This window comes from Zootoca vivipara, chromosome 6, assembly GCF_963506605.1.
Source record: "Zootoca vivipara chromosome 6, rZooViv1.1, whole genome shotgun sequence".
Lineage (NCBI taxonomy): Eukaryota > Metazoa > Chordata > Lepidosauria > Squamata > Lacertidae > Zootoca > Zootoca vivipara.
In genome coordinates, this window is record NC_083281.1 from 20,258,087 (window position 1) to 20,328,632 (window position 70,546).

A 70,546-nucleotide genomic window follows, 5' to 3' on the forward strand; every position below is an offset into this window, starting at 1 on the left:
CTACCGAAGTTTCCCTATGACACACTCAACATGGCTCTTTGAATCACAGCTGCTTCCTTGCCCTCAGTTATCCAATAAGCAACTAAATAAAAAAATTCCTTCATGCAGCACCTTAAAGACCAACTAAATTTTTATTTTGGTATGAGCTTTCATACCAAAATAAAAACTTAGTTGGTCTTTAAGGTGCTGCTGAAAGGAATTTTTTAATTTTGTTTCGACTACGTCAGACCAACACGGCTAACTACCTGTAACCAATAAACAACTGTTTAAGATAATCTTAAACAAAATCACAGTGGCACAGCCAAAAACTTCAGCTACAAAATCGGAAACCGACCTTGTTCATAAAACTGATTACAGTATAGACAGAAATTGCGACCATGCGCAACTCTTCACATTTTCCTATCTCTATGTCCAAGATGGCGGGTTTTATTTTTTATTTTTTTGCCTCGCTCAAGATGGCGGCGCCACCGCCCTTCTTCCCCTTTCCCCTTGGGCTGGCGGGACTTTCCCCCAACTAGCCAATCAGAGCCCCACCCTGGGCGTGGCTTCCCAGTTGCTGCGGCAACCGCGGCCCAGAAACCGTGAGGGCAGGACGGTAGTGAGGCGCCGGCGAGGGCGGGATGAGGGAGTTTTGAGGAATTCGCGAGGCTGGCAGGTAATGGAACGCGTGGCGTGCGGTATGCGTGCGCCGGGGGAAGGGGGACACGGAGGAGTCGCGTGTCTTTTGCACGTGTGAACGGGTGACGTTTTAGCCACCTCTCTTTCCCCCTCTCGATTCAAGCAGAACACGTGAAAACTGAGGACGGGTGGCGGGTGTACAACCTTGGAGCGCAATTGTCGGTGCTAAAAATCGACCTTCCAACTTTGCAAGAGTTGTGGTGGTGACTTGGGAGACAAAGAATTTTATATATAAATCTCGCTGCCTGCTTACCAATGCTAGGCTCTTCGTGTCACCAGTGTTCGTTGGAAGATCACCGTTAAATCATTTAATTACCATACTTTCCTTACAGTACATTTCATTTCCCCCAGCAAACCCAGTTTACAACCCCCACCTTGTTTTGCTATCTTCAGATGCAGAGTTCTCTGAGACACCCCTCCCCCCCAGCTTAGGTGTATTGAAAACGGAGTTGCAACAAGGAAAGTTACACCTGGAAATCTTGTGGAAATGCTCAGTTTGTTTTTGCATGGTAGTAATTGGTCATACAGGAGTAACTTGAGTCTCATTTCTGTTTTTATTAATACAGTAGATACATCTAATAACACAAACATATAGCCTTAGGGAAGCAATACTTCAAACAATCTTCGTACAAAATCTAGATTTCAATAGTTCAAGTAAGAAGTAAATACTTGAGAGGTTGGGGGTGACAGGAGCGAGATATTTTACTTTAGCAACAGCAGTCTGAATCAGTCGCAGGGGGGTTGCCGTGACCTGGAGAAAAAGTGAGATTGGAAAACCCCAGCACAGATTTTCATCTGTGTAGTACAGGAGAAGGGATACCAGAGTCCTGACTGGGAATATGCGAGGAGAAGGAAAAGTCTGAAATGCAACAGCAAATGCAGAATTCAGAATCTGGAGAACTTTGCTTTTGTTTTTCGAGCCAAGTTTCCAGGCCTCAATACCACCAAGGTAACCCTAAAACACATGTGAAATCTCAGAAGTGGTCTGGAATATGATAGCCTTTGACTGGCTGTCTCTGTTCTCTTTAAGGTCCTTTCCCACTGCAGGCCCATGGCTGAAGTGCATGTGATTGGTCAGATCGTGGGAGCCAGTGGATTTCCTAGCAGCAGCCTTTTTTGCAAATGGGGGATTCACACAGGTTGGTGGTGCATTATGGTCCAGAGATCACAGGAAAGGGGAGGGCTGAGGAGGCTTGGTAACTGCCACCCACCCTGGGAGGGGAAGTGGGATATTGTGGGTTCAGATGGTGGGGGTGTTGGAAGTGCAACAGCAGAGATAATTCAGTGTGTGATTTATGGGTTAATTCTGTTCCTGTTAAAGTCAGCCAGCGGGGGACGGGGCAGGTGTTGCTTAGCGACTGATCAGAGGAGCAGGATCGGCTGCGTAGTTCCGAGGGAGTTTTCCTCTGTATGTTTCATTTAGTGTTTTCCTGCTGTGTAGAAGGCCTGAGCTAAGAAAGACAAAAAAGCTTCTCGGTTGAATTTCTCCTCAGATTTATACGCCATTCTTGTTCAGTTTGCTTCGTCAAGTGTTATCATGCTTCTTTTCTCTCTTAACGCCATCTGCGTTATTTAAGTGACACTACTAAAGAGGATGTCAGCTCCCCTGCCGCATTCCCCCCCCCCCCATCTTTAGACTTGATAAATGAGGCAAAGCTTTGTCTATTTATAACCAAGACATCCGGGTTTTCTCCTCCCAGGTGGTGCCTGGAAGTTGCTGTCAGGATTCCGGGAAGGGCAGACCCAAGTCGACCACCCCCAGCTGGATGATGTGGCTTACTGGTCCCACCCCATTGACGCCCACTTTGCCACCAAAGGCTTGCAGGGTAAGAGATATCAGTTGCCTTTCCCTTCCTCCTCCACAGTTCTTGGCTATTGCCCCGTTAAAAACACGAGATCCTTTTAAATAACATTTTTGTGTGTGTTGCAAGACACAGCTGCAGCTGGACAGGGAAACGCCTAACACGCTGCAGGCAAATCACCCAGTGACCGCTTGCTAATGTTTTGAGCTGGCTGCGGTTACTGATCCACAGAGGGCCATTTTCTTTGGTAGCATCCTGGTTATGCAGTGGAAGCTAGCTAGGCCACCAGGGCATATGCCCCCCCCCCAATCCAGGCCTCACATACCTGCAATCTAATAAAGCAGAATGATTGCTGGGTGCTGCAGCATAGATATAATTGCATCAATAACATATTGCAGAATAGATGCACAAAAATAAACAAATCAGTCTGTAGAGGTCCCAGGTTTCTGCGTGACCTTGGTGGCTTGAGCAGGCAAAGCAGAACACTTGCCTTGTTGACTATAATAGCAGCACCGAAGTGACCTCCCCGGGGCGCAAGCCTGGGCAGTGTGTCTGGAGGTCCTGGGCTGCCCAAAGGATAAGACCCCCTTTCTCAGCCTCACTGATGGGGTCCAAAGGAAAGCAGAGCAAGACGTTTGGCACCAGCTGGGCTGCAGGAGTTGCTGGAAGGAGGCCTACAAGGCGCCATCCAACCGCCTTAGGGACTCCGCTCTGGATCTGTGTAGGGTTTGCCCCTCAGCCTTTTCTTCTCCCAGAGATATTCTGCAAGGCAGCAGGGTTTTCCTTCTCCTAGGTGGGCTCCCTTCCCAGGTCGACAAACCCCATCGGCCCCTGCAGCGTGAGCAATGTCATTCTAAACTGACACCTTTTGGATAATAAGGGTGAAATCTTCAAAAATTGAACATTCGCTTTTGGGAGATAGAAAAGCGAGTATGAGCAATGAGCGCTCTTCCTGAGTGGCAATTTAACCAATTTAAAAGGCAACCCACTGAACAACTATGCTCTTAAATAACTAAGCCACCTCTTACAACTGGTGCTACAGTTCTGCAGTGTGGCTGCCAGCCAACCTTCGCCAGGAATTTAGCTGGCTACGTTGCCCCAAATCCCGGCTCTGTCAGTGTGAATGACGCTTCATAACACATACTTTGCTGGCCAAGAATCTGCCCCACTTACGGAGACTCGTGAACCCACCCATTCGCCCCCAACCAGCCTGATCTCCTGTCTTCCCCATTGAGACTTTGGCCCAAGTCCGAGCAGAAATTGTCATTGAGGCAGTGTCTATTAGGGCAAATGGGGCCCTGCTACGCCAAGCTCAATCTGCCCTCATCCAGCCTTCCCCTGCCTGTCTCCTGAGATAAATCCAGTCAAGGGATCTCAGAAAACAACAAATGGGGATTTAGGAACAGGCTTGTGCGGAGAGATCCCTAACTGCCGGTCTGCTTCTGCCTTCTTAGTTTTGCTGTTGTACAACTCAGCAGGGAGGAGGAGGATAGAGGCAAATAGTTGGCTCTGCCTTTCGTTGCCTCTGACGCCACCTGCTGTTCACCTCCCTGCCTTCCACCCTACCAGTGGGCCCCAGCCAGTTGCATCGTAGAGCCGTTGCCTTCGGAAAGCCCTCTCTCTTCAGGGGATTCTGGCTTGAAAGGTGGGGCTGGGGATTTATGGTGGAGAAATCTCTGGATCCCCACTTGACTGATTCCTGCAAGAACTCAGTGGCTCAGGATGGAGGACAGAGAGGGCTGTGGGTTGCAGCTAGCCTAGTGCACAAAGGCGTCATTTGCATCTGTTGCTCCTCCCACTGTTGCCTCTGGCTCCACCCGCCATTGGCCCCTTGGAAGATGCTGAGAAGGGAGTGCGGACCCTTGGCTTGAAATGGTTCCTTGTCCCCAGCAGTTGCTCAGAGGTTGAGGAAAGGTACTCTGCATAGACTTAGAGGCCCCATTCTCTCCAGCCAGCCTGCAGCCGTGAAATGCAGAGGGGTGTTTAAGCAAATTGCACAGCCCGGCTCAAATCAGGCACTGTGTCTCGCCTCTTGTTATGAACCTGCCTGACAGGGGCGAGCCAGCAGTAAATCGCACTGAGCAACTTGGATGTAACACTTTATTAGCAAAAACAGAATCTGCGCAAGAGTGTCAGGCCTAGTGAGCACAGCAACCGATCTCCGGCAGATCTTGCTCCCATGAAGCAGTTGCTGAGACTGAAGGTCCCCATGACTGCCTAAGTCCCCCTCCTCTCCAGGGTTTCCCCCCAGCAATTGGAGACTGTGCCTGTGTGAATCAAACTTCCCCTCTGCTCTCTTCATGCCTCTCTGCTTCTTGGCCTCCCTCCTCTCCTTCTGCTTCTGATTCTGGACTGCTCTCTGCCACGGACTCTCCCAGCTCACTAAACCCTGTTACCCCTTCAGCTTCTGACACCCCTCTCCCCACTCTGCTCCCTCTCCTCCCTCTGACCATGCTTGCTCTCCAACCACCAATCCCTGAGCTCTGAGTCTTCTTCCCTTGGTGAATCCCCTGCTGGTTCCTCTCACCATTCCTCTGCATCCAACCAGCCCATGACATTTTCCCTTGGAACTTGGAATCTTCAGCCAAGTCTTCAGTTCCCCTCCTAACGTGGGACAATTGAGGGGAGGCCTTGATGCCTGCTCCTGACTTCTCGAATTCCCAGCAGCAGGGGTGGGTGGGGACAGTGCTTTTGGGCTCGGTTTATTTTATATTTCACCCCTTGCTTCCCCCCCCAAAAGAATACATTCGATGTAATTGGCTACCTGAAAGAAAATTAATCCATGTCTACGGTAAACGCGCCGTCAGACAAAAGAGCTCAGAAGCCAGCCAGTGAAGGGAAGCCGTTTGGAATGGCAGGGGATTAATTGTCGGAGCGGCCAGCTTTTTTTGTGCGTGCTGTAAAGCCGGTTTGCTTTGCGTGGGTTTCTCTTTGCTGCCTTTTCTAGGCTGCGCTTCAGCTGAGCTGAGCTGGACCGGAAAGGTGGGGGCAAGGAAAGGCCAAGGGGAACGGAGGAATGGATTGATGCGGAAAAGCTGCCGAAAGTCTCCCGCCGCTTCCTTTTCTTCTCGGCTGACGAGACTCCACATAATTAATAAATCATGCCTCCCTGGTTCCCTTTATTGCTGGGAACACAGTGCTCAGGCGAAGAGATAACACACACACACACACACACACACAACCCCACCGCCACCCCCGGCCAGCCAGACCTTGGCTAACGTTGAAATACGAGCTCCGAATTGACAGGGGGAGATGGTGGCGGGAGCAGGAGAAAGAGAGAGAAGGAGGATGGAGTCAAATGAGTGCTTGGAGGAGCCAGACTCCGACTCAATAATAATAACCTTAATATTTAGCATCAGTTGAGTGCTTTCTGCTAGCTCATGTCACTTCACAGATGCTGCCAAACAGCTCTTTATGGTAAGTCACCATTGTTATCCACGCACTGAATTCTTAAGAACCTGCCAGATCAGGCCAATGACCCATCTACACCAGCATCCTGTTCTCCACCGCCTAGTCAGATGCACCAGAATTTCCCAATCTTCAGTGCTCCATCGGAGCAAACATCATTTTGGGTTCCCCACGGATGGCCATTTGCTCTGATTAAGCTTTAAAGAGCGGATTTTCACAGGGAAAGCTCTGGAGTAAAAGGAAGAAAAAATGTGTTCCTATATAGAGCTTTAAATCGCGGGCCGGGCCTGAAAAGAGCGTAGGAAAAGTGTGGGTGAATAAGCCCTGAGTTTGGAGAAGTCGTTTTGGACCTCTCCACCATCTCTCGTTTAAACTACCGTGAATGATTTATTATCGATGGCCACCTCACTGCCACCCCCAACTTTAGATCATTGGAAAGCACAAGTCCTGATACTGACCCTTGCAGGACTCCTCGTTCTATATCCTTCCATCATGAGAACTGTCCATTTTTTCCCTGCTCGCTGCTTCCTGTTTCTTAAACAGTTCCTCCTCCACAAGAAGAGTGTCAGAATCTTTTTTTTCTATGTCCACGTATTCAGTGTCGTGGTTTGCAAGCTCCTTGGGGCAGAGGCCTGTCCTTTTAGATCAAGCTATTCTATTCTGCGGTGAAGTGCCACACTCACTCTGGTTATGGCTTTGTCACTCTGGTCTTGTCTCATACACATTTGGGTACTGTGTAGCAATGCGACAGGCCTCCTGCCGTTTGTGTCCTTTGGGGCCCCAATGTTCCAGACTTACTTTTCTCCATTTATATATCTGTCAACTGAGAAGTCTTCATGCCTCTGTCTGAATGGGACCCTGGTCCTCAAATGTTGATGCCACACACACACTCAAACACACATATCTTTAAAGATTCTGTTTTTGCGGTGGCAGGAATAGTGTAGTATTCCCTCCACAATCTGTGTGCATGGATGCTATTATATTAAGGAAGAAATACCCTGATTATTAGATGGGACATGGGTGGCGCTGTGGTCTAAACCACAGAGCCTAGGGCTTGCCGATCAGAAGGTCGGTGGTTTGAATCCCCACGACGGAGAGCTCCCGTTGCTTGGTCCCTGCTCCTGCCCACCTAGCAGTTTGAAAGCACATCAAATTGCAAGTAGATAAATAGGTACCGCTCCGGTGGGAAGGTAAACGGCGTTTCCGTGCGCTGCTCTGGTTTGTCAGAAGTGGCTTAGTCATGCTGGCCACATGACCCGGAAGCTTTCTGCGGACAAACGCCAGCTCCCTCAGCCTATAGAGCGTGCAACCCCAGAGTCATCCGCGACTGGACCTAACGCTCAGGGGTACTTTTACCCTGATTATTAACTATTCTTTGCGTTAAATAACAACAACCTGCCTGCATTCTTTTAATTCAGACAGACCATTCTGTAACGTCCTTGCAAAAAATGGTTCAGTTGAAACTTGAGAAATGCTATTCCTCTACGTTGTAATTTTTATAGGGAGATAAGATGCCAATTTAACTCCGTGGTACTTCCTTAATGCTCAGGGAACTTTTAAATTTTAAGTTTCAGTTTTAATGGTAGACTCCAACCCTAAGATTACAGAAAATATAGCACAGAACTTCCATCTCTGGAGGTGGAGCTCTTTTTGGTTCTAAGGAGTGCTAGCTATGGCTGATGCTACAACCTTGTTCCCGAACCTGGTGTAGCAGAGTAGTTGGGATCGCAATCAGGGAAGCTTCTGATTCAAATCTCAACTTGGCCGGAAACTTTCTGGGCAGCCTGAGAAAAGCCATTGTTCTCTCTGCCCCCAGAGGGGGCAGGAATGTTATACCCGTGTAATCTCTTCCAAGCTGTTGTAAGGGTCACCAGGAGACAGGGAAAATATACAAAGGCATTCTCTTCTCTTCCAAGCCATCTTCATCGCATGCAGTGGTGTTTCTGCGCCACTGCAGTTCGGCTTCCAACAAAAACTACATCACTGGTCCTGCTGTCTGCTGCAGCAGAATCTCATGTAATTGATTACATTTTTCTGCACCATTTCAGTGCACAGGCATTTATTTATTTCATCTTATTTAGCTTTTATATATCCTACCTTTCCTCCAAGGAGCTCAAGGCGGCATGCCTCATTCTCCACCTCCCTATGTTATCCTCACAACAACAGCCCTGCGAGGTAGGTTGGGCTGAGAGTGAATGATTGGCCCAAGGTCACCCTGTGAGCTTCGTGGCCGAGTGGGGATTTGAAGCCCGGCGTCTCACGTCTTGGTCCAGCACTCTAACCACTACACCACACTGCCTCTACATGGTACGAGTAAGTGAACATCAATAGCAGGCATCCCCAAACTGCGGCCCTCCAGATGTTTTGGCCTACAACTCCCATGATCCCCAGCTAACAGGACCAGTGGCTGGGGAAGATGGGAATTGTAGTCTAAAACATCTGGAGGGCCGAAGTTTGGGGATGCCTAATCAATAGTGTCTGCTTCCATCAAAATCCTCCCAACATCGCTACCGAGAGGACATTGTGGGATGCTATGGGCACTTAAATTGCTATCCTTCCTTCCTTTTTGCTTTTTAAAAAATAACTTTTATTTATAATTTTTCACAATCACATAAACCAAACACAATACAGTACAGTCGTACCTTGGTTTTTGAACAGCTTAGTTCTCAAAACGTTTTGGCTCCTGAACACCGCAAACCTGGAAGCGAACTATTTTTGGAAGCCAAACGTCTGACGGGACTTCTGATTGGCTGCAGGAGCTTCCTGCAGCCAATCAGAAGCTGTGCTTTGGTTTCCGAACGTTTTGGAATTCGAACGGACTTCTGGAACAGATTCCATTTGACTTCCAAGGTACGACTATATTGAATTAAACATAAGACTTCCTTTCCCACCTTCCATTGTTCCTTCTGATTCCCCCTTATTGCTGCATATTCTAATTACCGTATTTTCTGTTTACAAGACGAGGTTTATTTATTTAATAGAAATGCTAAAAATTGGGGGTTGTCTTGTACACAGATAGTGCGGAGGTGGGACGGGCGATTGGTGGCTTCACTGATGCGTGTGATTGGCAGCGGCGGTCAGCCGGGTGAACAATTGCCGGCAACCCCCCCCCAAAGCTCAACAAGTCTGGGCACTCTCCCCCCATTTCCTCAATTAGGAGTCTCCCCCCCCCAAATGGGGGGGTTATACACGGAAAAATACGGTACTCAGCATTTCCCCTTTCTCATTTTATCTCAAAGCAACTTTTACTGCTGAATTTACTCCAGTCCTGCTTACGCCCTAACCTGATTGCAATGATTCTTCGAGTATTCTACAAACATTTTCCAGTCTTCCTTAAATACCCTTTCCTCTGGATCTCCTATTCTGCAGGTTAAGCTCAGCATTTATGCGCCTTCTAACCATTTTCGCCTGCCACTCCTCCTTCGTTGGTCCTGCTCCCTTCCCTCCTTTTCTGGTGCATATACCACCCGGGCTGCCGTGGCTGCGTAGAGAAACGACCCTCCCTTTCTCTCTTTCCTGCCAGGCTGGCCCAAGCTGCACGTCCAGGTGTGGCACCAGGACTCCTTTGGGCGCACAGAGCTGTACGGATACGGCTTCTGCCACGTGCCTTCCACCCCTGGCTCCCACCAGCTGGACTGCGTCACCTGGCGCCCCCTGGGCTCCTGGCAGGAGCAGCTCTCCCAGCTCTTTGTGGGAGGCGGCCCCCAGCTGCTCAACACTGACCTGATCTACACGGGCGCCGACCGCTACCGCCTGCAGACCTGCGCCATGGGCACCGTCCACCTCCAGTTGGCTGTCATCCTCCGGAACTTCGACCGCTACGGCGTCGAGTGCTGATGTCTCCCCCACCCTGGCCAGGGCCGCCCCCTCGCAGCCGTTACGGCTCCTTCCCCTTGCCTCGAAGACCGGTACCCTCGCTGCTTGGGAAGGGAGGACTTCTGCAGCCGGGAGCATCGCGAGCAGGGGAGGATCTGCTTCAGGGTGAGTCAGTCGCCAGCAGCATGGGCTGATGTGGGGCACAGTGCCCTCTCCCTGCTTGAGAAAAGGGCAGCTCCATTCCACCAGCAGCCAAAGTGTGGAAGCTATGAGCCAAACGTCCCGAGTTTGGCATCTCCACTTTGGGGAGAGGAAAGAGGATGGAACGGAATTGGGTCAGGAGGCAGATCTTGTGGATCCTCATCTAAGCGGAGCACCTCGCAAGCAAGAGTCGTCGTGACCCCTTTTTGGGGGGGGTGCTGTAAAATCTCTTTCCCGGTATGATTTTTGTCTGGAGGAGTTTGCAGACAGGACCTCTGTTCCCAGTGCTCTTGAATCTTTGGCAATGTACAACATCTCTCCCCCCCCCACCCCCACCCCTGTTTATTTCTATAAAGGCTATTCTTTTTCTCATTTGCATTAAATGGTTTTCTTTTTCCCTCCACAAGGTTTTGCGTAGTGCTAGTGGGAACGAGAACTGGGTGGCTATCCCAACTACACAAGCATGCCATCGTAGTAGGCCTTGTCTGGGCACAAAGCAGAGTGAGGCGGTACGATGGGCAATAGGTGCTTTTTTGCCAATTATTTTTCCCCCCATAATTTTTAACAAATTGTCACCACATTTAATAAAAATTTAAAAGCTGACTTCGCGCCCCTAGATGTTCCTTCCTTTTCCCTCCGTTCATCACTGCTCCAAGTACATTACCTTTCCCAACTTTCATTTCAATATTCAATCAAATTAAAAGTAATGATATCACAATAATATTTCATCCCCTCTCCCTGCACATTGACTGTACAAGCACCAATTTCTGCTAAGACTTTTACATATTTCTGGAGCCTATCCACAAAATAAGGTAAAGTAAATCCTCTTTTATCTATCTCTAATAATCACTAATCAATAATTTTGAATCATTTCCTTCCAATACCTCTCGGGTAAAGCTCTGCCTGAGAAAAATAGGGGCAATTGGTGCTTCAAGGTGGAATAGCTGACCCCACATCTGACAAGACTTTCAGCAAAGAGCCCTTTCCACACCCTGGTGGGCTAAATCTGCACCGCCAGTTGGACCTGGGAGCCGCCATTTTGATTTCCCACAATGCCTAGTTCTCCCAGTAAGCAATCAAGCATGCTGCCCTGGCTGTGGTTCCTGCACTTGGTCCATCTGACAGGTATTTGCAAAGCTGTGGATGTAAAAATAGCAGGCCTTTGTTCTGGCTCCAGTGCCATTCCTGCCTCAGCTGGAGAGCTGGCTGTAAGAGGCAGCAGGAATGCCTGGTCAGAAGGAAGTTTCGGATTAAAGTCACCTGCAAGTATTTTTGGGGGGAGAGGGGGGCTCACCTTCCCTGGAGGAATGCTGCCTGTTTCACTGTGTTGATTCTGAAAACGCACCAGACCCCTCTCTGTTTGCATGTGTATCATCTTGCAGTGACCAGCAATTCCACAGTCCCTTTTACTTAAAATTACACAGCCGTGATCCACCATGGATTCTGCCCGAGAAAACCCTTGGCATCAGGTGTCAGCTTGGTGCTCAGAATGGGGAGATGTATAAGAGAAATTGGGGGAGTAGAGCTGAGCTCACAGCAAGAAACTCCAGCTTCAACCACTGAATTGTAGAACTGCCCTGTAGACTGTCTTTTTATTGTGCGTTCATGACGTTTTGTGATCAACGATCCCACTTTCAATTCTGCTCGTGGGCTGCAATTTTTCCCCAGGATGGAGATGCTGCTTGGTTTCCATTCAGTGCTTGTTCCTGGAGATTCCAGCTGAAACTCTGTAACTTTTCATGCATCGAGTTCTCCGCGTGTGTTGCATTGCTTGTGCTGTAGCCTAAAAATGCCCCTCTGGGCAGCGAGACCATTGCAGAACAACTATGTATTCAAGTGGTATGATGTGTGTGTGTGTATGGTCTCTAGGGGGAAGTTCATCACTAATGCACTATTCTTGGGTCAATGGCATGTTGCGGAATTTGCCTGCGAAAACAACCCCAGTGTAGAGGGGCTTCAAGAATCTTCCAAAAGGGACAGCCTAAAGATTGAGAGATACGAGGAAGGCATGTTGGCCACATTCCTCAGACTTTATCCTCAGTCCCTGGCAGCCATGTCTAATACCATTATCGGACCTAGTCTCCCAGGGTAGGGGACCATAAAAACCAGTGACCTTCAACACATCTGGGGCAGTGTATGCCAAAAGGTTGCACTCCACATCGAGTGAAGACATGTTTCTTTTCGTTGGCCCTGAATATATCGCTAACCTTTCATTAGGCGACCCTCAGTTCTAATGAGGGCTGGAGATCCTGCGGCCTTCCGGATGTATTCCAGTCTTCTTTTGGGGTTCCGCACCCGGTTGGCCACTGTGAGAATGGGATTCTTGACTTGATGAGCCACTGGCATGATCCATGCAGAAGGACTCTTCAAATGTTCTTGGGCTGCACTTCAACTCCTGTCATCACCGCTACCCATGTATTTTGAGAGGGAATTGGTTCCCTTCCTGCTCTCTTCATCGTTTTATCAGCCTCTTCCTGTCTTCCCATGTTTTTTAAGGACATAACATCAGCCCAGATAGGTCAAGCCAAAATCCCACCCGGTCCAGCATCCTGTTCTCGTGGTGGCCAACAAGATGCCTCACTGGAAAGGCTGCAAGCAGGACCAGAGCGCAACAGCGCATACCCTCCAACATTCCTCATGTGGAAATAGGGACATTTCTCTCTCACACCCCGAACGGACCCTCCTCGAGGCCCCGTTTTTTTGGTCCAGCTGCCATCACTACACCAGTAGGACACAGCGCAAACGTCCTTCACCATCCCGAGAAAACCCCATAATCCCAATTTTATTTTATTTTATTCTTTGGTAGGTTTGCAAGAAGAAAAGCACACACACCAATAAATAAATTTTAGAAAGGGGCAAGATTACCCATGGACGCACAAAGCATTTTAATAATAATAATAATAATAATAATAATAATAATAATAATAATAATAATAATAATAAATCAAGACTTGCGTTCTTCTTTGCTGCCCTTTCTTCCCACCCAGGGCTCTCTGCCTGCCCCTCATCACACAGGGAATACGGGCCTCTCCTCCTCGCCTGCTCTCCAGCAGATGCTATGAGCTGCCCGAAGGGGGGAGGCCGGCAACAAAGGCCATAGAGAGGCAAAAGGATGCTCTACTCGGGACAAGTGCTGGCTCCTTCTCCCTGAGCTTGGTGGCAGCAGCACAGGCGGGGGAAATAAGGATATTCCAGGATCAAATCAGAAACCGGGATGGCTTTTGTGATTCCGGAACTGTCCCAGGAAAATCGGGACACTTGGTACGTCATCACTCTTCCCACTTGGGATTCCCAGCAGCTTGGATTCAGAGGCGAAGACCCCCACATAGCCTTTCCTTGGGCAGATGTTTCTCCAAACCCTTGGCCGTGTGTGTGCCTGTGTTTCCGTTTTCTAGAGCCTTTTCATCTCTGCGGCCTTTGCAACCCTCCTCCTGGCTTGGCTGCTTTGGATCTTGGCTTGGCAGAAGGCCGGCACCTACCTGGAAGGCCTTTTCCAGGTCACTGCCCTCCTTCCCCAAAGCGCCTGCCTTGCTTTGCTGTGCCGGCTGGCTGGCTGGCTCCCCAGAGGTGCTTGCCTCCGCTCGGCCTAATCGAGGGTGAAAGTACAGGAACTGCAGAACCTTCCCGGATTCCTCGGCCTGCTCCGGATCCCGGAAAGCATGTCTGTTTCGCAGCATCCTCCTGACCCAGGAAGGATGCCAGCGACGGGACCACCTGGATGTGGCCCCTGCAGGGTGGAGGTGCTGGGTAGAGGGGGGCAGCACAACTGCATGGCATAAGCAACTCGCAAGTGGTGCACATCCCAGGTAGAGCCGGGTGCTCTGCGGGGTGCGGAGCCGGTGCTGAAAACTGCATCCCTGTGCCATGTTTCACATTCAAAGATGGAGTTCCCTGGAGGGTAGGATTCCTTCAATGTGTACAGCTTCTGCCAGCAATGGAAACCCACCAAATAGATTTTTGGCTTGCCGTGTTCTTAAAGGCACATGCAGCTCTCTTGGGGGGGAAAGATAGCAACTTTTCAACAGAGCAGAGAAGCGGGCCACATGGTTCGTCAAGGTGAGTTGGTTCAAGGTGTACCACCCAATATTTTGCAGATTAATGCTTTGCCTTTCCTTCTGCAGCAACCAGCTGCTTCTGTGGGTTCTGATAGCTGGCCCAATTTTACTTTGATAGATCCCTAACCAGAGTGTACCGGGTGTCAGGGGAGGGTTAGTACCTCTGGTGGGGGGACACATCGTGCTCCTTCTGGGGTACTTTCTCCCCCTTTGGTCCCCACCCTGCACCCAGCTCTCACCTGTGGCTTCTAGAAGCTGTCAGCAGGCGACAGCGGCCACAACCGAGGAACGGTCTGACTGGCCGGCTTAACCAGGTGAAGGTAGCCGATGGGTTTCAGTGAGTTCAGTGTGAAGACAGACTCCGGTGGATTGAGCAGACGAGATCAAAAGTGGGTCCAACAGTCAAGAAGGCAGTTTCCATTAGGAGAAGGAAAACCCTGATCCTAAACCTCTGCTGCCTTGTGGGGTATCATCGGGAGAAGAAAAGGCTCAGGAGTGAACCCTACACAAATCCGAAGTGGAGTCCCTAAAACGGTTGGCCTTGTATGCCTCCCTCATGCAGCCCAGCTAGTGCCAATTTTCTTGCTCTGCTTTCTTTTGGACCACATCAGTGAGGCTGAGAGGGGGGGGGTGATTTGTCATCTGGGCAGCCCATACACACTGCCCAGGCTTGCACCCCAGGGAAATCTCTTTGGTGCTGCTTACACAGCAGTTTGACTTCACCCCCAGAGGCACACTCCATTGTCTCTCAAGACAGATCCCTGGCTACCTCGGAGGGAGAGGGAAATGGGGAGTCCCCCACGGATCGGTACAGGGGCCTGTGCTTTTCAATTTGTTCATAGATTCTCTAGAGGTAAGCAGTGAAGTGGCCCAGTTTTGCTGATGATACTCGGGATCGTTAAATCAAAAGGAAATTGTGCCAGAGCTGGAGGCAGCCACGCTTCTGAATGTCAGTCACCGGGAGTCGCAGGAGGGGACTTGTGCTCGGATCCTGCTTGCAGGTTTCCCATAGGCATCTGGTTGGCCACTGTGAGAACAGGATGCTGAACTAGATGGGCCACTGGTCTGATCCAACAGGACAATTCTTGTGATCTTAAAAGTGGCAAGGTTTAGTGTTGATCAAGCAAATAATAATATTTTGATCGACAAAAATACAATTCCTTTCCCAGAAGATTTTGGTGGTTTGTTGTTGTTTTTAAGCTGAGTCGGCCTACTGAAATTAACAGTCTTAAGATCATGTCCATTGATTTAAGAGATCCTACTTGGAGTATGATTAGAAGAATAAGAAGACGAGTTTGGATTTGGTATCCCGCTTTATCACTACCCTAAGGAGTCTCAAAGCAGCTAACATTCTCCTTTCCCTTCCTCCCCCACAACAAACACTGTGAGGTGAGTGGGGCTGAGAGACTTCAAAGAAGTAACTAGCCCAAGGTCACCCAGCAGCTGCATGTGGAGGAGCGAGGAAGTGAACCTGGTTCACCACATTACGAGTCCACCGCTCTTAACCACTACACCATGCTGGCTCCTATTTAGTCAGATAAAGGTAAAGGGACCCCTGACCATTAGGTCCAGTCATGACCGACTCAGGTTGCGGCGCTCATCTCGCATTATTGGCCGAGGGAGCCGGCATACAGCTTCCAGGTCATGTGGCCAGCATGACAAAGCTGATTCTGGCGAACCGGAGCAGCACACAGAAACGCCGTTTACCTTCCCGCCAGAGTGATTCCTATTTATCTACTTGCACTTTGACGTGCTTTCGAACTGCTAGGTTGGCAGGAGCTGGGACCGAGCAACTGGAGCTCACCCCGTCGTGGGGATTCGAACCGCCGACCTTCTGCTCGGCAAGCTCTAGGCGCTGTGGTTTAATCCACAGCGCCACCTGCACCCCACATTTAGTCAGATACAACCCAACTAATTGCACATTAAAATTACTTTTAATACATGTCCTTGTTTTTGTTGTAACAACTGCAGGGGAAGGACGGCGCACTCTCCAAAGATGATGCCCGCTGTGACTCAGACGCACATTATTTAAAAGCAAATAAAAGCAAGTAAGAAACCATTTATATTCTCATATTCGAATTTACGGGGAGATCTTTTGACTTGAATTTGTTCGAACTCTGGTTTGTATACGTTTGGGACTTGATTCTAATGGAAAAACTAACCGGCAAAGTACGCGAAAGAAGAAAACACAATAAACTCAGTGGCTTTTCCAACACTTGGTTGGACTTCATCATGTACACACCGGAAAAGGAATGTGCATGTAAACCACCAAAAGCTTATGGGGAACTGTGGGAAGATGTTTTTGTTTTGTAACCAAGGTGATCTTCGCTCCTTTTTCTTCGTAAATGTTGGTATCAACCGGTTATGTATATGTTTCGTTAGGGTTGGGTGGAGAGGGGTTGAGGGGTGAAAAGAGGGGAAACTTAAGTGCAATTAAGATTTTCAAATTTCAAAATCAAGAAACATACATTTGAAAAATATTCAAATATATGCAAACTTAATCAATGGACTAAGACTACAAAGCACATATATTGGAGGTTTTTAAGCAGAGGTTGGATGGCCAGCTGTCTTTAGTTGAGATTCCTGCATCGCACAGGGATGGACTAGATCAGGGGTCAGCAAACTTTTTCCACTGTCCCTCAGACCTTGGGGGGAGGGCGGACTATATTTTTTTTGGGGGGGATTAACGAATTCCTAGGCCCCACAAATAACCCAGAGATGCATTTTAAATAAAAGGAAGCATTCTACTCATTTAAAAACACCAGGCAGGCCCCACAAATAACCCAGAGATGCATTTTAAATAAAAGGAAGCATTCTACTCATGTAAAAACACGCTGATTCCTGGACCGTCCATGGGCCGGATTTAGAAGGCGATCCGTCTGGATCCGGCCCCCGGGCCTTAGTTTGCCTACCCATGGTCTAGATGCTCCTTGGGGGTCGCAATCACTCTGTATTGGGTAAGCCAAAGGACTTGCTTTTACATAGGATCACACTGCACAACTTTAAAAATTTATTTCACCGGGCAATAATATTGGGTTGTAGCTAATGCTATTCGTACTCAGAGTAGACTCGTTGAAATTTAGGGACGCGACTAACTGAGGTTCATTCAGTTCAGTAGACCTACTCTTGAGTAGAACCTCATTGGAGACGCACACCCCGGCCTCCTTGACATTCAGCTACTTGTCATCCAAAGCATGTTCTACAACACTCTGAATTTTGGAAGCTCAAACTCCAGCAAGATCCCATAGTCAAACACAGCCCACCAGTAATAAAAAATCTCTAGCCTTTGCACTATCTTGGGAGGGTATTTGAGGGTTACGTGCGCCTCTCTGGCTACCGATATTGGAAGGGATCCCGGGGCTATAATCCTATGCACACATATTTTGAAGTCGGAATTACTTCTGAGTAAACATGCACAGAACTGGGCTGCAAATGTCCGAAAGCTTTCCGAAAGCAAAGGCCATAAATCGCCGGGTAAAAACAGTGTTTGTCTATGAGATGGAAAGTAAATATTCATGATGTTTGGTTAGTGGATTCATACATATTCATAATTTAAGCCGATTGCGGAGCTCAGCTGGTTGGAAGCATGAAACAAGAGGATGAGAGTTCCCTGCTAGGTTCTGTGGGTGATCCCTGATGATTTATAAGACCTAACTTCTCCAGGGTCCGATCACCTACGAATTTATGGCTCGGGAAGACATTTGATTCTGTTCGCGTTTAAAGGTGAACCTACCACATTCACAATACAATTCGAAACAGCCGTTCTTCAGAATTTGCTCTTCTCCAAATTTTGCAGTGCAGTTCTGCGGCCAAGTAGTATGTTCAAAGATACATATGCCAGGGTAAAATGTGCAGTTGGAAATGCATTTATTAGCGAAAATAACATACATAAATGTGCTATATTTGGGGAATTTGCTTGCAAAAATGTGTATATTGGGGGGAATTGCTTGCAAAAATGTGCATATTAGTCAAAACTATATACAAAAATATGGTTATTAGGATAAATTTGTACAAAAAATGCTGATGAATTTTCTCGAGGATTATTATTATTATTATTATTGCAGATTGTTGTGGAAACTTACTGACTTCCGGTTCGTCGCGGCGGTGAGAAGGACGCAGGGACTTCGCGTGCCGAGGTCCCTGGCTTCTCGGAGGGGGGGGAAGTCCGCAGAGCGAGCGGACTCCCCGTAAAAGCATCGGATCGAGAGTTCCGATGACTCAGGCGTCCAGCGGCTGCTCCGTTTGGCGGATCCCCCGCCGCCCGAGAGCTCAATAGAGCGATCGTGAGCCGGTGGGGTTGAACCGCGGGAGCCATTTTGGGCCACATCTTACCTCCGGGAAGCGAAGCTCCGAGTCCTGACCCGGCAAGCGGCGGATTCTTCCGATTTGATACTAAAGATTCCTAAAGAAGTAAGTGGAACTTTGATCGGGATCCTAAATTTGCTGATTGGAAAATAGGAGAGGCTTAAAGAAACGGAAGCCGGTCTCTTCCTAATGGGAAACTGGGAGGCGTTTGGAAAAAAAAATCCAAAGCTGAATAACGAAAGAATTTGAAACTGTGGTCCCGAGAGGGAAAAAAGACTTTTTGGAACCATCTCAGCCCCCGAGTCCGGCACCCCTTGAGGTACAGCGGTATTAAAGGGAAGAGTGTTTTGACAGCTGTCAAAAGCTGTCAAACTGTCAAAAGACCGGGTGGATTGATTGTATTGCTGTGAACAGGAAAAATTGTTTGTAAAGGTGAAAGAACTATTTAAATTGGAAGTAAGAATGGATTTGGGACTGAGTTAAGAATCAAGAAAAATGGAGTCGATCGTCTGAGAGAGGAATTTTCCAGTACCCATTGTTCCCTACCCCCTGTTTATCTGCGGTTACGAGAGGTATGAAAACAAAGCTGTCTCGAGCCTTCCAGGAGACTGTACTGAACTACTTGCTGTCATGGGAAGATTTCTACAAGGAATGGCAACATCCCAACTTACCACCAGTTGAGATTGAAGTCCAAGTCCAGGACTTAGAGGACAATTTAAATTTAAATTTGGAGACTGCTGATTCTGAGACTGTGTGTGAGGAGAAACAATTGAAAGAGGACTTGGACTGTGACAAATTTGTTTGGGATGAAGCAAAATATGACTTCCAAAAGGAAGAAAAACAACCAGAACAAGAAGATGAGAGACTAAGGGACTTAAAGTATAATGGATTTGAAGATCCTGGAGGGGTTAAAATGTGGAGTGGGGTGTTTGAGGGATGGGAAGGACAGGGGCAGGGGGGGGCAAAGGCCTGGAGATGGACTTGGGAAAGAATGGGTGTGGGGTAAAAATTTTAGTTAAAATGTATTGTTTTGATTTCTGAAAGACGGTCTTCGAAATCTTGGCAGGACAATGGAAATGCTGAACCAATTGGGGGAAAAAGACTTAGGGAGAGGAGATGGAATGTAAAAAAGAAAGGGAAAAAAGTGTTATGTTTCCTTAAGGGAGTATAAGAATGGCTTGGAAAGAATTTTTAAGTTACTATAAATTATTGCAGGTTAAGTGAGGTGTTTAGGCAGAAAGCTGCCTGCCCCCCTCTCCTTACTCTGAGGCACTCAGTGGCAGGGGGTGCCCAGAGGGGTGAGGAGGAAATGGAACCTTGGAAGTGCTGTACCCTGCAGGCACCTCTTGTGGCAGGAGGGGACCTGTGGGAGGGCAGCATGAAAAAGGAGGAGGATTGAGTTAATATTATAAGATTAAGATTTGAAGCTGAGTTGGAAAATTCGCCACAAGTAATCAGAATTTGTAAGGAAAACCATGAGGAAGACAACCGAGGGAGTCGCAATTAAGATGTCAAAATAATAAGAACTGGGAAGTTTGAACTCTTCCCAATTTTCTTTTTGTTTTTTTCTTCTTCTTTCCTTTCTTTCTTTCTCTTTTTTTTTCTAGGTTTATTAATATGATTATGAAAGAGTTGGGGGATGCAGATCCCCATAACTCCTTCCTCCCTGTTCTCTCAGTGGCAGGGGGGGATATGGAGGGAGGAGGGAGGGGGGAAGCAGAACTCAACTCACAATTGGACCCCTTTGTTTCCTAAAGCACACGGGCCCTACTGGTGGCAGAAGTGGACCGGTGGGTGGAGGGAAAATGAAGGGACAGTGTTATATTATATGTCTTGTTTGTGTATTTCTTGTTTGAAAAATTAATAAAAATCTCTTTAAAAAAAAAAAGGATAAATTTGTACAAAAAATGCTGATGAATTTTCTCGAGGATTATTATTATTATTATTATTGCAGATTGTTGTGGAAACTTACTGAATTTAAGATGGGGAAAATGAGAAATTTGGTGAACCGAAATGTGACCTTCCTTAAGACCGTGATAATATTGCTCCTCTACAATAAAAAGTTAATGCACAACTGGTCATGAGATCCTATGCATGTCTACTCAGAAGTAAGCCCCACTGAGTTCAATGGAGTATTCTCCCTGGGAAACGTATTTTGGATTTCAAGCCTCCCTACGTCATTTTCAAAGCTTAACTTCAGAAGTTGGCTATATTTCATCCAGGTCTCTGTTTTATATGGGCAAGCAGCCTTCAGTGGTTATAATTTGGTTTTACAATCTCTCAAGTGCAAGCCTTAAAATATTTTGCTATAGATTCAGGTTTACTTCTTAAACTACATTATACTTCCAACGGAGGCAATAGCTGTGAATGATTTTTTTAAAAAACTGACCTCAATTTTTAAAAAATTATTTCATACACACACACACACACACACACACACACACACACACACACACACAGCAATGCAAGTAAAGGGACCTGAATATTTTGAAGGCAGAATTTTCTTTCCCCAGGGACCCCTTTAAATGCTGTCCGGTATTAAAATACAGTATACAAAATGTAAAAATGTCAAATTATTATTCAAAGAGGGTTGCTGTTCTGGCTCTGCCCAGCAGGGGTCACCAAAGCCACAGGTTTGGAAAAGCTAATGGCGGCCGTTGAATGGCATTTTCTCGCCATGGCACTGCCATAAAACCATTCCCCTTTTGCCCTGGGACATTAAAGTCACTTCCCATGGAGTAGAGGCTAGTCCCTGTTTCTTGGAAGCCTGGCAATCAGCACCTTTCTGCTTGGACCCCTGTGTATTCGTTTCCATCCCAGCGTCAGTGTTCTCTGGGTTAGCTCCATCTGTAGAACATGAAACCCTTAATCTCAGGGTCCTGGGTTCAAGTCCCACGTTGGGCAAAGGATTCCTGCGTTGGCAGGGGGTTGGGCTAGAATAGATGACCCTCGTGCTCCCTTCCAACTCTGCAATTCTATGATTCTTCCAACCACATCCCAATTTGACAGGCCACTTTCCTTTTCTTAATTTTGCTTCTGAAGTCTCCCCTCTCCCCATGGGGGAGTAAAAAGCAGGAATAATGGAGCCCTTAGTCCCAAAGCCTATAATTCTCCCTTTCCCAGCAAGCAGCTGTTGGTAAAGCAACTAAGCTTCCATCTCCGTCTCCTGATCTCACCACTAGCCCAAACTGCCCTCCCAAACCTTGGGGATAATGACTCAGGCTGTGTTAAGCGCTATAAAGCACATTTGACGCGCATTCCCCCCCCCCCAAGAATTCTGGGCTTTGTAGTTTAAGGATTACTGGGAATTGCAGCTTTGTGAGGGGCAAAGTACAAAGCCCAGAATTCTTTGAGGGGGGAAATGTGCTTTGAATGTGCTTTAAAGGGAGCCTTAGCTGACGCTTCTTTCAAAATCTTCCTCTTGGCCCACTGGACTCAGGCCAGGCCCTGAGGTCCATCTCTCACCCCACATGCAAACCGGAAACAATCTTTTCTTTTTGAGCTTCCCCCCTCTCCTCTCTCTCTGCAATCTGTTTCTCCCTTGGGACTTTTTTATTTTATCTTTCCCAGGTTCTCTTTGGACTTTAAGGTGCTTTTCTCCCCACCGCTTCCGTGTCTCTCTGTGCAGCAGGTAGGGAACGGGACAGGATGTCGATTCTTAAGGCGAAAGGACTGAGCTGACAGCAACACTTCTGCAGTGCAGTGCAATGCGCAAGCCGGACGCAGGCCCTCACCGCATCTCGGCTTTTTGACACCGGGAAGAAATCCAAAAAAGGCGGTGGCACGAAACCAACCGAGGTATTCTGCAGCGGAGACTCCTCCTCCGTTTCTGAACCATCATCTCCAGAGAATGAGGAGCGATGGAGCCTGTAGGGAGGATTCAAACGGGCATGAGGAGCCAGGCTAGAAATAGGCAATAGCAGGCCCAGGATGAGGAGAGAGAGAGAAAGAGAGAGAGGAGCTGTCCTTTTATAGCCGGTGCCCCGCAAAAGCACTGTGAATCTGCATCCCAAAATTGGATCTCGCCGCATGTAATGTGGCTTGGGTCCGTTCTGGGCGTAATACAATGCCAACCCCCCTCTGCCCGACGCAGCTGCTCCGAAATAGCTCAGGAGCTGCCACGGCTGGAATTGCCCGCTTGCTTGGCATGCGGTGGGGCGTCTTGAATTGGGAAATATGGGGTGGGGTGGGGGTGGCGTGTTTGAACGTCGGACTACACACACACACACACACACACACACACACACACACAAAACCAGGATGGCCAGGATGAGAAGCCAGCCCTCTGGTATCTAGTTACAGGCCAAAGCCGCAAAAGGGAATCATTGGGAAAGGCCTGAGAGCTATAGCCACAGCTCCGTCCCTGAATTTATTCCTCCTGGTTTATTATTTTTTAGGGAGGGCTCTCCCGCCCCCACCCCATTTTACCCTCACAACAACCCTGTGAGGTAGATTAGGCTCAGAGATAAGGTGGGCTTCATGGCCGATGGGGGATTTGCAACCCTGAGGCCATGTTTGCACCATGCACACACACACACAGCACTATTATGTCACTTTTAGCAGCCATGGCTTCCCTCAAAGAAATCCCGGGAACTGTAGTTGCCCAGAGGAGCCATCCGCCTCACAGAGCTACAATTCCCAGAGCGGTTTAACAATCAATGCCTCTTCCCAGGGAACTATGGAGAACCGTAGTTCTGCGAGGGGAATAGCGGACTCCCGACTATGCTCCGCAGCCTTGGCAAACTACAACTCCCAGGATTAATTTGGGGAGAGCCATGGAATAACAGTGCTATAAATGCGCACTGTGGATGTGGCATTGTGGGCCAAGGGTGGAGGAAATGAAGTTTTACCTCAGCTAGGAACTCGTGAGGTGAGATTGGGCGAGCCACTTTTCTCTCGGTAATACGGAGATAGTGGCAGTGGCCTACCTGACAGGGTTAGTTGAAGGATGGCTGAGGTTGTGCGTGTGAAGGACTCATACACTGTATGAATGCATGGAGCTGGGATAGCTCAGTCAGCAGACCATGAGATTCTTAATCTCAGGGTTGCGAGTTTGAGATTCCTGCATTGCAGGGGGTTGGACTAGATGACCCATGGGGTCCCTTCCAAGTTTACAGTTCTATGATTCTGTGCTAAATAGTGTTATTAATAATTATCAGAAGCAGTGTGTTGTGCTCTGCAGACTTTAACATACTGGCCCTCACAACAAGAACCTTGTCAAGCCAGCTTCCTGTTAGCCATATTTTGTGGTGAGGGAACTGAGATACTGTTAATTGTTGTTTTTAAACTCCCCATCTCTCCATCCCCTACTTTGTGTAACACACTGCCTGATTATGAGGTCTGAGGGAATAAGGAAAAAAACACTTTGCTGTTATTTTGTGACGTTTTGGGTGGTCCTGATAAAGGTATTGCATTTAGGACAGCAGCTCAGTCATTAATAGAATAAGACTCTTAATCTCAGGGTGATGGGTTCGAGCCCCACATTGGGCAAAATGATTCCTGCATTGCAGAGGGTTGGATTGGATGACCCTAGGGGTCCCAACCCTACGATTCTAGGATTCTATGACACACACCCCCCCCTGTCACGGATCAATCTTTGTTTTTTGCAGTTATCATCATTTCACTCTTGATTCAGGAAACTTAAGGCATTGGTGTCAGTCTCCTGATCATGCCCCACGTAGGCCGAGACCTGCTTAGCTTTGGCTATGTAAATCTCTGTAGCGGTGACTCAAAGTAACTTACAGGAACAAACATTAAACCCAGATATAGAAACAGGAACAAAATAAGAACCTAAAATGCTCCTCCATGATATGTATAAATGACTGGAGTTGGATTTTTTTAGGGGCTTCCAGCAATCTTGCCCCCACCCCAATAAAGAAAAGGACTCGTTCCCCTCAGAACCTGAGTAGCCACAACTAGCCCTCACCTGCCAGAGGAATAAAGAGGAGGACATTTCCCCCAATGGTAGAGTTGGGTCTCAGGGGTCATCTAGTCCAACCCCCTGCAATGCAGGCATCGTTTTGCCAACACGGGACTCGAACCCACGACCGAGTTTAAGAGTCTCGTGCTCCCCCCCAACTGAGCTATCTTTGAAAGTATAACTTCCAGACAAGGGTCTTGGAACCGAAGCAAGGAGTAAGGAGCGACGTTCTGTAATACCCTTTTATAAAATAAGAAATGACCCCCGAAATAAGACACTGTGAGACCGTGGGTGGTGTGTTTAGTCTTTAGTCTGTGTGTGTGTTTGTGTGAATAAAAGTTTTTGCCGCTCTTCTCTTTTCCAGGGAGAGGCAGTTCCTCAGCCACAAGGGGAAGAAGGAAGGAGAAGCAGAGGAGCCAAGCAGAATAAAAGAAAATAAAAGTTTGCCTGCTTTTGCCACGGTAGCTGTCCAGCTGCCTCGCTCCCCAGCGAAGGAGTTATATATACAGCAGTGCACACCCCCTCCTTCACTTCCTGGGTGGAGCTGGCGCTGGGGAGAGGCAAAAAAACGGCTTTAAAAACCTCCAAGCCCTGCAGCCAGCAAGTCCCAACAGGAGTGGTGAAATTACAGCCTTTCCTGGCAAGGAAGACAGAAAGGCCAGCTGGCTCCAGGGAGAGCGGCAGCAGCGATCTTGACAGAGCACAACCGCCTCGGGATGCCCCAGTCGTCGTGACACTGGATTTGACCCGCGTCTTTTGCAGCCAGCCACATCCCAGAGAGACCCAGGCGCTTCTTGGCAACCTTCGAGCGGCTCGCCCTGCCAAGAACAGATCCCTCGAACCAAAAACCAGTTAGAGACAGAGCCTCGACCTCTAGGGCGATGGGCGTTCGGGCTGCCACAGCTGGGCGCCGAGGCTGAATGTGGGCGCCCCCCCCCCCCGAATTGCCAGGCACCCAGAGAGGCACATGGGCTGCATCGAGGCTCTGCCAAGCGTAAGGTGAGTCTCCTCCGCTTTTGAAAACCGGCAGCCCAGACTTTGGAGACGGTTCAAATCTGAAATATATATATTTGAGGGACTCGATGGTGAGTCGCAGCCGGGCTTCTGTAGGAAACAGCCTACTTTGTCAGATGCAGGGAAAGGACTGAGAAAACAGCAAGAAACTAGCGCTGCTCTTCTTCTTTTTCCCTTCTTCTTGCTTCTCTCTCCCCCCCCCCCCACTCCTTTTGGCACCGAGAGCAGAAGCGACAAGGGGGTGGAGGAAGCATGAAGATGTTGGTTTTGAGAGGCTGCGGCTGGCAGAGTCTTTCTCGGCGTTCGACGACGCAGCAGCGGGCCGCAGGCTGGCTCTTCCTCCTGCTCCTGGCGCTGGAACACCTCTGCTCGGCTCTCGCCTTCTCCACTTGCAAAACTTTGGACATGGATATGATGAAGCGCAAGCGGATCGAGGCCATTCGGGGCCAGATCCTCAGCAAGCTCAAGCTGTCCAGCCCGCCGGAGGTTGAAGACCCCGAGTCGCGGGTGCTGCCCGAAGACATTGTGGCTCTGTACAACAGCACCGTGGAAGTGATCCGGGAAATGACGGCGGAAGACCCCAAGGAGACCCCCCAGGAAGAGTACTACGCCAAAGAGGTGCACAGGTTCAACATGCTCCCCCCAGAACATGGTGAGACCACGGGCGAGAAAGGGGGTGTTTGTGTCTATGAGGGCAGGCCATGATGTCTAGTGGTTAGAGCAGGCCAAGGAACCAGGGCTAGGTTGGTGTTCTCCCCTCCTCCTCCTCCTCCTCCTCCCCCCCCTCCCCTGACCCTGCTCCTATTCCTTTAGGAACAGGGTGACATACAGAAATTAAGGAAGGGGGAGATTTTCCCCCACTTAAAGGGAAAGTCCTCACCCCTTTGATTTCTGTTAGGTAGAGGTGCAGGGCCAATTTAGAAAGGTGGCAACCGACTCAAAGGTGCGACCCGCTGGCAAACTCGGGGCATCTGCCATGTATTTCATTGCCTGGGACTTCGAAAATAGGGGGGGGGGTGTCGTCGAGCACCTTGAGAGAGAGAGAGAAGGAAATGTTTGTTACTTTGCACGTAGCTTTAGTGAAGCAATGGAACAGGCTTCGCACCTAGAGTTTCAGCAAGAACTTTTTTTAAAAAAAATAAACATTCCAAGTGTAAAATGGCAATAAATATCACCTGAGGATATGAGATGAAGAAGGGGTTTGGGAAGAGGGGTGAGAGGTTAGCACGTTCCTAAGGTGTCGATACAAACTGGAAGAGGAAAAGCAGCCCCTCTTATGGGATAATTCTTCTACCCTTGACCCTAAAGCCTGTAGGCTTATTCAAATCTTTACAGATTCAAGACTTCCCCCCAATGCCATGTGACAAATGGGTTTCCCCCTAAGGTGGCCACATGTTTATTCCGGCTCTGCTCCTGTGCAGCATCCCGGCAGGCGGAAATTCAAAAGGTGAAGCTTTTCCTGAAAAAACGATGGGAAGAGTTTCGCCTCTTAAATGCTCTGCAGGCCAGGCTCTTAAAGGCACGGGGCTGGGTGCAAACCTAATGGGACAAAAGGGTGCAAGGAAATGGCACAAAGGAAATAAAACCAAGAGCGGAGAAGCTGTGACTAGTTCTGGACATGGCAGGAGATGCTCACTTCCAGGGAGGCGGCAGCAGCAGCTGGAACTTGGCGTGAGTTGATCTGATCATTGCAACCACCACATGCCAAGGCATCCGTGATGAGGGCCGGCCCTTGATACGGGGTCGGCATTTTTTAAAAATCTCTTATTATTTCAGGAAACTGGGGCAGGCAGAACTTGGTCAGTCAGTCTGGAGCAGTGGGACCCGGCAGGATCCAGAATTTGCTGCCTTTTGAGCTTACAGTACTGGCTGCCAGCCAGAGCACAGTTTCACCAGGGGCAGCAATGCATTCTGGCAGAAGAGGGGCACCCAGTTGAGTGGGAAAGAGGCAGAGAAGGCCCCCACTGGACCCAGGAAGCCAGAAGGGGAACAGACCTCTAACTGAGACCCGGAAGAGCAGCCAGACAAATCTGGGGTTGGACAGACCAACTCTAAACTTATTCTTAAGCAGCCTTAAGCTTTTAATTCCAGAAAATTGGGGTGGAGAGTAGGAAGGGGGCAGGAAAGCTGCCGGCATATGGTCACACGAGAAGTGGACTCTGCACATACTCGGAAGTTATAAATAAGCCATTCTCCCAGACGGGAGCCTTGCCGTTAAAAAACAGGGACCCAATTAGGGTTTTTTAGGAGCAGGTTTAAGGCAGGTGAGTGGTGTTGTGCTTAGAATCGGTATGATCTTAATGTGGATTAAGGTTGTATCGTTCCTGCCTTTTAGCTGCTGCTGCTGCTGCTGCTGCTGCTGCTGCTGCTGGCTCCTGAGAGAGAGAGAGGGAGAAAGCCATTGCTTCTGGCTTCCACTTCCTTTCTCTTTGCACGAGGATCCAGGCTGTCATGTTATAGCTGTGTCGGCAGGCGCTCTGTGAAGCCAGGCACCCGTGAGACGTCCTCTGATGATCGGAGGAAATTGTACTTGTGTGCAAAAATCTGCTCTCCCCGGGGGTGGGGGTGGGGGGGTGGAGTTGGCAGGGAGGGGGGGCAGTAAAATAAGAGTTTGGTCCATCGGATCTTGCGGTTTCCGGCAAAATGGCTCAGCAACCCCTCCGGTTTCAGAGTCGCCTTTGCCGCTTCTCCCTGAAGGCCCCTTGCTGACCAACGTGTTGCAATGGCACCACACAGCTGTGGGCAGGTCAAAGTTTGCAAATTCCCTTTCGAAAATTCAAGCAGGGGTCCTTTGCTTTCACCTCGGGATACGCTGCTACTGGCCACCCACCCACCCACCCCCCGCTCCTGGGACTTCCACAGCAAGCTTGACTCCAGACACACACAAACATACAGCAGGAAGACGTTTTCTTCCATCACTGCCTCCACGCCAGAAAAGGTTTCGCCCGGTCAGCTCATGGAATCGTAGAATCTCAGAGTCGGAAGGGATCCAAGGGTCATCTAGTCCAACCCCCTGCAATGCCGGAATCTCAGCTAAAGCATCCATGACAGATGACCACCCGACCTCTGCTTAAAAATATCTCCAAGGAAGGAGAGCCCACCACCTCTCGCGGGAGTCTGTTCCACTGCCGGACAACTCTTACTGTCAGAAAGTATTTTTCCGAATGTTTAGTCGGAATCTCCTTTCTTTTAGCTTGAACCATTGGTTCGAGTCCTACCCTCCAGAGCAGGAGAAAACAAGCCTGCTCCATCTTCCACATGGCAGCCATTGAGATATTTGAAGGTGGCTATCCCTATCTCCTCTCAGTCTCCTCTTTTCCAGGCTAAACATTCCCAGCTTCTTCATGCGCTCCTCGTAAGGCTTGGTTTCCAGACCCTTGACCATCTTGGTTGCCCTCCTCTGCCCACCTTCCAGCTTGTCAACATCCTTCTTAAATCGTGGTGCCCAGAATTGGACACAGTATTCCAAGTGTGGTCTGACCAAGGCAGAATAGAGTGGTATTATTACTCTTCCTCTCCAAAGGAAGGAGAAACCACCTTCTGAGAGACTCCATTTCGCTGTCAAACAGCTCTCAGCACCCAACAGCTGTTGTTAAGAGCACAGAGGCAGGACCAGTAGGAAAATGTTGGCAACCTAGGCATTTGCACCCAGGAAGCCCTAACTCTTAGCTATACTGGCCTTTCTGCAACCCTTGCTGGGAAGAGCAGAACTCTTGTTTCTTCCCTTCCCACCTTTTACAGTTTGCTCCTCCTGTGGAAAAACAGGCCACCTAAACGCACCAACAGTTGCCTGGAGCTGGGTGGGGTCTTTTTTTGGAGGGGGGGGGGGAGGAGATAAAAAAAGATATATTCTTTAAGAGAAGAAGAAAAAAATGTAGGGAGAGCTTTTGAATGAGATGAGCAGACCCAGGAGGGGTGTTGGTGTTGTCAGCAGGTCTGAAGAGGCCCGAATCTGCAAAGATCCGGATCTTTCCCTTGGATCAGAGGATCCCGTACCCACCCAGGGAGCAGCCGTCTCAAGCTTGTTTGGGGTGTAATTACCTGCCTGGGAGTGGCTGGCACGCTGCCGAAACGGAACTCGGGCCCGCAGGCAGAGGAGGGAACTTGTACGTTTTGTGTAGTCTCTGGGAGATAAGATGGCAGGCCGGGATAGTGCCAGCACGTGCCAGTCGTTTTTTGCCAAGGAGGCGTTTGGGTCCTCCTTGCCTTGCCTATGCAAAATCCGCTTTCCTTGGAATGCGTTAGGCCAGGGTCCATGCTGCCTCTTCCCCAGACTGCCTGCTCAGTTTCCGCAGGTCGGGGCTGCTGTTGAAAGCCCAAGCCCAAGTCGGGAAAAAAGTTTTTTAAAAAGTTCATTCCAAAATCCACCGCTGCAAATGGTCGCGTTATGTTGCTGGATAAATCCTGTCCAGCTTTCTGTCATTTGGGTAGAAGCAGAAGCTCCGAGGCATGGAAACTATGCCCTTTTCCCTTTTTATTTATATCCTTGTATCTTAATCAGAGGTAGAGTGCCCCTGTACATGGAAGTTCGTGCCTACCTGCTTATCACCCGAGGCCCTAAGAAGACTCCTGAATGTTTTAGACTTGCGTAGAAGCTTTTCTCATTGTTTTTCCCGCAGCGACGGGAGAAGGTGCACCTATTTGGGGTTTCTTTCATGTAAATCTTAAAGGTGCAGGAGCCATTTCTGGAGCGAGAGTACCGTAACAGCTCCAGTTCAATTTAGCTTCTGCAGTGTTTTAAACCAGGGGTGGGGAAGCTGTGGCCCTCCAGATGTTTTGGGAATCCATCTCATAGTAAACTCTGGCCAGTCACGGTCATGCATGATGGGAGTTGTAGTCTGACAAGATCTGCAGGGCTGCAGGTTTCCTGCCCCAGCAACAGAGGCTTAGAAGATTATGCATGTTGGAACCAATGACTGAATCTGCAGTAGATCTGGGACAGGCAAAAGAAAGGTGTTCTTCACACAACACAGTTCTGTTTATGAAATCCATAAGGTGTGGTGATGGCTGCGGGTTCGGACACTTTTAAAAGGGAATTAGATTTATGGAACATAGGTCTCTCGGTGGCTAGGAGCCCCGATAGCTCCATAGAACCTCCAGTTCAGATGCAGTATATCTCTAAATGCCAGGTACCAGGGTGGACTATTGCTTGCATTTCCCGCAGTCTTCTGAGAAACAGCTGGCTGTCCGCTGATGCAACCGCTGGGTGCAAGACTACATGGAACTTTGGTCTGATCTGGTGTGGCAATTCTGAACTTCTTTTGTAGTTGCTGACCAAGGACATATGGTGGGGGTTTTTTTGGGGGGGAACCCTGCTTTTGATTGCGGCACTCACAGGATAGCTGGCGTTGGTTGTGAGAACTTGTGGGCTTTCCATCTCAAGACTGAGAGTGGTACACAGTGCCCTTTTCCCATTAGCATGAGGATTTACAACTGAACACAGGCATGCCCTCCCAAAACCAGCTTCAGAAGGTGGGGGGAATCCCATGACATGGGAATCCCATGATAGATTTATGGCATGGGGAGGAAAGGGGAGACTGTCCCCATTGCACAAGCAGAAAGCCTTGTGCTAAGGAAATGAGTGACTTAACACTACTTTGGATACAACCCTCTTTTCACTGGAAATCATAGAACCATAGAGTTGGAAGGGTCTAAGCCAGGCATCCCCAAACTTCGGCCCTCCAGATGTTTTGGACTACAATTCCCATCTTCCCCAACCACTGGTCCTGTTAGTTAGGGGTCATGGGAGTTGTAGGCCAAAACATCTGGAGGGCCGCAGTTTGGGGATGCCTGGTCTAAGCTATAGAGCTGCATAGAAGTGCATTCATTCATTCATTCATTCATTCATTCATTCATTCATAGAAGCATAGAATTGTAGAGTTGGAAGGGACCTCAACGGTCTAGTCCAACCCCCTGCCATGCAGGAATCTGTTTGCCCAACGTAGGGCTTGAACCCACGACCCTGAGATTAAGAGTCTCATGCTCCACTGACTGAGCTGTCCCAGAAGTGTTTTATCTATTTAATATATATATATTTGAATACATTTCTACCCCATCCTTCAGTAGACAGAAAGTGGGAAAGAGCCCCCACTGAAGTCCTGTTGCATATCACCAATCATACTATAGACATGGTTTAGAAAAGTGGACAGGAATCTGTTGCCCTGCAACTCCCATCATTCTTCACTATCAGATATGCTAGCTGGCGCTGAGCTCACCAACACCTAGAGGCCCACAGGTTCCCCATCCCAGCGTCATCGCGACCTGGATTTTTTTCCTGCAGTGCCAAGATCCTGACCCACCTCCCACCTGTGGATACAGCTGCCATTCCCTCCATGCCCTTCCTCTGCCCATTTGATTGGTACGAAAAATTCCACTTAAACATTAAGTTTGGTAGAAAATTCCACTTAAACATTAGGAAGAACTTTCTGACAGTAAGAGCTGTTCGGCAGTGGAATTTGCTGCCAAGGAGTGTGGTGGAGTCTCCTTCTTTGGAGGTCTTTAAGCAGAGGCTTGACAGCCATCTGTCAGGAATGCTTTGATGGTGTTTCCTGCTTGGCAGGGGGTTGGACTGGATGGCCCTTGTGGTCTCTTCCAACTCTATGATTCTATGATTCTACGTCGTGTGCTCAGAGGACCTCATTTGGTTCAGAGGCTGCCAGCTGCCGATCCCTACACTAGGGATCCATTTCTGGTGAATTGCATCCTCCCCTGCCCCCTCCCCTGCCCAAAGAGCCCGAAGCCCTGGTGTAATGATAAAATAGCACGCCTGGAAGTTTCTGCAGAGTATCCGTCCTTCAAACGGCCCCTTGGAACAGGGGGAATTGCTAGTTTCCGACCAGGGCAGTTGGTAAAACAAACAACGGCAGAAAGCTTTGGGGGCGGGTGGGGAGGTAGCAGCACCACATGACTTCCCTGTTTCGACAGAAGCGAAGCCACCCACATTTCCCCGGCGTGACTTAACAGTTGATCCACGTGGAAAGTTTAAGCAGGTGGGCGGACCGGAGCCTGGCTCCCCTGGGGCCTTTCCCTATGGGAAGAATGGCCCTCGAAGTAACCAACTTCTGCTTGTGGTCCAGCTTACTCCCTTCTGTGGTCTGTTTCATTCCTGGTCCTGCCGCTTCCTGGCCCGTGGCGGCAGCTTGACGCTAGCTTGACTGTGCTGAAAATTCAACACAAACACCTCTGCATTTCCCCCAGCCATTCTGCATCAGTTAACAAGAAAAGAAACAGCCCTTTAAAATGATCAGAGGGGAGGGAAGGCTCCCAGTGAAACTCTCAGGTATGCAGTGCAGGGTTCTCGGTGCAAAGACTTTTCCTTCTGAGGTGGCACGGAGGGGTTCGTGAGTGTCTTTTCATTCTACAAATTGCCAGTGCCATGGTCTGCCGCCTTCCTTGGTGCCCGTGCGTCAGTCAAAACCCAAGGGCCAGGGGCATTATTTTTTTTTTAGGGTCGGGAAGTGCTGGCTGGAGAAAATGCTTGCAGGATAGAAAATTGCACCCACTCTGCCACTTTGCAATGATGAGATAGGCTTGAAATCCTGCGCCGACACCAAATTCTAAATAAGTTCTAAAGAAAGTGCCCCGAGAATGAAAACGCCGCGAGGAATTTGCTCCCGTGAGGTGTTACAGTGGGCATCAACGTGGCTGGGTTCAATAGAAGATGAGACAGAAGCGGAATACCAGTTGGAGGTATTATGCTGGTCTGTAACCGTGATAAAGTAAATTCATTCATTCATTCAGTTGCAGGAAAGCACAAGTAGGCCCTGCTTGCAAGATGCTGGAGCAGATGGTCTTTGGCCTGATCCAGAATAGCTCTTATTATGTTCTTATTGCCAGATCCTTCTTCCGGACACAGAAGCACCGGGAGTATCTGGATCTATGGAATGCGAAACCCTTGCCTTTCTGTTTACATGAGAAACCTATATGCAGCCTTTTAGTACTTTGCCTCCAAAGTGGCTTAACAAACATACCTAAGCCAGTGCAAATGAACCGAGTTCAGCAGTACACATTTGGAGTAGAAATGGTTAGGAATGCACTGCAGGAAATCAACAGAGGTAGCCACAGAGCTATAAACCCTACAGGCAGAGATTAAATACGGATAAATCCAAAAGACGACAGAGGAGGCCATTTCTGGTAGCCACCCAGTCTCTATTGATTATCTTGGTGAGTTTGCTGGTTTTTATGGGAGAAGGCTGCCTCGAAACGCCATTCAAGGCTTCATAGTCTTATCCCCATTTTACAGCTGAGGGAAACTGAGGCTGACAGACAGCATGAACCACTCACAAGGTCACAAGGACAGTAGATAGAAACCGATCTGGTCCTCTTATCTCTAGAGATGTAACACTGGAAAGTCCCAAAATAGCTTGGGAATTTCCTTAGGCTGATAAGCTGGGGCTGTTCAATGGAGACATCCTTATCTCTGTCTTTGCAGCTGTAAAACATAAATCCTCAATTTACAAGAGACCACAGCTTCCCTCCGCAAGAGTCATGTGGAAACGAAAAGGGTTGACTGCGCCAAACTTTGAAGAAGGGAAGTGGAAGTCTGACAGTCAGGTCTCTTCTGAATACTGCTGTTGGAGCAGCGTTTAGACTGGGGGGGGGGGGGCTGAGGAGTTTTCACTGAGGTACCCCAAGTTAGACTCGAAGAGTCCTGGGCCATCTTAAAGACTATAATACAATGTGCTGTGGCACAAGGTTTTGTGGACTCAAGCCCACGTCCTCAGATGCGTGAAATGAACTCTTAGCTGGCAGGTACAGAAAAGAGAAAACTTTGAGGGAGGTGGGGAGCTGAACAGCAGGGAGATGCAAAAATTATGTTCAACGATAGCCAGGTTTGATTCCTGGTTCTTGGAGATGAGTCAAGTTTAGGAGTTTAGGAGGAGATGTCTTTTGAAAGAACTAGGACCAGGTTTTTATTCTTAATAGCATCATCTGCCTCCTTTCTCTTTGCCACCCTCAAACTCTTGCACTTTTCAGGGCGCCTTGATTTGCAGACCATAGCAGGTAGTACTATTTTATCTCCACACCAGTGAAAAGTTTCGGCTGACAATTTCTACAAATGACATTGCTACTGGTCTGCCACTAAGCTTTTTTTCTTCTTTTCCAGCAATGATGGCTAGTGATAGAGAATTGCAAGTTCTTCGCTGTATGATTAATGTTTTGTGATCTGCTATGAGAGCTTATTTGATCAGGAGGTGGGTTAGAAACAGAGAAGACTACCTTCATTTCTTCTTGGGCAGTTTAGGCCCCTCCTCCTCTGCCTTGGTTGCTGATAAATTTTTAATAATAAAATTTAATTCTTACCCCTTCAAATGGGAGACAGCAAATGAGAAGCAGCATATACACCATACCTTGAAAGCACATTCAAAGCATCTCCCCCCCCAAAGAATCCTGGGAATTATAGTTTGCTAAGGGTGCTTGGGATTGCAACTCTGCGAGAGGGTAAACTACAGTTCCCATGATTTATTTATTTTTGGCGGGGGGAGGAATGGTCTTTCAATGTGCTTTTAAAAGATGCTGCGTGCACAGCCATACCAGCAGATTTTTAAAAAATTAAAGAAAGCTTCATCCTAACAAGGAGACCAGAATTAAGCAAGTGAAACTTGCCCTCCCCACTTGCATTTCCAGGCCAGGAAAATCTTAACATTTCTGTTTGCTAAATTAACTAAATTTCTGCTTGCCAGCCTGCTATTAATGGCACGAGAAAGAGATGCTGGCCGTAGAACCAGGAGAAACCACGGGACAGGGCACCTGGGAAAAGTTTTGCCAAAACAAGAATTTCTGCTTGCCATGCAGCTATCAAATGTCCTGTCTCCTTCCCCCGAATCTCGCTCTGAACTCCACATTTGCTTAAATGCAAAATGGGCATACCCTGTTCTCCTCCGCCAAGCACTGCACGCTCCGTATTTTTTAAGGGGGTGGAATTATGAAGAAGAAAGGGAGCTTTCCCCTTAACATCACGGTCTTTGTCCTGGAGAAGGGAACTCGCAGGGCAGCTGATTTGACCATGTATGTGGGACGAGATGGGATGAGGAGCTGGAGTCAAAGCTTCTTTGATCCTGCGAGGAAGAGAAGCTTAAAAATAGACTCTTCCTGTACCATAAATAGATGCTGTGTCAGTGTCAGACGGCTGCAAATATGGGGCTTCGTTTTGGGGTGTGTCTGTGGCCTGTGGCAGTTCGCTTTCAGAGAGAGAGAGCAAGCCTGCAGAGGGTTGGAGCTGGACCAGAGAGCCCTGGGTTCAAATCCCCATTTGGGACGGAAACCCGCTGGATGGCCAAAGCATCCTTTTTCTCTCTCTTAACCGACCTTACAAGGTTGCCAAATGCCAGTCCTGCTTGCTGCAGCAAAAGGAGAAGGGTAGGTGAAAGGAAAGCCGCAGCCAGGTTATGGGAAGAAAGTTAGGAAGCCCCTAAGGAAATTCAAAGCACCACTTTATGTCCCATTGCTTTTGAACTCGGGAACTGGAGCAAAATTTACTTCTGACCGAGCACACAGAGGGACGCAGGTGGTGCTGTGGTCTAAACCACAGAGCCTAGGGCTTCCAATCAGAAGGTCAGTGGTTCGAATCCTTGTGACAGGGTGAGCTCCCGTTACTTGGTCCCTGCTCCTGCCCACCTAGTAGTTCGAAAGCACATCAAAGTGCTTCAGCGGGAAGGTAAACGGCGTTTCCGTGTGCTGCTCTGGTTCGCCAGAAGCGGCTTAATCATGCTGGCCACATGACCCGGAAGCTGTCTGCAGACAAACGCTGGCTCCCTCGGCCTATAGAGTGAGATGAGCGCTGCAACCCCAGTTGTCCGCAATTGGACCTAATGGTCAGGGGTCCCTTTACCTTTTGAAACACACAGAGGACCAGATTCCTATGTATAAAGGAGCAAGGTCTCATTGCTGTGTGGCAACCTTGCTCGCCCTCAGTCCCAGGATCTGTGAAACGGGGAGAAGGATAATGTACGTAGCAGGCTCAAATTGTTTCTGAAGTTGCACTTGACGCAGAAATATGCAGTTAGCCATTCCTGAGTCGCGGCAAAGCAGGGGCAGCCCCACACAGAGGCAGTGGACATAGGGCGGCCTTTGCCACTGCAGATGTTTTTGCCTATAACTCCTTAGGCTTGGGTGAATGAGGATTGTAGTCCAAAACTTAAGAAGTTGGCAACGGCTGGCGTGGGATTTAAATATGAAATGCATTTACAAGCAGGTTTCCAGAGCTCCTGTTTGGCTCTTGTTTCTGTTACCGATGTACACATTAGGATGTGGCGTCTTCCCTGGAGATCTGCAAGCAGAAATCTGGTATCCACCCCAGCAGTCCCCGCTGGCAGATTTGAAACTCTTGCGTTTCGGATTGCCCGTTGCTATTAATTGACTCCGCTCTCACATACTTCCGAAATTTGACCCTCCAGAGGCAACAGAATCCTGCCAGGGACCCCGGGCTGGAGTTTGGCATAGCTGCAAAGAAGGGTGGTAGGGCGTGGAGGATGAGGTTGCCAACTTTTTTAACCAGCCCACACTCCTGTGCTTTTTAACTTGCCACTTGCTTCGCAGGTGCCGGCAGGTGCTGATACTTACCTGCACGAGGCAGAAAAAAACCTTGTCCCTGCTGATTTCCATGCATAAAGTGATTTATAAGGGCATAGGAGCAGTCTAACCTTGATTTCTCTCTCTCCCCTGGTCAGTTGGCAACCATGTGATAACTTAGGATATCTACAGGTCATTGGAACAGGCAAGGGCAGAAGGTCCCAAAGCCCGAGGTGTGAGGGAAGACTGAATGAGAGGCATCGAAAGTCAATGCCAGCCAGCAAAAAAATAAATTAAAATGCCATTAGTTCCTATTGCTCCTCTTCATAAAGGAAAACTTCCAGAGGGCTGGACTAGAGTGTTTTTGGATCCCAGCTTCCTCTTCCTTTGCTTTACTTGCAGAGAGGTTTCTGTTGAATATGGGAGCATTTGAAAAGGGTTTGCGGAATAGTAGAAAACCTTAGGAAAATAAGACAATTGTGATATGGTATGATTGGAAATGAAGAGTGCGGTATATCAAATACGTTGTGGACCCATGATGGAGTGGCTGGAAGTCGCTATAGAAATTATGTAAGAAGAAAGCAAGTTAATTTTTGGCAAGGTGTATTATTCTTTTGGTGACTGTTTGTTTGCTTTTCAATCTCAATAAAGCATTAAAAGAAAAAGAAAATGGTTTGTGTCAGAGTCCTTAAACTCTAATGCAAGATGAGTGCCTGTATCCTTCAACATCGCACAGACATATAAGTTGAACATATAAGCAAAGAAACTCCCCCCCCCCACAGAAATAGGGGTGCAGCACCATTTGATGCATGTTTACTCCGAAGTCTGTTCAGTTTACATTGAAAGGTGAACTTACCTAATCCACACTTTCTGAAACAATACCTGCATCGAAATTCAGCCGTCCTTTGAAATTCGCAGTGCTCTGAATTTTGCAATGCAGTTCTCCACCCGAGTAATCGGAACAAAAAATACATATACAGAGGTGGAGTTTGCATATAAAATGCCTACGTTGGTGAAAAGGACAGGAAAAAATAGTGAAAATTGCTTTGCAAAAATGTGTGCATTAGGCAAAACCACACACAAAAATATGCAGGAGAAAAATGCTGGTGAATTTTCATGAGGACATACCATATTTTTCCATCCCCGTGTATAAGACGCCCCCTATTTTTGGGGAATCCAAATTAAGACAACATCCCTCAGCACTACCCATGTATAAGACGAGCCCCAATTTTAAACCTAATTTTTTGATAGAAAAACCTAGTCTTATACACGAAACAATATGGTACATATCTATATAGATATATAGATATATATGGAAAACCCCTGTGGAAATGTGAAGATTAAAAAACAGAGAAACTGAGAGGAACCAAAACCGACATATTTGCGCATCCCTACTCAGGAGTCAGTTTTGTTGTCTTCATTGGGTCTTACTCTCTGAGCAAGTGTATTTATGGTGACCGAATCCAGCAACCCCGTGACCCTCCAAAGCTCAGTTTTGTTTTCCATTCCAATTGTAAGTTCTGTTTGTCATTTCGTTTGTAAACTCCTAACATTCAGCGATTTGCAGCTAAACTCTTGCTGGGACGTTAATCTGGTGGCCAGGAGGGAGTTCAGATGTCGCCTGAAGCTCTTGCAAAGCTTATATCCTCTTGACACCTTCCAAACGAAGAAATACATAATTTGGTTGTGTTTGAAATGGAACCAGCCACAAATACAGTGGTACCTCGACATACGAAGGCGCTCTTCGTAAGTCGAAACTTTCGGATGTCGAAAGCATCCATTTTGCGCAAGCGCAAAGTGCAATTTTGTGCTTCTGCGCATGTGCAGACCGCGCACACCGCTTCTGTGCAGGTCCAGAACACGCGCGCAGCGAAAATACTTCCGGGTTTGCCGACTTCGTAAGTCAAAACCTTCGAAAGTTGAGGCATTCGGATGTCGAGGTACCACTGTAAACACAAAACTTACGACTCCTCTTCTATTCTCTCTATGCAGAAAGCTACATACCAAAGACATCTTACTCTGTCTTCTTTGGGTTCAACTTATCCCACATCCGGAAAACCCTTCACGACTCCAGTCTGCTGTACCGGGCTGAACTGAGAATGCGCATCTCTGGGCCAGGGCAGGATCAGCGGTTGGAGCTTTACCAGGTATGATGGGGAAATGCTATCGGAGTTCAAAGATGCCCACAAGTTCATCCCAAAACATAAGAAAAATATACTCCTGTATGCTACGGCGGCGGGCAGACTGCTAATTGCAAAAAAAAACTGGAAAAGGGGAAAAATACCAACATTAATAGAATGGAGGTGCAAACTTATAGAGTTTGTGGAGATGGCCAAACTAACAGCAAATATCAGAGGCCGAGCTAACCAGGAAATAACTAAAGAATGGGAAGGATCGAAGGAATAAATGGGGAAGTACTGCTCAGGAATGGATATGTTATAAATAAAGATGTTAAAAGCACACGGGAAAAGAAGCAAAGAGAAATTAATAATAACAGAAACAGTAACAAATAAAAAGTAACACAACTGAAAAAGGAAACAGAAACAGAGAAAATTTAAGGACTGAGATCACACATGGGAGAGGGGGAGTCACGAGGGGGGTGTTGGGAGGGAAATAGAGGTTTTGAGGGTTAAATATGGAGTATTAGGGATATATTTTGGGGGATGTAAATCTGATGATTTGTAATTTGATTTGATAATTTGTAATGTGATTTGGTTTGAGGATTTGCAACCTGAGTCCACATTGGAGGGGCTCACAGCATTTTTTAAAAAAATTTTTTAAAGATGCCCAAAAGTTATACCTCTCACCTGGAAACTGTTCCGATGGTTTGGAGATGCTTACGGTATGATATTCATGGGTGAAAGAAGGAAATTTCTCGGCACATGCTCAGAGGCATTCTTTTATTTGCACCTAGGGACAACAGCTGATTTCAAAGACAGGTCCCCTGGATCATTGCTCATGATCATTCATTCATATTAAACCCCAAACAAGAGCCGGGACAATATTGTTTGCATTCTATCCCTGAGGGGTGGGGGGGTGGGTGGGAAGAAATTGAAATTTCTGATTTTGAAAAAAAAATATGAAGGCACATTTATGCAAATTATATTCATTTGCAGAAAAGAAAAGGTATGTATTTGTTTGCCTGCATTAGTCTGGAGTATTTCAAATGCAGAAATCAAAATATTGTGGGGAAGAGGTGTCTGCAGCAAGGGAACTGGAGTATAGGAAGGAGGAAATCTCTCAGCATATGCTCAGAGGCATTCTCTTCTTCACACCCAGGGATGATCCTTGATTTCGAGGACAGCTTATGGTTTATTTCTAAGGACCCTTCATTCATATTAAGTCCCAAACATGAGCCAGGACATATAATTTGGCGGGATCGAATGTCCACTTCATTGTTCCTGTAGATCTTCTGCAGATGTTGCCCGTGTTTTCCAGTTCTGCCCCAAGAACTGGAACCTTGAACTAGGAATTAAGGGTAGTATCTGAATGTGAAGTGCTTCAGAGAGAACGATGAGCCACTCTGGGTCTTATGTCAGAGATGGAGAGACTGCCTTGTTTACACTTACCCTTTCCGTCCAGGAGCAGATCCACTCGATCAACAGCACTTGGTACTACATGGATGGTCGCATGGTGAAGTTGAAGAACGAGAAGGAGTGGCTTTCGTTTGACGTCACCTCCGTCCTCCGGCAGTGGCTTGGAAGCACAGGTAAGCCAGGAAGTGGCTAAAGGTGTGAGCAGGGCAGGGTCCCAGAGTTGATGGCAGCTGGAATGAGTGATTCACTTGGGGCAGAGGAAGAATCGCTGTAGGCAGAACGGGATGAGTGACAAAAGAGGACACTGGTTAACAGGGGACTAAAAAGTGGTTTGTTGGAAGAACTGACCCCAGCCCGCCGGAATAACCAGAGTTAGTTCTCTGCCAAGTTTGTTGTTGACTTGCAAACCACACCACCTTTAGCACATCTAAACCCAGCAGCCTTGCTGAACCATGGTTTGTTTGGCCCCTCGGTCCCAGACGCTTGCCGGGTTACAAAGGCATAGGCAAGAGCAGCCGAAAAAGAAGCCAAGCGTTGTAGGGCTACGAGTCCCATCATCCAAATGACCACTGCTGACAATGCTGGTGTGGCTGATGGGAATTGTAGTCTAATGACATCTGGAAGGCCCCACATTGGCTATCCCTGGCATAGCAGTAGCAGCCAGCTTTCACACAAACTAGCCTGTTAGATGACGTGTGATTTGTTGAACAAGCCACGGTTGAAGGAAACCGTGGGTTGAACGTTATGTGCAAGCCCATCCATTGACAGACTATCTCTTCTTCCAGATTCAGGTAGGTAGCTGTGTGGTCTGACATAGTCGAAATAAATTTAAAAATTGTCCAGGTATAAGCCTTCGTGTGCAGTGTGCATGCACACGAAAGCTTATACCCAGAACAAACTTAGTTGGTCTCTAAGGTGCTACTGGGCATTTTTTTAAAAAATTAAAGTTATCTCTTCTTCCATTAAGAGTTCCTCTGGACAGCTTTTAGGTATCCCCCTCCCAGCCCCCTGGGATTATTCTGTAACATCATTGATGTAACAATAATGTGCTACTGATACACTTATTATGTCTTTATATGTGCTGGAAGCCGGCCAGAGTGGCTGGGGGAACCCAGCCAGATGGGTGGGGCATCAATAATAGAATTATTATTATTATTATTATTATTATTATTATTATTATTATTATTATTATTCCTGGACTTCCCACACATCTTTTGACCTTTTTTGTTGTTCTGTGGTGCTTTGTCAGTGTTACTGCATTATTGCCATCTTGGGGGGACGGGACTCTTATAACAAAAGTGGGACAAGCCCCCTCAAAAAAACAAAAAACCCTACAGTACATAAAGAAACAGGATCAGTACCACACTTCTAAAAGATAAAGAAGCTATTACACTGCGCTGAAAATAACTTTGCCAACATCTCCTTAACCGCAACTCCCCTGTAGCTGCTGAGGTCCTCTCACAAATTCCGCAAAAACAAGTTAGAGATGAGCTTGTAGTATCTCCAAATCTGGGAGAGTTGTGTACAGCTGTTAACCAAATGAAAAACAACAAAGCCAGCGGACCTGATGGGATACCTGCCGAAGTCTTCAAAGTGGGCGGAATTGAACTTGCACAACAACTTCACAAGCTCATCGAAAAAATCTGGGAGAGAGAATGCCAAAATTATCACTCTTTAGGGATGCCAAAATTATCACTCTTACTCGGCTATGAGTGATAGAAGAAGAAGAAGAAGAAGAGGAAGAAGAAGAAGAAGAAGAAGAAGAAGAAGAAGAAGAAGAAGAAGAAGAAGAAGAAGAAGAAGAAGAAGAAGAAGAAGAAGAAGAAGAAGAAGACTTTTAAAATATGTGGGGGGAGCTATTATATTTAATCCTGTTTTTGAAACCACCTAAGCTGGCTTTGTGACAGTGAAATTCCATACATGAATTGGTTGTGCAAAGAAGCACTTCCTTTTGCCTGCAGTGAGTCCACCGCCCCCCATTCCTTGGGTCACCCCAAGTCCTTGTTTTATGGCAGAATGAGAAAAATAATCTCTCCCCGCACCTTTCACAGCCATCTGCCACGTCCCTCCCCTTTGTGATCTGGTTCCTAATCTGAAAGCAATGCCTCTAAGCCCTAGCAGCTCCTGCAAGGCAGTGCCAAGGCATTTATTTCTCCGGGGACTAGAATCGTGGGGCAACCTCTGCCTGCTTTGCCTTTGTGCCCGAGGTGAGAGGGGGAGAAAGGGGGTGGGGGTGGGGAAACCATGCCGCAATCCGCTGAGTCGGCACACCACGCCCTGGGCACACTGCCACGGTGTTTTGGAAGGAGCCAGATCGAAAGCGTACATGCGTCAGGCACACTTGCCATGTGCCACTCCTCGACTGCATTCTTTGCGCAGGTTGCTACTGAAAGGAGAGCTGAGGAAGGCAGGGATTGCGATGTTGCAAGGACAAAATTTATTGCGTCCGGGTGGCCGTCTGCCTGCAACTCACCCTCTCTGATCTCAAACCCTTTTTTGCCTTACCGTAGTAAGCTGAACAGGTGACAATAGTCGTCAGCTTCAGGAATAGGTAGAGAAATATTGGGGGTGTGGTGATTTAGGGGAAAGGTGGGCGTCATATTGAAGAGAGGGCCACCGTCACTGCCCGGCTTCCGTGTTGGGCAGGGCAGCCCACAGATCAATGACAGGCTCAGATCTTGCCGTGCTTCAAGCGCCATTCTCCATATTTCTTAAAGGTACCACACGAAGGTTTTATGTGAGTGCATTCGTGTTCGGGGAGAATGAGGGAGGAATTCAGCTGAGCTCGCATTTAAGGCAAACCTACCACCCTGAGTTCTTGGGATGAAGGGCGGAATGCAAATAAATAATAATAACAACTCGCACTTTCAGAAACAACACAGCCACCATAGTTTCGAATTCGCACTTCTCCAGATGTCGCAGCGCAGTTCCCCAGCCAAGTAACAAGCGGAGAAATAGATATGCTAGGGTGACGTAGCGCGTAGGTACATTGCTGAAAACAGCTTGGGGGAAAAGTGTGTCGCATTAGGCAGAAGTGAGCACACTGGACAAAATTGTACATGGAATTGTGTTTATTGGGAGAATTTTGTATTAAAATGCTAATTAAGTCTCATAACTGACTTGGAAATCTGGAGAACTGAATTTCAAATTGTATTATTGTCACAGATGTTAATGTTCCTATCTACGTGTTCGCCACTTTTTTTTTTTAAGGGCAACCTCCTTAATCAGACACCCAAAACTTTGTGTAAAGATTGGGGGTCGGGGAGGAGCAACCAACAGACATTGTCTGCAGCCACCTTCCGCTTCTGAATGGTTCTCCCATACACACACGGGCTGAGCTCCGGAGAAGAAAGGGGCACACTTGGATTTAATGTGGCAAACGCCTGTCTTCACCTTTGGGCCTGTGTTGCGTGTGCCTCTGGGGTTGCGGGTTCAAATCCTTCCGCCGCTCCTGCTGGGGGCTATGAGCACGGCACCCAAAAATCCACGTTGTTTGTATTTCAGAGCCTCTGGGAAGATTCCGCCTCAGCTCCCACTGTACCTGTGAAAGCGGCACGGAGGAACTGAAAGGAGAAGTTGAAGGTAAGGGCTAAGGAATGGGGTCGGGCTGGATTTACCCAGGAAAACGGCTGAGTTGCACTTCCAGCTTGGAGAGACAGGCTCACACCCTCCTGCTTGGCAACACGTTCCCAATAAGGGCCAGTCGATGGGGCAGGGATGCTGGGCTCCGCCTTTTGACTTGCTCCTGGTACAGATGTCCGACCACTTCCGTTCATGTCGCTGGGACTTGGGGAAACTTCCCCACAGCTCTTGCACCATCCTAGCAGAGATCATTCAGCTCCCTGCTGGCACACCACATCGACATACCCCCTCTGAGTGTCCTGGTTTTCCAGGGACAGCTCTCCATCCCAGTTTCTAATTCTATCCCAGAACCTCCCTACTTCCCCTGCCAGCGCTGCCAGTGAAAAATGGGGACAAAAAAAGATGGAGGGGGTCGAGGAGGGTCAGTTGCGGGGGGCTAGTGAGAATTGTAGAATGGCAGAGTTGGAAGGGACCCCAAGGGTCATCCAGTCCAACCCCATGAAATGCAGGGAAATCGGAAATGTCCCTAGGTTGGTGGGTTTAGATCTAATGCCGGAAATGCCAGCTTTATTTATTGATTTAAATTCATGGCCCGTCCTTCACCCTGGAAGGCAATCCACGGCCCTGCTAGCCCTGAATACCAGTTGTTGGGAACCGCAGGAGGGGAGAGATCTCTTCCGCTCGGATCCTGCTTGCCGGTTTCCTGCGGGCATCTGGCCGGCCACTATGAGAACAGGAGGCTGGACGAGGTGGGAAACTGGCCAGATCTTGCAGGCTTTCCTCATGCTCTCAGGCCCTGCCAAAGGCTCCGTTCGGTCCCTGTCTGGCATCTCCCTCGTCACTTGCCTGTCAACAACTGGCAAGCAGAGGCTCGGCGGATTCCGCCTTCAGGACGAGACTTGCCTCCTTCTGGGAATCGGGCCTAGAGAACTTCCTCATCTTCCTGACACACATACCTGCCATACCTTCTGCCCAGGGTGGGGCGGGGGGGGCAGCGTGCCAGTCCCGCCGACACTTTTATCACATGATTCAGCTCGATGGGAACCTCCTCTAGGGGGCAGCGTGAAGCACGAGCGCCCGCAACACACACACACCCCTTGCACACGCAAACTAGCACACACCCGCTGCGTTCCGTCAGCTAAAAATAGGCTGCCGTGGTGACGGCAAACAGCTTCACAATCAGATCGCAGAAAGGGTGGTTCTGTCGTGCTTCCGGCGGCTGGCACACTCCAGAATTTCAGAACGCTTCCCTTCCTCAATGCACCTTCCCCCACAGCACTGTTATTTCACACCTGCGCGCCTGACTCACTTTACTTTCAGCAAACATAAAAGTTGGCGTTTCCCCCTCTCTCAGGGGTGCCTCATATCCCTGCTGCACCCCTGCTTTTTGGGCTGTGGGTGCGCACCTGGCTGTAGGGAGGCAAGCTCAGCGGTGACTCTGGAGGGTAGGAATCGGACCAATGGCTTCAACGTTACAAGAAGGGAGATTCCTTCAGGAAAAAACTTTGTAACAGCAAGAGCTGCTCGGCAGTGGAACAGACTTCCTCGGGAGGTTGGGGACTCTCTTTCCTTAGAGGCTGGGTGGGCATCTGTCATGGATGCTTTAGCTGAGATTGTTGCATTGCAAGGGGTTGGGCTAGATGACCCTCGGGGTCCTTCCAACTCTACGATTCTATGACTCACACAGGGGTGCGGTGGGCAGCCTCTTTGGCAAATGGCTGCTTTTTGGCTCCCAGGAGCCTCCAACGCAGTTTAGGAACGACTGCCTTTCCACTTGGGAAAATTGTGGGCTGATGGGATAGGCAAACTTCCTGCTCCACAACACTCGGGTTTTAATTCCCATCACCTATCCTACCATGGGCAGCAGAGTGGGAAGGAATGGTGAAGTCAGCGCATCTGACCCCCTGCAGGGTCCTCGGACACCCTCTTCCTCCACAATCGCACCTGTCACCCCCACACATTCCTGATCCCGGTGGGCACCACAACACACAAGGATGCTGGCATAAAGAAACAAGCCAAGTCAGTAGGGGGGCACAGCCTTCGCCAACCTGCAGCTGCCCTCCTGATTTTAGTGCCCCCCATAGACACCTAATTTGAAATATAAACAACAATAAAGCACAAAGTAAAATTTCATTGAAACGAAACCTACATTAAGATGGAAAACAAGGTTTATTTTTGTAGACTTCCACTTCCTTTACATTTGAATTTTCTCTCTCCGACTTTTTCTAATGGCACAGTCAGATCCTCAAAGCTAATCTTACGCAACACGTCTGCGTCTATACTTAGTAGAGGTAAGGCGTTCAGCTTGCCTTGTCGCAGAGTCGTCCTGTTGGGATTTCTGATTGACTTCTGTTGAGAAACCCAACGTTCGGTTGAGCAGCTTGCGGCCATTAATGTGGGGGAAAAATCTGGCCATGGGAAATTTCTGTGATGCCCTGAGCACATGATTATTTTGCTTAATGGTTCATGGAGAGCCCTACCCCCACCCAGACAAGGAAGATGAATGATCAAGAGACCAAGAACGCTTCCCACCCAGAAAAAAGGAGGGTTAGGGGATGGGAGCAGCGTCAGTGAGGGCTTTGGCCTAGGAAGAGTCTGGTGTGGTAAATGGCATCCCAGCCAGTGCCGCTGGAGGGTATTTCCCCTGCCTGCTCAGTTCCCGTTGCCCAGCGCAGGCCGCCGGAAGCTGGTACTCGGGGAAACATTTGATCGATCTGATTTATAAAGCATCTTCACCCTTATTATTATTATTTTATTCATGCATTTCATGCGACACGGCTAACAAACACTTTTCTGTTTCCAGGCACCAAATCAAAGAGGGGTGACCAGCAACAGATCAGCCGGGCGAAACAACAGCCCCCCTATCTGCTGGTGATGGCGATGCCCCCCGAGCGGGCAGATCACCTGCAAAACCGCCGGACCAAGCGAGCGGCAGGCGTGGACTATTGCAGCCAGTGAGTGGTTTCTGGGTTTTTTGTGTGTGAGAGACTCTTTCGTTAGCCGCTGTTGAGAGCCTCTTGGGCTATAAAGCGGGGTGACAGCTCAGATGGTAAAGCATGAAGAAGAAGAAGAGTTTTTGGATTTGATATCCCGCTTTATCACTACCCGAAGGAGTCTCAAAGTGGCTAACAATCTCCTTTCCCTTCCTCCCCCACAACAAACACTCTGTGAGGTGAGTGGGGCTGAGAGACTTCAAAGAAGTGTGACTTGCCCAAGGTCACCCAGCAGCTGCATGTGGAGGAGCGGAGACCTGAACCCGGTTCCCCAGATTACGAGTCTACCGCTCTTAACCACTACACCACACTGGCTCTCTTAATCTGATTCTTAATCTGATGTTCATGGGTTTGAGCCCCACGTTAGGCAAAAAGATTCCTGCATTGCAGGCGGTTGGACTAGATGACCACTGAGGTCCCTTCCAACTCTACAATTCTATGCTTCTATGAATGAATGAATGAATGAATGAATGCATTTCTATGCAGCTCTTTAGCCAAAAAGACTTCTTACAAAAATCAGCATTAAGAAGTCCCTGCCCTAAGGCTTACAATCTAAAAACACATCCTCCTCGTCATCATTATTTATTAAATTTATATGCTGCCCTTCATCCTAACTTTACAGGGTGGTTTAAAATATTAAAAACACAAAAATGAATACCATAATAACAAACCAAAACAACAATGCATCCATAGTTTAAAAGGCCATGGGTGGTTTAAGTAGCCAAAGGCCTGGGAGAAGGTGCCAGGTGAGACTCCCTAGAGAGAGCATCCCACAAACAGGGGGCCACCACAGAAAAGGCAGGTTCTCGTGTTGGCACGCTACGGATCTATTGTGGAGGAGGAGGCACACGAAGGCAGGTTCTCGTGTTGGCACGCTACGGATCTATTGTGGAGGAGGAGGCACACGAAGAAGGGCCACAGAGGATGACGAATTTGTCACTGCACTTCTGGCTGGGTTTCAGGATCTATGGTTTTGCCGCAGCAAAAGTGGCTGCTGAGACCATATAACATTGGTCCTGAAAGACCTACATTGGCTCCCAGTACGTTTCCGAGCACAATTCAAAGTTTTGGTGCTGACCCTTAAAGCCCTAAATGGCCTTGGCCCAGTATACCTGAAGAAGTGTCTCCACCCCCATCGTTCTGCCCGCGGACACTGAGGTCCAGTGCTGGGGGCCTTCTGGCAGTTCCCTCACTTCGAGAAGTGAGGTTGCAGGGAACCAGGCAGATGGCCTTCTCGGTAGCGGTGCCCGCCCTGTGGAACACCCTCCCATCAGATGTCAAGGAAGTAAACAGCTATCTGACTTTTAGAAGACATCTGAAGGCAGCCCTGTTTAGGGAGGTTTTTAATGTTTGATATTTTATCGTGTTTTTAATATTCTGTTGGGAGCCGCCCAGGGTGGCTGGGGAAACCCAGCCAGATGGGCGGCGTATAAATAATAATAATAATAATAATTATTATTATTATTATTATTTTGCTCTCTCAACTCTTCTTGGGTTCTTCACCTCCAGGTCGCCAGAGGAGAAGAACTGTTGCGTGAGGCCCTTGTACATCGACTTCCGCAAGGACCTGAAGTGGCGGTGGATCCACGAACCCAAGGGCTACTATGCCAACTTCTGCATGGGTCCCTGCCCCTATCTCTGGAGCTTGGACACTCAGTACAGCAAGGTGAGGATGTAAAAAGCCCCTCAGCCTATGGTTACCAGATTTTTTTCAAGGAATCTGGGGACACTTTTTAAAAAATTTCATGCCTTATTATTTTAGGAAAGGGTTGCCCTGAGTTCTTGACCTTCTTTTATGGGGGGAACCCCAAAGTTGTCAGGTGCGCACCTCGACACAAGGCAGACAGAGAAGCCCATCTACAAACACACAAACGCCCCCCCCCCCAAAAAAAGAGGTTGGTTGGTGGTGGTGGGGAGAGAGATCGAGTAAAGGTCATGTTGCCTCGCCGGAAGTCCCCAGGCATAAATCCGGGGACATTAATTAAAATCCAGGGACAGATTTTGTCCGGGGACAGATTGGTGAATCCGGAGGCTGTCCTTGGAACCTGGGGATGTCTGGTATCCCTATCTCAGCTCCCCTCTCCCGAAAAGGTTTCTGACTCTTGCATCTCACCCCACACCCCACTTCCTCACACACAACCCTCCTCCTTTGGGGTTTGTTTAGAAGCATTCCAAAAACTGCTTCCTGTTTTAAAAAAATATATCTCAGAAGCGTTATACAAAAGGGAAACAACAGAACGGTATCATAGAAACAGATGCAAAGACAGGAATTCAGCAATGAACTGATCTTCTGGGTCAGAGAAAGCCTGGGCAAAAAATATAACTCTTTACAAGCAACTGGTAGCCAATTCTTTGAGTACGGCAGGTGGCAAGGGCATTCCATAGGGCGGGAGCAATGGCAGAAAAGGCCACTGTCCTGTGATGCGCTTTGCCACAATAAAAATTATTCATGCAGTGCCATGAGTGAAACTTGGCAGCCATTATGAACGTGACCTCTGCTTTCCTGTCCGCGAAAACTTGGCATCCCGCTCCCTAGGGTGATCAGTCCGCCATGTTACCTTTCCAAAGACGCATTTTCTTATTTTTGTTTCGATAGGTCCTGTCTCTGTACACCCAACATAACCCATCTGCCTCAGCCACGCCCTGCTGCGTCCCACACGAGCTCGAGCCATTGGGGATTGTGTACTACGTCGGCCGCCAAGCCAAGGTGGAGCAGCTTTCCAACATGGTGGTCAAATCCTGTCGATGCAGCTGAGAGAAAAGGACTCGTGGACTTGGGATGTCTCTTCTGGGCGAGTTGGAATCGAAAAATAAATAAATAAATCTGAGCAGGGAAGGAGTCAGGACTGGAGCTGAGAGGGACACAGACTCCCCTTCCCCTCTAACAAAACCTTTTTTCTAAAACAAAACAAAAAAACCTCATTCGGTGAGATTTATTATTATTTTGTTATTTTATTATTTTATTTTGTGAATTTATGGGGTTTCGTTCTTGTTGCAGGGGGGCAGACATTGAGAATCTTTCAATTCCTTTTAATTATTTTGCTTCGTGTATTAAGAGAGAATTATTTAAAGAGGTTATCTCCTCCTCACCTTGTACCCAAACCAATCAAAGGGGGGGGGGGAAAGAGCCTCATTTCCCTGCCATAAAGAATTTGTTGGAAAAATGAGCTGGCCCTTGAATTTCCAACACTGGCAGGAGGAACGGCATGGCAGGGCATCCGACACGCTCTCTGCAAGAGGGTGGGGAAGTCGAGCTCTGGCTGAGGAATGCAAAATGAGTCAAAAACAATGAAGGGCACAGGGTGCCAGGGTTAAGATTCCAGTTGGTCAGAACTGCTGCCCTCCAGACGGAAAGAAAGTGTGCAAGCCTGGACAGTGCCAGGGTCGCCGGACGACGCCCGGCTCACCTGAAGGTTGCCAGAGAAGATGGCAGAGCACACTCGTGTATTTCAGGACCGGAACTCCGCCCACTCTCAGAGATCCCCGCCCACACATCAGTCGACCCCGCCTCCCTCAACCTGACCGCTGGCGATTGGTAGGCTCTTCCCTGCTCAGCTGTGACTGACCTCTGTCTCCTTCCTCATGTGTTCTGCACAAAGACATCTGCTATAGGTGGGAGCAGGCGGAGAATAGCCAGGCGATGGGGAGCAAGTGAATTATCCCGCTAACTGCTGGTCTACTTCGCTCCTCTGCCAACTGCTGGCTTACCAGCTGAAAGAGGTGGGGGCCACACAGAAATGGGCAACACAGACTGGGGACGCCTCCAGGCAGGTCTTGTGTTTTTTTGTGTGGTTCGCTGTATTCTGCAACATGTCTTTGGAACAATAATAGTGTACAGTATTTAGACTGGGCCGTCCACAAACCCTCCCACTTTTATTAGCTGTTCTGTTAGGCATCTCTAGCGCAACGGAAGCGGGACAAAAAAGGGGGTCTTAAAAAGTTACGAGATTTCAGCAGGAAGTTACGGGACAGGCGCAGATGGAAAACGACGCAGTATGACTGCCCTGAAACATTTGCAGACACAAAGCAGCATCGAAAGCAAAAATTGCCCGTAACTGCTACCCAAATGCCACCTCAGGATTGCACAAGGAATGAGGATGTTTGCAGGGTTCCTGAATTTCTTGGTTTGGGGGGGGGCAGGGTATGTATGCACTCATTCCAAGCCAAGTCAGCCATGAGGGTGGAGGGAGGGAGGGGGCTGTTGCAGGGCCAGAAGGGGGGCGGGATTGGATGTCACTTGTCATTTTTGAGTGTTATATTAAATAAGATTTTTCTCACCTGGATTTCCAGACTCCAAAGATTTGTTCTGCAAGGAATGCTAGTTGCCTTCCTACAGCTGTAGCTAAAATCCAGCTGCTTCTTCCTTCCAGTTTTAACCAGCTAGACTGTTCCTCCTGGTACCTTAAACTTATGAAGGGGTTGTAGGGTCAGGGGGAAGAGAGGGGACTGAGATCAATCCCCCCCAAAAAAATCCCAGATTGTGGATTAATAAACTAGTAAAGTAGATCAGCAGCAGCTTCAGGGAAAACTAGGTGCTTCACACAAGTATAGCTCAGTTGGTAGAGTGTGAGGCTCTTAATCTCAGGGTCGTGGGTTCGAGCAAAAGATTCCTGCATTGCAAGGGGTTGGACTAGATGACCCTCGTGGTCCCCTCCAACTCTACAATTCTGTGGGTCTATGAATCTTACACAACGTTGTCCCAAGAGGGTGTTTTTGACACAGCTGCTGTCTTTGACACCTTTGAACAAAGAGGGTTGGACAAATTCTAAGGCTATTTAGCTGCGTGAAACTCTGTAATACAGAGGCAGTAGACCAGTAGACACTTTTCTTACCAGGTATTGGGACAAGTGAAATGGAGGCTTTGCCTTTCGGGCCCTGCCTGCGAGGTTCCCAGGGGCGGATAGCTGACTCCGGATCAAAGCAGAGTTTTGGGGAAAGATCTTTTGCCTGATCCAGCGGGGCAGTTCCTAGCATTTGTAGAGGTTCCACCAAAGCTTTTCTCAGGTGGATCCAGAGCCTTCTGCATCTTGGACGGTTGCCTCTCCATCCCACCCACTACTCACAGCTCACAGCCTCCCAGGCTCCGTGGCTCCAGGCCCAATGGACGGGGTCGCATTCCCCTGATGCCGCAGCATAAATATTTACGAGTGTCACGTTCTTGGCAGGAGGCCTCGACTCGCATGGAGACCGGAGCTGCTCTGTGGTGACCTTGTGGAAGCTTCCTGTTTGTTACTATACACTACAACAACAACACAAAGCAGGGACACTAGGCCAGTTGTGGGATGCAGCTGGCTCTGGTGAGAAGCGCCGGCACCAGCTGTTTATAACTTGGTCATTCAACTTCTGAAGACCCTGAATGTGTGTCCTGCCTCTGCATTGGAGCTACACAAGCATTGGACAGTGTGGGAGTGCCGATCTACCTTAGAACCATAGAATTGTACAGTCGGAAGGGACCACGAGGGTCATCTAGTCCAACCCCCTGCAATGCAGGAATCCTTTTACCCAACATGTGTCTCGAACCCACGAACCTGGGATTAAGTGTCTCATGCTCTACTGACTGAGCTATCTCCTTAACGAAATGATATATGTGAAGCCCTTTGAACATCAAGCCTGCTTGGCTCGGAGCATGGTGCTGATAATGTCAAGGTTGCAGGATCAGTGCTTGTATGGGCCACCTGCATATTCCTGCATTGCAGGGGGTTGGGCTAGATGTTTACTGGGGTCCCTTCCAACCTATTGTTCTATTCTATTCTAATCATTGTTATTGTGTAAGGACGGACAATTGGATTAGGTTGGCTTAAATCACATGCTTTCCATGTCAGCTTGTCTACAGAGGAATCTCCACTAGTTGCAGAAGGCATACGAACTGTTCTTACACAGGGCTGACTATTGGCCAGGACTGTGGGACTATGTATGAGCTGAGAATTAAGTCCTGCTATGCACCCAGCAGTAAGCAGACTTTCAGGGAGGTCTGCCTGCCCGCCATCTCAAGGACCAGCTTCCAAGGAGCTCCAGAAACCTTTTAACCTGGTTTGCAAACCACTGTGGTAGGTGGATAGTCAGCCAGAGAGAAAGACAGAAAACTATGTGGTCAAGAAGAAAGACCAAGGGGGGGACTGACTGATGGACGTTTGCGAAAATAAAAGGGGTGCCGATAGAGGGGGAGGCTTTGCAGAAAAGAGATGGATAGGGGCTAGATAGGGGAAGAACACTGCCTGTTGTATCTCAGTTTCTACAAATGCCAGAAACTTTCTTTTTTAAAAATGACAGCTGGTGATTATGGACCATCCAGAGCAGAGGAAACTCCCCTCCTTGCCTGTATACACCCAAGAGAGCACATTTATAAACTTAAAGCACATCTCCTCCCCCTTGCAAAGAATTCTGAGAACGGTTCCCAGCACCTTCAAGACACTACAATTCCCAGGATTCTTATTTTGGGGGAATGTGGGGGGCGGGGCAAATGTGCTTTAAATATGTGGTGTGCACACAGCCAGAGTTTGGCTGGGCACCGAGAGCAACAGAGATGTTCCCAGCCAGATCGCTAGACTTCTCCTCGGCCTCCGGAGCCAGGGCTGTTTGCCTTCGTGGAGGCAATTTCCAAGCTCTCTGTGGTGCCAGCCCCCGCACAGGATGCTCCACAGACAGAGCAAGGAGAGTTCACTGCCTTCCCTCTTCTGCCAGCAGCAAACGCCTGGATGCAACCCGGAGATCTTGCTCCCTTCCAGGCTTAGGCAGCTGGCCTGCAACAGGTCAGCTGGAACGATAAGGCCAGTGGGTCAGAGGGGGTAGCCAGCAAGCCCACCCCCCTCCATGCTGCCCCCATACTCTCGAGGACGGGACACCGAGGCAGAAGCCAGAAAAGGCACATTTCCTACCAAAAACACACAGTCCCGAAGGCTGTCCTTTCAGAGCACCATCCTATTTACCAGGGACATTTCCAGATTGACAGAAGCCGTTCCAGTTCTTGATTTGATCCCAGAATGTCCCGCTTTTCCTTAGGACGTCCCTATTTTCATTGGAGAAATGTTGGAAGGGTATGTTAGGACGTCCCTATTTTCATCAGATCCATGATGGAGGGTACGCACCGCAGCTCTCAGTAGGGAAGGGAAGCAACTCGGGAAATCTGCACTAATCCGTCCAAAGAGCGGAGAGACAATTGGTTAAATCCTAGGCTTTCGGTCTCACCAGAATCCGTGCCTCCTTAATAGGTGGGAATCAGACAAAGCTCATGATGGCAGGAATGAGGGATGCACTCTGCACACGCTCGGAGGCAATCTCCTTCCACAGCCGGACAGTACGTACAAAGAGCCCCTCTGCATCAGACCAAAGGCTCACCTGGTCCGGCATCCTGTGGACAAACAGGTGTTCTTGGGAAGCCTGAAAGCAGGACCTCAGCACAACGGCCTTCCTTTAGCGAGTCCCACCCACTGGTATTTAGAGCATCATGCTAGTAGCTTCGCCCTCCATTCATTTGTCCAAACACCTTTCGAACAAACAATGCACTGTAGGAAGAAGTGCTTTGGGGGGGTGAATCCTGAATCTCCCAGCACTTGATTCATCCACACTCCTGTTTGTTCCCTGCTTTCTAGGTGAAGGTCAGAGAGGTTTTTCCTTTGTCCCACCACTTTCCCCAGGAAAATTTGCTGTTGGCTCCTGAATCGGAGCCACCAGCAATCGGGTTTTTCTGTGAGTTGACGTTTGTCCACTTAAGACTGGTCCTGAAAGACCTACATTGGCTCCCAGTACGTTTCTAAGCACAATTCAAAGTGTTGGTGCTGACCTTTAAGGCCCTAAACGGCCTCAGTCCAGTATATCTGAAGGAGCGTCTCCACTCCCATCGTTCTGCCCGGACACTGAGGTCCAGCTCCAAGGGCTTTCTGGCGGTTCCCTCCCTGCAAGAAGTGAGGTTACAGGGAATAGGCAGAGGGCCTTCTCGGTTGTGGCACCTGCCCTGTGGAACGCCCTCCCATCAGATGTAAACAGCTATCTGACTTTTAGAAGACATCTGAAGGCAGCCCCGTTTAGGGAAGCTTTTAATATTTGATGAATTATTGTATTTTAATATTTTGTTGGAAGCCGCACAGTGTGGCTGGGGAATCCCAGCCAGATGGGCAGGGTATAAATAATATATTATTATTATTATTATGCCTAGAAATTATGCAACAAGTGGCAGCGTGGCTGAGCCCTCAGTGTCACAGCATGGACCCAAGTTTTAGAATTAGAGAGCACAGTATTTGGATAGCTCCGTCGCCAGAGCAGAAGACTTAATCTTGGGGTCATGGGTTCGAGTTCCACATTGGGCAAATGACGCCTACATTGCACGGGGTTGGGCTAAATGACCCTTGTGGTCCCGTCCAACTCCACAAGTGCTTCTGTTGAACTGTTGCATCCTTGACTCGCAGGGGAGATGCTCTATCCCCTTGATCACTTTGGTGGCCCTTTCCTGAGCCTTCTTCTTCAGCTCTGCGATAACCTTTTGGAGGGGCAGCAGCCAGAAGCTGGACATAGCGTTCCAAGTGTGGTTGCCCCATCAGTTCATGTGCAACCTCCCCCTCCAAGCCTAGGAGCCTTTTTTGCCTTCATTCATGCACAATGTGCCCCCCTCCTGGCTGAAAAATCCCAGGCTCCTGCAGCTCTTGCCAATATCCCTCGCTGTAAACACACGAGGGGAGTTTCCTTCCGTTGCCAGGGCCGGATCTCGGTTCAAGCATCTGAACTGTAAACAGAAGCTTGGCTGCAAGGAGCAGCCGGGTGAATTCAGAAGCTTTTGAATTTTCTTTTCTTTCTTTTTTAAAGTTTTTGGTTCTGGGGAGGTTTGTGGTAAACAAAGAGGCAAGGAGGCAGTGGAGCTATTTCTGCAAGGCTGCCCCTGTGGCATCACCACGTTGTCAGTGGAGTCCTGGGCATCTGGCTGGGACCCGGAGGGAGCAGATTCAAGGCCGTGGCCCCACCTGCACCTGCTGACCTTCTTGAAAGTCACATCTGCTGCAGGTGCCAAGAAGGGGCAGTCTATTTGCGCTCCTAAATTGGGCTTGCGTTCTACAAGGAGAGGTGGCCATTCCTAACGGCCGTTTGGTGACTCCTGCTTCCTGCTTCAATGTCAAATTCCTAAGGTTGGCACCTTTCATGGACTTATAGAATCATATGACCACACCAGAATACTGTGTCCAGTTCTGGGTGCCACAATTTTAAGAAGGGTGTTGACAAGCTGGAAGGTGGGCAGAGGAGGGCGACAGAGATGATGAAGGGTCTAGAAACTAAGCCATATGAGGAACGGTTGAAGGAGCTGGGTATGATTAGCCTGGAAAAGAGGAGACCGAGGGGAGATATGAGAGCCATCTTCAAATATCTTAAGGGCTGCCACATGGAAGGTGAAGCAAATTTCTTTTCTCCTGATCTGGAGGGTAGGACTCGAATCCATGGCTTCAAATTACAAGAAAGGAGATTCCGACTAAGTATCAGGAAAAACTTTCTGACTGTAAGAGCTGTTTGGCAGTGGAACAGTCTCTCTCAGGCAGTGGTGGACTCTCCTTCCTTGGAAATTTTAAAGCAGAAGTTGCATGGCCATCTGCCATGGATGTTTTGGCTGAGATTCCTGCATTGCAGTGGGTTAGACTAGATGACCCTTAGGGTCCCTTCTAACTCTGCAATTCTATGATTCTCATTCGCTTCTCTGACCCACTGCTGGGGGATGACTTAGGGCTTATCCGCACATATCTTTTGCCCTGCTCTTTCCAAGCACAGGTGCCACACTCCCCCCCCCCCCCGCTCTGGAGCTTTCCCCACGAAATTGGGCAAATTGGGTTTTTGGGCAGTTGTCCTTTGCTCCGATTCTACTTTAAAGAGCAGGTTTTCATGGGGAACGCTCCTGAGCAAAAGAAAGGGTGCTTGTCTGCATCAGATAAATGCTGGAGATGCAATTGGACGGAGGGTATGTTCTATCATAGGACACGGGTGGCGCTGTGGGTTATACTACAGAGCCTAGGGCTTGCCGATCAGAAGGTTGGCAGTTCAAATCCCCGCGACAGGGTGAGCTCCCATTGCTCGGTCCCAGCTCCTGCTGGGATGTCAAACTGCAAGTAGATGAATAGGTGGGAAGGTAAACGGCATTTCTGTGTGCTGCTGTGGTTCGCCAGAAGCGGCTTTGTCATGCTGGCCACATGACCTGGAAGCTGTACGCCGGCTCCCTCGGCCAATAACGCAAGATGAGCGCCGCAACCCCAGAGTTGGTCACAACTGGACCTAATGGTCAGGGGTCCATGTACCTTTATGTTCTATCATATGTGATGGACCTGTAAAAGAGTATTGGAAAATAATTCATAATGAATTGAAAAAAATGTTTAAAAAGTACTCCCCCCCCAAAAAAAAAACCAGAGTCCTTTTTGTTGGGGATAATCAAAATGGAAATTCCCAGGTATCAAAAAAGGTTATTTATGCATGCCACTACTGTGGCCCGTGTTTAGTTAGCCCAAAAATGAAAAATGAGCAGAGTCCCAACAAAAAAAGAATGACAACTACAACTGATGGAATATGCGCAGCTTGTGGATATACAGAATAAGAGAACAAGAAGAACATACATTTAAAGAAGATTGGAAAATGTTTATTGAATACATGTGGGGAAATTGTGTATATTTGAAAACGTGGGCAGCATTAAGATAAATTCAACAGTGTAAATAAGTTTTGATGGGTGTAATAATGGAATACTGAATGGTTTAGTTTAGATAAAATATGCAGGGATTTATGGCATGGAAAGAGAAGAATGGAAGTCATTGACATTTTAAGGTTGTTTAAATGAATATTCTAAAATGTAAAAAAGAACATTTAATAAAAATTACAGAAAAAGAAAGGATGTTTGGACATGGAGTTTTAAAGCTCACACCGTGCCTGGAAAATGCAGAGGAATAATAAGTGTGGATGAACCCAGAGCCTTGCCTTGTTTGGCTTTAGTTTGTACCAGTGGTCTGGGATTTGGGGGGGGGGGAGGCTTGGGCTAAATAGCTTTTTAAAGCAACAATTGCAGATTCGGTGAAAAGAGTCTAGCTCCTCCACTCCCTCCAGGAGGGTTTCCCGGTCAGATTGTGGGACCGGTAGCAGCAGGAAGAGATCTTAGAAGTGGGATATATTCTCAGTAACATTTGGAAGCAGGGAGGGTGTAGGGGGACGTCCAGGAGTTCACCTATTGTGAAAACGGCGCTCAGCATTGTGAGCTGTTGTGAAGCAACAGTATATATATATTTCCAGAAAAATAAACAACATCAACAAGTATTTCTGGGCCCAAAATAGCCTCATGTTGTTCCTTCTTCCTCTGGAGCCAAGAAGAGGCTAAGATGGGAGCTTCAGATCTTTGACCCTGCCAGGCGTAAGTGGATGGGACCATTGACAGAGGAAAATCATACACAGAATGTATGAATCACACTACTCTGCTTGCATTCCATCTAGAGATGGGAAACGTTTGGGGTGGGTTTTTTGCAAATAAACGACTCGCAAGGGTCATAATAACTTGCAGCGGCAACATGAGCACACGCTGTGACACTGCAGCAGGGAGCACTAATACCATACAGGCATTTTTTAAAAAAATAAATCAAGGAACATCTAAGTTGTTACAGCGGGGAAATAATAATTTTTGCAGGGGCTGCTGCTGTGCAATGAATACTGAAGCTTTACAAAAAAAATTAAAAGAGATCTGCCATTCCCATAGTTTCCGGTTTCTGATTTGATCATGGAATTTCCCGCTTTTCCTTTGGGTGTCCCTATTTTCATCAGATAAATGTTGGAGGGAAAGGAGCTATGCAACCACCAAGCCAACCTTTAGAAGACATCTGAAGGCAGGCCTGGATAGGGAAGTTTTTAAAAATTTTATTTAATGTTTAATGTTTTATTGTGCTTTATATATGTTGGAAGCCGCCCAGAGTGGCTGGGGCAACCCAGTCAGATGGGTGAGGTATAAATAATACAATTTGTTATTGTTGTTGTTGTATAGGATGTCCCTATTTTCATCGGAGAAATGTTGGAGAGTATGCGACTGTTCTCCATCCTAGGATGAAGTATCTCTGTGGCTCGACAGATTTCCTCTTGTGTTTATCAAACGCGGGTATCCAGCTCTTGTTGGACTACAAATCCCATCATCATTGGCTAGAAGGACCAGCAGTCAGGGATGATGGGAGTTGTAGTCCAACAACAGTTGGAGACCCACGTTTTGAGAAACAGCCTCTCAGAATCTCAAGTACGGAAGAGGCCCATGGGGCATCATCAAGACTAAGCCCCTCAAACGTGCAACAACATACACAGACACGAAATGCCATAAAAGCAATACAAAACAGTCCCTGAAGTGGCTGGCTAAATTCCTTTGTAGCTCTTATGGGGGGGGGGTGTTGTTGTAGGGCAGGGGACACAAGGAAAAAGCCGCCTCAACTGTTTGGCTTGTGGCTCCCTGGTGTGATAAAAACAGAGCATGGAACTGGAAACCCGTCAGAAATGGGGGCAGGGGGGGTGAAGAGGGGAAGGCCCCCAGATGGCAGATAAATATATATTTCCGGAAAGAAATTCTGAAAAGGAGAAATAGCTGTATCATGGGGAGAGGAAATGACACAGCTTCATATACCCCCCCACTAACTGCCCCCCCCCATCCTGGGGCAGGAAGTGACACCAGCAGAAATGTTTTTTTTGTGCAAAGTACAAAGGCCCGGGGTTTCTGTTTGCAGGCCTTGGGAAGCTGCAAACAGGCCCCTTGCTGTGCCACAAACAATTTAGGCCCCCGGAACTGCCAATCTTCTGTTTTTTGAAAACTTCCGGCTGAGTGCCTCTGTGCATGGCCAGAGTTCCTTCCTACCCCCCAGCGCCACATACTCGCAACCACTTATAGACAGTGTGGGAATAGCCAACAACCTAAAAAGAGTGTGTCTTTCCTTTGTGAAGAGAACCTCGTGTGTTGTTGTTGCTATAATAGGCCTATGGCCGCAGCACCTCAAGCCACGTGCAGAGTGCATTTGCTCCTTCCTTCTGACACGAAGCAGCTTTTTAAAAAAACAAACAAACAAAAAACTGAAGGATATAGGTATAAAGGCAGGAAGCTGCTGTGTACTGAATCGTACTGTTAGTTCATCTGGCTCAGGGCAGTCTACCTGACCAGTAGCAGCTCACAGACAAGCCATTCCCATCCCTACATGCCAAGGATTGAACCTGGGACCTCAGTACATGTGCCTTGCCACAGAGTCACTGCTGTTTCCCACAGCATCTCTTGACTAGGGCCAGGTTCACACCAGACCTTCAAAGCGCTATGATGCCACTGTAAACAGTCATGGCTTCCCCCAAAGGATTATGGGAGTGGAGGTTTGTTAAGCGTGCTAGTCCCCTTCAAGAGCTACAGTTCCCAGAGATCCCTGTGAATATGTGGTTTTAGGTGCCGAAGTAAGATTCAACGGCAGTTCAGTCAGGACAGTATCTTACCTGGAAGTGGGGTGGATTATGTCCAAGGCAGCAGAATGCCTTGGGCCTGACCTGGCCAACACCTGGAGCATTTAAAGGACTATTATGAAAGAACCCTGGGAACTGTAGTTTGCAAAAGGTGCTGAGAGTTGTCAGGAGATTCCCTATTCTCCTCGCAGAGCAGCAATTCAACAAGTCAACGCCTCTTCCCAGGGAACGCTGGGTACGGTAGCTCTCCGAGGGGAATACCGTTCTCCTAACAATGCCCAGCACCCTTAACAAACTACAGCTCCCGGGATTCTTTGGGGGAAGCCATGACTATTTGCAATGGTGCATTAGCATGTTAAATGTATGTGGCACAGAGGCTCTCAAGAGTACCATACGCTGGTGAAATCCAGGAATGCTAAGACATTTCAATGCCTGGACCTTCCCTGCTGAAATATGTTAAACTAAATTGAATAACTGCTTGCCGTCCCCTAAGGACACCCAAGACCAGAAGCCTGAGGCAGCCGCCCCCTTTTTGCCTCATGGTAGAGCCGGCGCTGCCAAGAAGGCCTGTTTTCCATCAGCAGCTGAAAGGCCTGGTTATCCCAGGATAGCCGATGGTACAAAAACACCATGCGAACTGTCTGGGTTCCAGCTTGTCTTCACGTCCATTGCCACAACATCCCTCCCTCCACGGCTTACTGTAGGTTGTGCCTTCCATCCCTCCCACCCTAATTAACCGTCGCCCAATCCCCCTGCCACTTCTTCGCCACGTTGGCATGCAAACCTTTCCCCAGGCCCATCCAAGCAGAGCGTCCGGATAGGAAGGCGGGAGCCAAAAACCAGCTTCTAAAAAAAGCTCTGGGCTTTTGCTGCATAAACCACATCAGCACACTTCCATGCGGTGCAGCCATGGGACGTAAACAGCCCCTGCAGGGATGCAACCAGAAGGCAGACAAGTGTGTGGGGATGAGTGCAGCCATTCAGCAACACGTTTCGTTTCCTAGGCCTATGGGGGAGATGTGGTGTCTGTTTTCCCCTCTGTAAAATGGGAATGCGATCTCGCTCTCAGGCTTAGACTTAGGGCAGAAGTGTCCCGACGAAAAGTTCTGCGGTAGCAAGTGGAAATTCAGCAAGCGTGGATTCCCCTGGCATGGAGATGCGGCAATGAGGAAGGCTATACCTGTTGCATCCCAGCCTCAGGTGGGCTTCTTTTTTCGGGTGCTGCTCTTAGAAACACAAAAGGCCTGCCAGAAATTACGGCAACTCCGTTTATAACACCTAGCGTTGCTTCTCTTAACTAGCTCTGCTATTTTGCCCTCAGGAACGCAGGCAGGTGAAGCTTTTCCTGACAAAGCTGATACCAAAATAAAAACTTAGTTGGTCTTTAAGGTGCTACTGAAGGAATTTTTTCATTTCTTTTCCTGACAAGGACCTAAAGTGAGGGGGGGCTTCACCTGCTTAATTTACCTGAGAAAGGGCTGTGGCTCCAAGGAAGAGGGTTTCCTTTGTGTGCAGAGGGTCCCTTGCATCTCTAGTAAGGCTTGTGGTGTCTGAAATTGTGGGGCGCCACTGCCAGCTTGTTGTAGCTTCCCGATTTCTGAATTTCAGGCTGTTTGGAGCTGGCCCTGCTTTGTGTGAAAGGGCAGAGCCTTTCCCCTACTCTCTTCCCATTTTGAAGGCAGCTAAGGTAAGGCTGTGATGGAGGAGGGGGGGGAAGAGAGCACATCTGCTAACTATCCTGGCAACAGAAACGCAGCTGGCGGACAGAGGGCTTTTCTTGGACTGCCTCGTTGGTCAGCCCGGCTTGACCCTGTGCCTCAGATAGCCTGAGAAAGCTTCACTTCGTGTGAAGATACCAGCGCATTACCTGTTAAAATGTCTGCTGATGGAGGGCAGGACCAGCAGCCAGCAAAAAAAGAGATGGGAATTCTGGGCCAAGGGGGGCAGAGAGGTCTAGGAAAGTAGGGTTGGAAGAGGGAGCGGCTGAAAGGAATGAGGAGAGAGGTTATATATTTTTTATTTCAGCTGCTGCTAGGCCACGTTCACACCAAACACGTTCAGAACTACGATGCCACCCGAAACTGTCATGGCTTCCCCGCAAAGAATTCTGGGAGCTGTGCTTTTTCTGAAGAGATTAAGACACACACAAACACCCCAATTCCCCACAGAGAGCTGCTGTTTCCAGAGTGATTTGACAGTCTCTTCACAGCGAACCCTGCAAATTGCAGCTCCGTGGGGTGGGGTGGGGGGATGGGGCACTGGCCTCCTAACAACTTGGAAACTACAATCCTTAACAACCACAATGTTCCCTCATGGCAGGACTCGAACACACACCTTCCTGTTTTTCAAGGAAACGTCCGTCCGTCCCCCGCCGCTGCCGCCACCAAAACTGTCAGAGCTGAGCTTCTCTCCCCGTGAGCTTCCTGTTGTGGTTTCTGATCTTCCTTGAGCACGCAGGACTCTCTTCTCTTGCAAGAGGAGGAAGTGATGAAACAACTAGGATCGCGTGGGGTGCTGCTGCAATGAACGCCTGAGTGGGAGCATTGCCTGTGCACGCTCCCTGTGCATGTTCTCCAGACGTGCCCAATGCGGTAAACTGTGGAGATGGCAAACTGGAGCGTTGCTCCTGCCTTGGTTGGGGGGCACAGAGGACGGACGCTCTGAGGAGAATCCCACAAGACTAGAGATGGCCCCTCCTGCTCTCAGGCAGTTCACCATGTGCTGTTTGGAGACTTCCGCACATGATTCGTGTAGGGGAGTCCGTGCAGAAGAGAGTTGCCAGGCCTCCAGGTCTGTCCTGAAGTCTCCAGGTTTGCCTGGCCCCCTCGGGGGGGGGGGGCAGGTGGGAAGGGCTTGAACCTCCAAGTGGGCCAAAGTGCCATCATCATCATCATCATCAAGAAGGCTGCAAGCTTCAGTCAAGGAGGAGATGGATGCAAATTATAGCATAGACATACGGTGGGCGGGTCTATTCTTCTCCCAATTAACTTCCGTCTCCAGGGCTCACCCTGTGACATCACCAGAGGCCACCCCGTACGACTCAGGTTTGGGCCCCGAAATCTCAGAATCCGGCATGCTCCTGACCCGGTACCCTTTGTGCAGAACCTGGCAGGCGTTGTACGTCTTATCAGTCTGCTCTTCTTTACGTTGGTGGTGTTACCTTTTCTCATCCTTTGCTTCTGACAAGCGCAGAGGATCGTGCAACTACGTTCCAGAGTCATAGGATTGCCCTGTCTTGTCTGTGTTGTCTTAATAACCGTGGTCGAGATTTGTCGTTGAAGCGCCCTGAGATCCACAGGTACAGGGCGGTATGCGAATTTAATTAATAATAATCAGTGCTTTTTTCCTGGGCGGACGCAGGGGTACACATACCCCTATACATTTTGTGAATCTAAATTTGGCCTCATTGAGGGGCAGTATTTCAATATGAGTAGGAAAATGAGGGTACCCCTAAACTTTTTTTGTTAGAAAAAAGCAGATTATTAATAATCATGATGATGATGATGACAGCAATTTATTCGCTGCATTTCTATCCCACTTTTCCTTGTCCAAGGAAATAGAATTGGTGTGCAAGGCTCCCCCCTCTTCCTCGCTCAGTTCCCCACACAACAACCCTGTGAGGTAGATTTAGACCAGAGGGTGGAGAATTAGAGGCAGAAAGATTGGCCCGAGCTTCATGGCCGAGCAGGGATTTGAACCCTGGTCTCCCAGGTCCCAGTCCAACACTCTAACCATTTTCCTACCCTTTCGAAATGCTCCCCAGAGGTAGTGGGAGGAGAGGCCGGCACGGTCCGGCCAGGCGCCTGCAGCCGAGTTGCAAAAGTTTGCGGCTGTCTTTCCCCGCTCCCTCTGCAGCCTGTGTTCCTGTCCCTGCTATAAATCCTTCCTTGGGCTCAGAGCAAGATTGCAAACAAACACTGACGTAATCCTCCCAGGGCCAGGGTGGGGAAGGCTCTGGGAATTACTCACCCCAAAGTTGGACTACAACTCCCTTCTTTCCACTCTCTCTCTCTCTCTCTCTCTCTCTCTCTCTCTCTCTCTCTCTCTCTCTCTCTCTCTCTCTCTCTCTCTCTCTCACACACACACACACACACACACACACACACAGATTCTTTCTGCCTCAAAACCATTTGGGGTTGGAAATAAATAGCCTGGGGTTAAAGCAGCCTTAGCCAACCTGGTGCCTTCTGGGTGCTTTGAACTACAACTCCCATCAGCGCCAGCCACTGGGAGATGTAGTCCCCGAAACACCCAGAGGACACCAGGTTGGTGAAACTGGGTTCAAGCAATGGCAGAAGGCAGAGGTGGGAAGTTCTACTCTTGCGATGCTGCAAAGAAGCAAACAAAATAATTTGCAGTGCCTGCGAGGCTGAAGCGTTTGTCTACAGAAGAGTCTGCACGTTGCAACTCTGTATGAGTCGCTCCCCTTGGCCTGACTTTCTCCCTAACCTGCTGCTGGTGGTGGTGGTGGTGGTGGTGGTGGTGGAAAGTTGTTCTGCCGTTCAGTTGTTCCCCATTCAAAGATATAGCAGGTGCCTGTTGTGTCTCTGCCTGAGTTGCTGTTTCAGGGTTGCTTCCTCCCGATCGTCTTTGGCCAGTTCCCTCCCTCCCAATGTAGCAAAGTTACCACTTCAATCTCTGTGAGCCTTGGCACCCTCTGAACCGGTGACTCATCTGAGGACGGGTCATTTTTGCTCTTCAAACCAGATTAAAGGGGAGAAAAGTGTCTTTGAACATGGATGAAGTGACTTTCTCTCGCCCGTTTGAGTAATCACAACCAGCTGGACACGCATCTGGGATCATTAGACATCGCTGTTGCAAAGGAAGAGGGTGTGACTGGCAGGCAGGACAGCTTCCCAGAGCCTTACCAAACCAAGAATGCTTCAATAAGGTTGTATCTGTGGGAAATGGGGAATGGGATCAGTGTGCTGACTAGTGGTTATCGCAAGAGAGGCAGGATTCGAAAAGAAAAGGCTGAGCCCCAGAATACAGGAAGCCATTGCCGAGACCAGTTCCTCTGATCACGTGCAGAGCGCTTTCCCTGCGTCACTGAACCATCCAGAAAACCCAAGCAAAAATGAACAGTTGGGTAGCTGGGACTACTGGTTAGAGCAGGGAGTTGGCAGGGAGCTGGGAGACAGGCCTCCCCAAACCTGAGAAGGCAGAGGTTGGATGGCCATCTGTCATGGATGCTTTTAGCTGAGATCCCTGCATTGCAGGGGGTTGGACTAGATGATCCCTGGGGGTCCCTTCCATGGGGTGAGTCTCATTTATCTTGGTTCCTCTTCCATTCCCAGAGAGCCCAAAAATTCTGGCTCCTGTCTCTGCTGCAGAGACAACCGTAATGGGTTAAAGCTGTGCCCACTACGGTAATATGTAAATGTGTTTGTGTGTGAGAGCAAGCATGCTGCCATACTTAAGTCTTGGCCTCTGATGGACATTGCTGCTGCTGCTGCTGCTGCTGCTGCTGCTGCTGCTGCTGCTGCTGCTGCTGCTGCTGCTGCTGCTCCAGTCACAGGCCCTGAGGCAAAAGCCCATCTCTGTGTGTGCCCAGAGGGCTGCCTCGGGCGGCTTGGCCTGAAGGGCCGGAGGGAAGGGGCGCCTGGTCCTGGCCGGCTCTGCACACAGGTTGGCTATCTTGGAGGGAGCAGACAGGTGCATTTCCACCCTGGGAAGGCAAGGAGTACGTAGCAGAGGTCTCTCCCATATTGCACTGACACAGCTTTCTGCCCAGGAAAAGGGACCTCCTTGGTTCGCCGAGAAGGGCGCGCCAGCCGCACCCGCTGACAGCAAGAGAACCTCCCTTTTCAGTAAAGAGAAAGGGCCATGTTTCTAGTTCTCATTGCTCTTAGTGTCGGGGAAACAGACAGAAGAGAGACAATCTCAGTTAGATGTAAGTGTAAATAAATCTGCAAAGGTTACTAGCCTGAAAAAACTTTTTCTGGCCTGCTTGCCTAATGTACACTTATGACAGTCAGCTATAGAAGTGGTTCTCAATGGGTGGTTAGCGTAACACACCCGGGGTGTCTGTGGCACCATTCACATGACAAAAACTACCACAGAGCTATCAACATTTTCAAAAGTAGGGGGCCTGCAGTATTTAGCTAATTGGGAACCACTGAACAGCCGTACAGTACCCATAAACCCGGAAGTGAGTGTTCCGGTTTGTGAACTATTTTTGAAAGCTGAACATCCGATGGGGCTTCCGCGGCTTCCAATTGGCTGCAGGAGCCGCGCTTTGGTTTCTGAACGTTTTGGAAGTCGAACGGACATCTGGAACAGATTCCGTTCAACTTCCAAGGTTGTGTGTGTGTGTGTGTGTGTGTGTGTGTGTGTGTGTGTGTACACACTTGGTGCCTGAAGGCAGCTCCACATAGGGCCCATCCTTGGGTATCCTTCTGCCTGCCTGCCTGCCTGCCTGCCTTTACTGTATCTTTACTGTATATGGCAGGACCCCCAAGGATGTGCCCTTCAGGCTCCAGGCTCACTGGCAGACCCCACACAGCGGGATTGGTGTTGGCAGCCTTCATATCACGTTTGGAGACATCATTGTAACTGTAATCATCAACCCTGCAGTGTGGGGACAGATGTTCAGGTTGTGCATCCACAGTAGTGAACAGAGGAGGAATGACTGCCGGGAAGAGCTCAGAGAGAAGAAACGGCAGGCTGCATCTGCCATCCTCTGCCTTGGCTGCAACAAAACATGTCTCTCCCATATTGGTCCCCAAGCCACACTCCTCCATTGTCTCCCAAGACAGACAGGTGCTAACAATATATTATTAGGTCTGCCATACATATGGGATTTCCTGGACACATCCAGGATTCACCCGGGGACGCGGGTGGTGCTGTGGGTTAAACCACAGAGCCTAGGGCTTGCCAATCAGAAGGTCGGCGGTTCGAATCCCCGTGATGGGGTGAGCTCCCGTTGTTCGGTCCCAGCTCCTGCCAACCTAGCAGTTCGAAAACACGTCAAAGTGCAAAGTGCAAGTAGATAAATAGGTACCGCTACAGCGGGAAGGTAAACGGCGTTTCCGTGTGCTGCTCTGGTTCGCCAGAAGCGGCTTTGTCATGCTGGCCACATGACCTGGAAGCTGTACCAATAGAGCGAGATGAGCGTTGCAACCCCAGAGTCGGTCACGACTGGACCTAATGGTCAGGGGTCTCTTTACTCTTTACCTTTACACATGGGATTTCCTGGACATATCCGGGATTCACACAACTTTTGTGTCTGGATTTTCACTTTTTGAAATATGGCAACCCTACAGTCTATGTACATGCAACTTTCATCCAGAGAGGCAGTGTGGTGCAGCGGTTAGAGAGTCGGACTAGAACCTGGGAGAGAGCAGTGTTCAAATCCCTGACTCTGCACCCCCTACACATATACATTTTAAAGACTCACAGCCAGTGAGAGATTTGGGTTGAGGATGTTCAAAGAGGAGAAGACCACTCTGTTTAGTGGGGACGAGAATGCATCCCCAAACCCAGGCCCAGCCTGCGGCGACCACCACCCAATTCCAGCATCTCCACCCAATCCCTGGCACCAGTCTTGGGATTTTTAGCAACTTCCTTCTGTCGCTTCTTGCGAGACCGAGGAGGTAGCCAAGGCGGGGTCCCTGGGACGAGAGGCTGGGTGGCCGCAAGGAACAGCTGAGTCAAGGGAAAGAATAACAAGTGGCAAAACAGTGACGGGCAAGTGGGCAGGCCCAGGGCGTGGGCACGGGCACCAAGCAAAGAAAAAAGCCACTGGGAGGAGAGTGAGCTAGGGCCGGGCAGTGCCATCGCCTGGGCAAAAGCTCTGCCTGCCTCTTCACAGACAGAAGGAGCAGCCTCGTAGCAGGGCACAGCTCAGGGGTCTAGCAAGGCCTTTGGCCAGCCAATGCCTTCCAGATGTTGGGAGCAACAGCTCCCATCAGCCACTGATAGCACATCTGGAGGGCACCAGCTTTATCATTGTTATTCATTTAATTTCTATACAACTTTATATTTTTAAGAATCTCAAAGACGCTTACAGCCCATTAAAACATCAATACCAAAAATCCAGGAGAAAAAAACAAACAAATTCAAGCTTCAAGGAAAATGTTTCAGATCCTTCTCTAAGTGACATGTTGCTTTCTCCTTGTTTATTTAACTACTTAGCTTATGGAGCTGCCCCATAGCAGAAGGACTCTAGGAAGGCAGGAAGGCAGTGTGGGGTAGTGGTTAGTGTCAGACCTGGGTGATCAGCGTTCAAATCCGCACTCAGTCATGGCACTCACTGGGTGACCTTGGAGTCAGGCCCGGCCTCTTAAACTACCTCACAGGGTCGTTGAAGGGATTAATTGAGGCGAGGGTGGAGGAACCATGTTGTATTTGTTGCAGAAAAAGGTGGGATAAAAATGCAATGAATCAGGCTATCGTGAAATCTAGAACTTTGGCCAGGTCCACGGGAGCAGCTTCTTCTCAATCCAGATCAAAGCTGGTTTGAGGGGGATGGGACGCATCAAACGGCAGTCAAGAAACAGCAGGATTGATCTGGATTGTGGCTGACGTCTACAGCGCTTCCCAAACCAGCAGCGGGAGCACCCTGGGCGCTGCAGAGTAAACGGGAGTTTGTGTGTACACAACCTTTGCTTCCTGAGGCTCTGCAGTGGCAGGTCAGGGCCTGCACACCCATGAGGCAAGGTGAGACGACTGCCTCAGGCGGCAAGTTTCACTGGGGCACAAGACCCCGATATCAACCTTTCTTCCCCCCTTGTCCCCGATGTAGATATTCCGTCACCTCCCTGTCAGGGAGAGAAGGCGCCATTTTGGGGTCCGCCTCAGGTGCCAAAATGTCTTGGGCCGGCCCTGAAACAGGACTTCCCCAACATCTGGTGGCCCTCCAGATGTTTTCGGACTACAACTCCCATCAACCCCAGCCAATATTGCCACCTTGGGGGGCGTTGGAGAGAACCACAACAGGAACCAGCTTGGGGAAGGCTGCTACGCAGGATCTCAGCCAGAGGCCAGTTCTGACGCCTGAGATCTTTCACCAAAAGTCTGAAATGGGACCTTTCTATACACAAAGCCTTCACTCATCCGCTGAGCTACGGCGGGTGGTGTATGTACCCTGCTCTAAAAAAAGAGAGGGGGGGAATAAAAGTATTATTTGCCAAGGTAATCGGAACGCCGTGCCAAAGAAAATCACGGCGTTTGTGTCAATTATGCAGATTGAGCACATTTCCCCCTCCTTATTCCATCTCCACCACACCGTAATTTATTTGACTTCTGCTAGACTTCTTCTAGCCCGGAAGAGATTTCAGGGGAGCAGAGGGAGAAAACGTCTGCAGAATCTCAAGAGCTGGGTTTGGAAACAAGGGCTGTGATCTCCTGGAGAGCCGGGGGGCAAAAGGCCTGCTTTTGAGTAAAAAACACAAAACAGCCGGATTTGCACAATTTAATCTGAGTGCAGAATCTGAGCTCCCTCCCCCCCCAATGCAGCAAAGTTTGGGCTTTTGGGCACAAAGTATTACCTCAGCTGTCTTTACAACCACCATGGAAAGTGGGCCTGTATTATTATTATTATTATTATTATTATTATTATTATTATTATTATTATTACTACTACTACTACTACTGTTTGTTTGTTTGTTTGTTTGTTTATCTAAATACTACACAGAGGCTGAGAAAATACTGACTTGCCAAAGGTAGTCATCGGCAAATCTGTCCATTTTGGTTTCGCTCAGTTTCTCGTTTTTCCAGTCAAATTTCTCCAAATACACACAGGTTGCGTGCAATTTATGTCTATTATACAAATTTCTGCAAAGCAATACACCATAAAATCTGGCCCTTTTGCATGTTGTTTTCACTAATGCATACATACATACATTTATTTTTATAAGGGACACGTTACTCCAGGATATGAATTTTTCTACAAACATCTTGGCTGGAGAACTGTATCGCAAAATTCGGAGAAGTGCAAATTCTGAAGGTTGGCTGTGTTTCGGATCTTGCATTGTTTCAGAAAGCGTCCACCTTTAAATATGAATTTATTCAAATCCGATCCCTAACTAAAGGATCATATGTGCTCCACACAATTTGTGTGTGCATGTGTGTGTATTCTCTGCACAATTTGTATAATTTACTACGGTGGCATCAAGCTTTGCTAGTCACGGGGTGGGGGAAAGTTCCCCATCCACTGGAAATCTTAATCAACCGTACCTACGTCTTCCGAGACCGCTCGGGGCATTGCCCCCACACAACCCTAAGGTCTAGAAACTTGATTTTTAAAACAACAATATGAAAGCTGAGGTTCTTGAGGAAATTAATCCGGCTACATTCTAGTACAGCCTAA

General features: G+C 48.6%; 2 protein-coding genes across 3 annotated transcripts; both read left to right on the forward strand.

Annotated features, from left to right (window-relative positions):
- The first annotated feature begins 530 nt into the window (after window positions 1–530).
- On the forward strand, window positions 531–10,446 carry B9D2 (B9 domain containing 2). Its single transcript, XM_035118606.2, has 4 exons — window positions 531–655; window positions 1,709–1,817; window positions 2,379–2,504; window positions 9,412–10,446. Exons 2-4 carry the CDS (start codon window positions 1,730–1,732, stop codon window positions 9,723–9,725), a joined length of 528 nt encoding a protein of 175 aa, XP_034974497.1. The 5' UTR covers window positions 531–655; window positions 1,709–1,729; the 3' UTR covers window positions 9,726–10,446.
- Window positions 10,447–15,922: 5,476 nt separating this feature from the next.
- On the forward strand, window positions 15,923–49,937 carry TGFB1 (transforming growth factor beta 1). Of its 2 annotated transcripts, XM_060275578.1 has the most exons (9): window positions 15,923–16,008; window positions 21,836–22,063; window positions 24,550–25,851; window positions 38,703–38,857; window positions 40,293–40,419; window positions 43,751–43,828; window positions 46,632–46,782; window positions 48,331–48,487; window positions 49,418–49,937. In XM_060275578.1, exons 3-9 carry the CDS (start codon window positions 25,452–25,454, stop codon window positions 49,574–49,576), a joined length of 1,227 nt encoding a protein of 408 aa, XP_060131561.1. In that variant the 5' UTR covers window positions 15,923–16,008; window positions 21,836–22,063; window positions 24,550–25,451; the 3' UTR covers window positions 49,577–49,937. The 2 variants fall into 2 exon arrangements, with proteins under 2 accessions (XP_060131561.1, XP_034974495.2); XM_035118604.2 differs by lacking the exon at window positions 15,923–16,008 and having other exon boundaries at window positions 21,740–22,063.
- The last annotated feature ends 20,609 nt before the right edge of the window (window positions 49,938–70,546 follow it).

Excerpts from the sequence above, each read along its gene's own strand:
- B9D2 (XM_035118606.2), top strand. The coding sequence starts at position 1,730 with ATGGCTGAAGTGCATGTGATTGGTCAGATCGTGGGAGCCAGTGGATTT. Across the intron at positions 1,818-2,378 it reads CAAATGGGGGATTCACACAG|GTGGTGCCTGGAAGTTGCTG; the intron begins GTTGGTGGTGCA and ends TTCTCCTCCCAG. Across the intron at positions 2,505-9,411 it reads TGCCACCAAAGGCTTGCAGG|GCTGGCCCAAGCTGCACGTC; the intron begins GTAAGAGATATC and ends CTTTCCTGCCAG.
- TGFB1 (XM_060275578.1), top strand. The coding sequence starts at position 25,452 with ATGAAGATGTTGGTTTTGAGAGGCTGCGGCTGGCAGAGTCTTTCTCGG. Across the intron at positions 38,858-40,292 it reads AGCGGTTGGAGCTTTACCAG|GAGCAGATCCACTCGATCAA; the intron begins GTATGATGGGGA and ends CTTTCCGTCCAG. Across the intron at positions 40,420-43,750 it reads GCAGTGGCTTGGAAGCACAG|AGCCTCTGGGAAGATTCCGC; the intron begins GTAAGCCAGGAA and ends TTTGTATTTCAG.